The sequence below is a fragment of the Meriones unguiculatus genome, chromosome 20 (assembly GCF_030254825.1).
Source record: "Meriones unguiculatus strain TT.TT164.6M chromosome 20, Bangor_MerUng_6.1, whole genome shotgun sequence".
Classification (NCBI taxonomy): Eukaryota; Metazoa; Chordata; class Mammalia; order Rodentia; family Muridae; genus Meriones; species Meriones unguiculatus.
The window spans coordinates 20,765,524-20,826,471 of record NC_083367.1 but is presented as its reverse complement, the minus strand read 5'-3'; the positions used below and the strand labels follow the sequence as shown (position 1 = coordinate 20,826,471).

General features: G+C 41.7%; 1 protein-coding gene across 1 annotated transcript; it reads right to left on the bottom strand.

Annotated features, from left to right (window-relative positions):
* Window positions 1-857: 857 nt before the first annotated feature.
* Ifngr1 (interferon gamma receptor 1) lies at window positions 858-22,469 on the bottom strand. The gene is made up of 7 exons (XM_021652144.2): window positions 22,246-22,469; window positions 13,579-13,693; window positions 9,778-9,941; window positions 6,778-6,953; window positions 4,490-4,676; window positions 3,353-3,477; window positions 858-1,869 (listed from the first exon to the last, which is right to left on the bottom strand). The coding sequence occupies exons 1-7, from the start codon at window positions 22,355-22,357 to the stop codon at window positions 1,321-1,323; spliced, it is 1,428 nt and encodes a 475-aa protein (XP_021507819.1). The 5' UTR covers window positions 22,358-22,469; the 3' UTR covers window positions 858-1,320.
* Between the last annotated feature and the right edge of the window lie 38,479 nt (window positions 22,470-60,948).

The window sequence follows — 60,948 nt, the reverse complement described above, 5'->3', positions numbered from 1 at the left end:
TCTCCTTCTTACCTTTTTGGTTTCAGTCTTCCCTGGGCTTGATGCTCAGTTTTCAGCTAGGCCGGCTAACTGGTGAGAGCTAGGAATCCTTGTGTCTCTAGCTTCCTGTTTGTGGTTGCAGGCAGGTGCAGCCACACCTGGAATTTTTTTTTCACACCCAGATCTTTATGTGTGTGTTGAGGACCTAAACTAGGTCCTCACTCATGTGCTGCACTGCACCTGCGCAGCAATTTCTCTGGCTTGGAGCTTACATCTCCACTATCTTAGTGAGTCAAGGGTTCCGGCAAAACAGAAGCTGTCGGCACGCGCTTGTTGAGCACTCTTTCCATATAACACTTGTCTCAAGGCTTTCCCCTCACTCCACGGGGAAAGCGTCTTTGCTCCCCTGCTGTCCAGTGAAATCTGCTTCTCTTTCTCATCTACTTGGAACAGGCTTTTATCCATCAGCTACTTACTATGTATGGGAAAATAGATATAAAGGCCCTATTCTATAAGGATTTATCGATTTTACATGCATGAATGTTTTGCCTGTATATCATGTGCATGGGTGCCAATGGGGGGGGGTGTCTGACAAGGGCGCTGGGTCCCCTGGAACTGGAGTTGTGGATGACAGCACCGAGTGGCTGCTAGGAAATGAACCCTGCTCCTTGGAAGATCAATAAGTGCTTTTAATTGCTGAGCCATCTCTCCATTTCCTGACCCATTTTAAAAGAGATTATTTTTAAAATTAAAGATTATACATATACCCTAAAAAATAATTCTACAGCATTAATGGATATTTACAGGTTATAGATAAAATATAGCAAATAACTATGGCAGGTTGCCCAAGTGCTTCAATAAATGACTGGGCAAACGAGTTTTGGTTTCAAAACATTTTACTTAAAAATCACAAGTAATGCTCCATAAAAAAAAAATATGTACATGCTTGTATGATGTGTTCCATCAAATTCTATCTGCCTGAATTTACGTAGGCCTCAGCTTTCCCTTCAAGGTAAAAAATGTAAACATACTATATACATGAACTTAGAAATATGAAGGTGTTTGAGAAAAAAAAAAAAGGCCCACTGTGTTCCTTGAGGTTATAGGATGGAGGGGCAGTGGCTGCAGGAAGCAAGATTAGTAGAGTAAAATTCACTATTGCCAACACATCCAGAAAGGATGTTGCTCATAAGCAACAATGCATGCCTTTGACAGAGTAAACTGGCACAGGTTCCTTCCACACGGATAGGACTCAGCCATTCTATATGGTTGATAACAGCAAAGGTACATCATTCCCGAAATCAAAGCAGGCCCTTCACCACCGGCAGGGCCTGGGTGGTCTTAGCACAGTTCAGGGGCATCTCCTGTGAGTCTGTACCCAATCAAGGACTCTTTCCCGCCGCCATCCACGGGCACATCCACCAACACGTGCGGTTTATCATAACCAAAAGAGGTGGGGGCCTTTCTCACGGGTGTGGGATCTTGCCCTACAGCCTTTGTTTCTGGGGTATGTGGGAGAACTTCAGAGTCAGATCCAGAGCTGCCTGATCCCACCAGGCCACTGTCGGAGCCGTGTCTGGAGTGACAGGTGGCGGTGCTGCAGGGGCCTGACTGGTCACTACTTAAATGGAAAGAACTGCCTCTTCGTATTGGAGTTGGAGGACTGTCAGGGGTCACAGGAGACGTGCTTCCTTCAGTGATCATGGCCTCTGCTTCTTTTGAAAGTTCGTGTTCTGCGGCTCCTGGCTTGTCTAGAGCCGTGGTTGTGGACAAGCGTTCTTCAAGGATCACTCTCTCGTTCTCAAGGAGAGCTGGCTGGCACGTTGTCACAAGTGACACATATTTTGATTCAGGTTTTGTCTCTGAAGTGACATTTCTTACCACAGAGAGCTAAATAGAAAGAATAAAGACAGAAAATTACTGAACTCAAATGCTTGTTTAAAAAAAGGACTAAGAAGAAAATGACATATTTCAGAAAACATAATTAAAACTAACTCATTATTTTTTTCTTTCTTGATCTTTTTGTTTTTTTGAGATGGGGGTCTCATGTAGCCTAGGCTGGCCTTAAAGTCACTATGTAGCAGATGATGACCCTGAACTGCTCTGATACTCCCCAGTGCGAGAGCCTCGGGTATGTGCCACCATGTGGACTGGCTTTTCCTCTTATTTAGAGACAAGGCCTGGAACTTGATAGGTAAAGCAGGTTGGCCCCAGACTCACAGAGATCTGCCTGCTTCTGTCTTCTGAGTGCTAAGATTAAAGGATTAAACGCCCAGCTTGTCTTTTCTTTTTAATAGAACTTATTTAAGACTACAGATATGAAGTCATTAAACATCTCATAAACGCACACTGCTTTTGCACACCATCTTCTTGGTGTCTGTGGGGAAGCCACAGCAAGAGTTTCACCAGTGAAATTTCATGTCAGTGACTCGGCATTTCTTTAGAGTGATATATTTTCTTTAACAGACATAGAACATGTTGAGTCTTTCACACATTTTTTTATAAAATTATTTCCTCAAACTAAACGATTAGAAGGATTATGTAAAATGCTGTGCTGAGCCTGCAGTTTCCTGGCAAGGTTCATACAGTTATATCTTTGCTGCCAAATGCTCAGAGTCATGTTCATTTTTCTGCTCAAATGAGGATGAGATAGCTTATTATAAGGTGACTTCCTACTAGTAAGGAGAACATATAGATCATATATGTACTGTCTACTTTCTATTGATAGTTCATACAGCAAATTCCATTGCACACTTTGAGTGTTTTAGTTACTATTCTAGCTGTGTATGAATCAGTGTGTCATCTTTTCATTGTCTTTAAGCATTCTTTAAACCATTTCAAGAGACTGATGTGTGACAACACTTAAATGTCAATTGTGACAGTTTCATTTTGGGCCATCTTTTCTTCTAATCTCCAACAGCAATGAAATTTGCATGTTTGTAGCTCTTCAAAAGCCAAGCTTTGGGGGCTGTGGGCTGGTTCTCCTGTATGCTGCTGAGGATGAAAGCACGGCTGCCTTCTGGAGAGAGGCAAGGTCTTTGCTGGTGCATGCACAAGCCTCTGTCTTTGAACCTATCACACTGTATACTTACACTGGCTGTGCTACTGTCATTTGTTCCCTCTAGACCACTGGCTCCTTACCAAACCTGTCAGTTTTCATCCTGAAAATTGTAAGAGGTACCTGGTTCACAGTAAAATATATGTGGCTTTGGGATGGCAATTTATAGTGAAAAGTACTATAATAAGATTAAATAAAATGCTATTCATCAGGGAACATCATTTTCCTGAATGACACTGAGTATCAAAGGGACTGTCAAAAAAGATTCAAATTAAGGTTAGGATCCATAATTAAATAAATAAATGAGTACATTACCAAGGACTTAGGTAACATTATGCTTTTTCTCTTAGATGGATTCTTCTTAATATGCCAATATACAAATACCAGGATAACTATTATAAGGATGATAAAAGGAGCAACAACCAGAATCCAAATTGAATCTGGAAACCAAAGGAACAGCTACACATTAGAAGACAAGAACATTGCTATTGCGCCTCAAAAGTCTTATCACCATTCTTGAGCAGATGCCACCATCAGTGCTTGAAGGGACACCGCAACAGAACGGGCCACCTAAGTGAAAACCCAGTGCACATCCTAGCTACTGATCAGGCTCTTCCAGGCACTGCGGTGCTGAAGAAAGACAATTAATCAGTAGCCCTACCCACCTGCGACATTTCTGAAGCTCAACAATAATCACCATGGCAAACTATCCCTCAAGCTAAAACAGTGGTCTTGATATCTTGGGGGAAACCAATAGCCGCTGAATTGGAACTAAAGACTGTTCTCTATGGGAACAGTTACCCTTTTAAAAAATAAAGAGCATAAGCAGTAGACAAAATTACATACACTACACAATACATATCACCATAACTCTGCTGACAGACCCAAGAGAAAATCAGAATGCAAAGAAAACACCAAACTATGAATAACTGGTAGGACTCCAGGTAATTGTTTCTTCTCAACTGAAAGACAAACTACATTTAAATTTATTTGTGTGTGGATATGTACACGTACACGTTTTTTTTTTTTTTTTTTCCTTCTACTATGTATGTCCTGGACCTAACTGAAGCCACCTGTGTTAGTGGCAAGTGCCTTTACCTTCTGTGACATCTTCATACTTCTCTTCTGACTTTCTCAAGGTAACACATTTTCAAATTACCATTTGAAATAGATACTTACGTGTATTCTTTTATACACTGTTATGTATCTTTTCTTTCTTGGGTCAAGGGGGCAGCACTCATCTAGTGGCTCTCTAGGTTGCTGTAGTATATTTCAATGCCTGAGAAGCTGTCTCGGTTTTAATTTTGACTTCTCTGGGAAAAGGAACTATCACTATCGGGTATTTTGAAAAGAAAAGGCATGTGCTTAAATTATAAACGAACCTGCTTCTTTTCACGATACCCTGCTTCGGTTAGCATTCTGTCTTCAGCTGGGGGAAAGTCAAGAACTTACCTTTTTTGTTGTTATGGAAAAGGGAAATACAGACGTCTTCCGACTTTTCTGTTCTAACATTCCAGTATTTTGAGTGCCCATCTACGGAAGCACAGTATTCGGTGTCCAGTGTGGACACGAGGATGCTTAACTGGCACAGAGTCTCATTACAATCTTCTATATCAACCTCATGCTTCTTCTCTAGGATCTACACAGAAAAACAATATTAAAGTGTATGGCTTCTTTAATCTGAGGGCGAAAACCATTGCATTTATCTTATTAAACATTGAAGGAAAACATGTATCGAGTGAATATGAAATTAAAATAAGCTTTGCTATCAAATAATAAGTCAATCTGTGACTAACACGGCATGAGGAAGCACAGCTGTTAAAATGACCTCTATGGGAACACGTGTTGTTTAAAACTTGAAGAACATAAATGTTCAGCTGTGGAACTAGCTAATCCTTGTTTACCTCGTTCCTAGAGTACTAGAAGCAGCTGGGGAGAGAGGAAAGCGTTTCACAGGAAGCATCCAAAAGTAGCTACATGAGGGCTACAGGGTCTCCGTGCAGTTGAGGACGTAACAATGACGGAAGAGATCCCTTGTACATTCGCAGTTCATTTCTTCTACTCGCTATAGCACGTGATCATCTGCTAGGGCCTGGACACACAGAGGCAGTGAGTGGTATGGCTTGGCTAGGTGGCAGGGAAGGCCTGTGTGTCAACGGGCAGGTGTCTGAGGTGGCAATACTGGTGTGTGCCTAGGTGATCTTTAAGAAACAGGGCCTCACGGGAAGTTGTTAAGCTTTGAGTGTAAAATGTCCCTCACAGGCTTATGTACTAAGGCCTAGGTCTTCAGCTGACAGTTACATCTTGTGAGGTTTTGGAAACTTTTACAAGTGCAGTCTATCTGGAATAGGTAGGTCACTGGGGCTTAGCCCTTGACAGGGCCTTGTCCTGGCCTCTCCTGCCTCATTCTCTGAAACATGATGTGACATTTCCTTTACCACATGGTCCTCCTGCCATGATGTCCTATCCAAGGGAAGCCAGGTGACCATGGACTAATCCCTCAGAAAGCGAATGCCAAAATGAATCTTTCCTCTTTAAAGTTGTTTCTGTCAGATATGTGGTCACAGTGACGGGAAAATAATGAATACAGAAGCTAAGTCAACTTTCCCACTTTGTCAGTCTGACCAATACGTATATATTACAGTGTTGATTTAATATGCCTGATAATTCAATGCAGGTAAGTGGTAAGAAATGTGACAGGGAGTAAAGAGTATTCCAAGAGAAATTCTACAATAAGGAACAAGGAAAAAGCAACTGGGCTACAGGAAATGAAATAATCTACCAGGTATGAAAAGAATTCAAAGAGGACAGCCCTCCATCCAAAAAGTACGCAGGATGGGCCAGACAGAGTGGTAAAGGGCATCCTGGAACAGAGGACGTTACTTCTAAGGAGCCATTAGCAAGCAGCATCTAACTCAAGAGAAAAGAAAAAAGTGAGCCCCTCCAGTGCCTGCTCTGTCCCCACCTGCCCCTCCCTCCAAGACACTGGCTCCACTGTGGTGCCCCGTGTGCCAACTGTGCGGCTGCCTTTCCTAGGTCCTGTGCTTCAAATCGTGTCCCCATGTACAGGGATCAGCTTCTAAGCCCAGCATGGACTCCAGCTGTGACCTCTCCTACAGGGTTCCACCGAAAGCATTAGTCCAGCCCTGCAGGCTGCCCAAACCCTTCTCTGCTGCACTGGACTATCCCGGGTTTTGTTGTACTGTTCACTTCTGTAGTTCTGTGTCCTTAGAAGGCACATAGTATGGCCTTGATATTAAATAAATGCAGCACTGTGCAGAACGGAGGGAGCACAGTCTGAGCCAAGGCATGGACTCCATACCACAGCCAGAGTAGTATAATCAAGTCACTGCAGTTGTACTGTTAACTTACTTTTCAAAAACAAATCACGGCTGTATATTATTTTATATACTGCTTATTATCAGTGAGGGAAGTAAAATACTAAGGTGATATTCATCTTACCAGGAGAGAAACAGGTATGTAGAGAGGGTAATACTCTAGAGAGTGCTCTACAACTAAACCGGCAAAGAGAAAACTTAAATGCATTCATCTGGCCAGGGTTGGCAACTAACTCAATTCTGGGTCCCTTCATAGTATTTACATAGTTTTCCTTTTTCTTACCAGAATCTATGGCCCATGAGTCTTATCTGCATGTGCATGACCAGTCTGCCTTTATCACAGTTAATAACAACTGCACAAGCTATAGAACAAAAAAAAAAAGATGAAAGAGAAATACACACCTTTCCACCTGTAATATTTTTCACATACAGTGTGTAGTCGAATGTGTGACAGGTGCTAATATCATCAAACATCACTCCAAGCCTTTCTCCATTTATAATAACCTCGGGGTGAAACACATGGACAACGAGCCAGTCTTCCTTCCTTCTGATGTCCAGGCCAGGTGGTCCAACTTTTCCTGGGGAGAAAGGAAAAGTATAATTCCTCTCAGCATGGCTACTAAATCTACCCAAATCAATGGATATATTTGAACAACTCTGCAAAGATCTAGAAGACACTCTAAGAATACAATGTCTAATAAATTTCAGACAAGAAGTTCTCTTACCTAAATTGTTTCAGTGATTTAATTTCACTTCTGACTTTGAGTTTAGGAAAATGCAACTAGTCATAAAAGTTGTTTTTCAGAAGACGAAAATGCTGGGCTGGTATAGGCCTATAATCCTTGCTATTTAGAAGGGTTGGGCGGGGGGCAGCTGAAGACCTGCTTGGGCTAAAGACTGAGTTTGAAACCAACCCAGGGAAATTACTGTCACCATAAAAAATAAAAACAGGAGGCTGGAGATGTAGCTCAATGGTAGAGCACTTGCCTAGCAACGTTAAGGCCCAAGGTTCATTCCCCAGCACTCTGCCCCCACATAAACATATAAAACAGACACTCAAGTAAATACCTTCTTTATTTGTAGCTTAAGGAACTACAAAACTATTCCCTAAAAACTATTTCTGAAAAGCCCCTTCTCTCTCCATCATCTTCTATCATTCATATATCCTCTATCCATCATCTATATATCATCTGTCTATATCTGTCCATCAATCTATCATCTAGCCATCATCTATCAATCTACCTAATCATCTATCTATATAATCTATCATTTGTCTATTTATCATCTATCATCTGTCTATATACCTAATCTATCTATCTATCTATCTATCTACCTACCTATCATCTATCTATCCATCCATCCATATATCATCTCTGTCTGTCTGCTATCTATCTATCTACCTATCATCTATCCATCCATCCACATATAATCTTTGTCTGTCTGCTATCTATCTACCTATCATCTATCTACCCATCCATCCATATATCATCTCTGTCTGTCTGTCTGTCTGCTATCTATCAACCTATCATCTATCTACCCATCCATCCATCCATGTATCATATCTATCTATCTATCTATCTATCTATCTATCTATCTATCTATCTATCTATCATGTCTTTGTCTGGTACCAGTGGAGGTCAGAAGACAATTTGGGGCTCCCTGGACCTGAAATTACAGACGGAGTTGCCATGAAGGTGCTGAAATTTGAACCAGGTCTCTGGAAGAACAGCCAGTGGTCTTAACCACTGAGCCATTTGCACAGGTTCTAGAAAGTTCTTTAGTTATCTTCCTCACTGAAATCTAGTGTCTTTGAGTATCTATGGGTGTCTGGAGGATGCTTCTATAAAAGTTTGCTAATTTTTTTAATTTAATTGTTTATATTAATTACAATTCATTCACTTTGTATCCCACCTGTAGCTCCCTCCCTCAGGCCCTCCCAATCCCACCTTCCCTCCCTCACCTCCTCTCACGACCCTCTCTGAGTCCACTGATAGGGGAGGTCCTCCTCCCCTTCCATCTGACCCTAGCCTATCAGGTCTCATCCTCTGTGGCCTGGTATGGCTGCTCCCCCACCAGGGGGAGGTTATCAAAGAGAATGGTTCACTTTTTACTGTGAAAATCAGAACTACATACTCAAGTAGTCTGTGCATATCCCTGTGTCTCTGGTGTATGGGGTTTGTTTGGTGAACATTTGTGTATGCTTCTCATGTGCACTGCAGTGTTCCGCTTAGGTCTGGTGTTGACTCCCCACTGTGTATCTCAGGCATACTTTCTGGGACACGTTAAGTCCTTGATAAATCTGTGGTGGACAAATTTGCCATGAAGATGGCATGTATCAGATGAACCCAGAGAATAAAAATACCTAAAGCAAGTAAAGGAAGGGCCTGTAGAAAAGCCAGGCAGTGGACCCTACAGGCATGACAGCGCAGAAGTGATCAGTCCCACAGGGTGAGCTGGGGAGGAAGGGAAGTTGGAAGCGATGCCATCGAGGTTAGCAGACGAGGGCACAGTCTAAGGTGGGATGCCCCCACCAGAGATTAGAACTGATCCTGAATATTCTGGAGTTGGAAGTGAGAGCTGAGGCCAGTAAACTATAGGGTAGGATGCTGGGAGGGCAAAGAGCTGAGAATCTTGGGCTCAGAGACATGAAATAACTCTAAACTTCTGTTTCTTTGGGGTAGGTAGGCTGACTTCAATTGCTTCACTAAATCCTGTCTGAGCCTGCCGCCTGCTGGATTACAGGTGTGGGTCACCATAGCCAGCCTGAAACTGTATTACATTGGTGCTTATGCTTCCCAGGCCTTCAAAAACTTAAAGGAAGTAGGAGAAATGAGCCCAGTAGACAAATCCTCTGTGATGTAACTTTGAAATGAATTTCACGGTGGACAGAGAGGGAAAAGCTTATGTCCAGCTATGCTGAGCAATACTGGTCAGGGTTTGGATGGACTGGATGCTAAATGTTTCTAAAGTAGCAAACTGAAGGCCAGTTCAGTGCTATTTTATGGGGCCTGGAACAAAAAGACATTGGCTCCTTAAATTCTGTCAAATGTTTATTAGACACTTAGAGTAACTATCCATAAAATCAAAACAAACATACACAGAAGTGTAAATACTTCAAAATTAAAATGTATCCATGTATGGACTAGAGAAATGGCTTAGTGTTAAGAGCACTGTCTGCTCTTCCAGAGGACCCAAACTTGGTTCCCAGCCCCCATACAGTTGGTAACCACCTACAGTAACAGTCACAGGGGCTCTGATGCCCTCTTCCAGCCTCTCAGGGTACTGCATGAGTGTGCTGCACAGACATACATGCAGGCAAAGCACCCATACACATACAAATTAATTAGGCCAATTAATCAACTTAATTAATTGACAAGTCATCCATGTATACGATCTACTTACCTTGTCGGCATATAATAAACTCTTTTGACTCTGCATAGACAGATTCTTTCTGTCCAACCTTAGCTTTAACTCTGGCCCAGACAGATTCATCAGGATTAGCAATTTCTTCATAGATATTACAACAATGATCAGAAATGTTGGTGCAAGAATCAATCCATTTACTTCTATAATAAAAAGGAACAGAGACAGAGGTAAATCTTATTATCACACAAACTTTAGCTATCCACCTGTGTTTTGCTTTTCATCCAGTCAGCTGCTTGGAAAGGCTCAATTAAATATGACAGAGATGCCAGATGAAAGAAGAAGTCCTTACTCTTGAATTAATCTAAAAGAATTGTTAATCTAAAAAAATCTGAAATTCAAATGGCTTTAAAATCCAAACCTTTTGTTCCAGAGAAAAGATAATGCGACACCATGAAAAGTTGCTTGTTTAATGAATGAAATTCATTATTTAAAATATCATATAGATTAGGGAAGTAGCTGGTTGATAGTTTGTGAGGCATGCGCAAAGCACTGGGTTCAATTCTTATAAAAAATAAATTGCAAAATGCATAAAAGACCATAAAAATTACAAGTTACTTTTAGGCTATACGTGACTTATATATAAACTTTTTAAGATCTGAAAAACGTCAGAAATATGAAATAATTCTGTCCCAAGCTTTTGAGATAAAGTGTTCTTAACTCTTCCTGTAAATTCCTTAGAAGAGATAGGATTCATACAATATATTTCATATTTAAGTTTTAAATTCTGCTTTAAAAATCATTATGGAACCCGTTAATACAGACATGGCTCCATTCAAACACGTTACAAAAGCTGTTCACTCACTCGTATGGATTCCCGAGTAAGAGGAGCAGGGGCTGCCTCTGTCATGAACTCGATTGCCTGCTCTTTGATCACTTGCCTGTGGCCATGCAGCCTTGCCAGGCTACAGAGGAAGAGGATCCAGGCAGTCCTGATGAGACTTAACAAGCTAGGGGCAGATGGCAAAGGAGAACTCTTCCTTTCAGTGGACTGGGGGAAGGGGAAGGAGAAAGAGGAGGGAAGGGTGGGACTGGAGAGAATTGAGGGAGGGGGCTTCAATCGGGACATATAATGAATAAATTGTGAAAAAAATGAAAAAAAAAAGCTGTTCACTGTGGTCAGGTTGTTTGGTTAGTTTTAATTATTTATTTTAGTAAAATTTACAGTTATTACAGAAAGACAACACCTCAGGCATCAGCTTTACTTGTTGAAACTTAACATTTTAGGAGTTTCTTGTCCACACAAGAGTTTTTCAACTTCATTATTAATTAATGACAATATAGATATGGGGTTTCTTCCTTATTTATCATGTTCCTAGTGATATTGCTGTTTAAGCTGCCTCATCCTTGGCCAGTAAGATACCTACTGGGTAATTTGACATCCCCATAATCATCAGCCACATGGGAGATTCTCTACTTTCCTTTCTGTCTCTTCAGGCTGGGGCTATTGCTTGGACATAGAGTGCTTCACCTCAGCCCTCCAAAGATGGAACAAAAACCTGTCAAACCAACCCAACAGGCCAAACTGCCTGAAATCTCCATATAAATCTTCATTTTGTTCCTTGGAGTCAGCATTTTGCCAAGGAAAACATAAGGTTCTCCCTACTGGTTTCCACAACATTGTTATGTTCCTGAGAAGCCGGTCTCACTGGCTTCCACTGCACGTGCCTAGTATCTTACAGAACTTAATTTTATTTCCATTGAACAACAAAGTCTGGAAATCACTACATTTAGGGCCATAAAAATCTCCTTTGTATTTTACAAAACTAATGCAGTAATCCATTTCTGTAGCCATCATGTGTTCAATTTCCTATTCAGCTTTAAGTTCTATTTTTATAACAATGTATCTTACAGGTAATGAATTAACAGGTCTAAAAATAAACACTGGAGAGATAGTTCAATCAAGTGCTTGCTATGTAAAGCATGAGGGCCAGAGTTCAATGCCCAGAACCCACATAAAACAAAACAAAATAAATAATAAGTTTGGTGGTGTGTGCTTGTGGTCCCAGGGCTAGGAAGACAGAGATAGACAGGTCCCTGGGGCTTGTCAGCCAGTCCACCTAGCCTGCTTGGCAATCTCCAGGCAAATGATGCCTGAGGAATGAATCTGAGGTTGTCCCCACCCTCCACATACTTATGGGAGGTGGGGGGTGTAGCGCAGTGATAGACAGCTTGCCTAGCGTGTGTAAAGGCCTGGGTTTGATCTCTAGCACCACAAAAATATGCCCAGGTAAGCAGATTAAGTTTTGCCAGACACATGTTCTTCCCCTTGGCCAGATCTATTTTGCATTCACATTAATTATGCATGAGGGTCACTGTCTCCAAGTTTTCAAACAGAAGATGTTTTCAGAGTTTTAATGTTTTATTAATTAGTGACTGATGGGGGAGCGTGCAGCCCATTGTCGGTGGTGCCATCTCTGGGCTGGTGGTCATGGGGGTTTCTATAAGAAAGCCCACTGAGCAAGCCACGAGGAGCAAGGCAGTAAGCAGCACCTTCCATGGCCTCCTCATCAGCTCCTGCAACCAGCTTCCCATCCTGTTTCAGTTTCTGTCCTGACCCCTTCCTTCAATGATGAACCACTAGTGACATGGAAGTGCAAGTCAAATAAACCAAAGCAAGTTGCTTTGGTCATGGTGCTTCATTGCTGCAACAGTAACTCTAGCTGACAGAGTTATAGTAACTAACAGTCCTTGAAATATCTGTGGAGGTGCGTAGAATACACTGTTAATGTCCTTATAGAGTTATGCCCTATAGGTTATTTACTTAAAAGAATACACAATGGGTAGATCTGTGCGCTAAGACCTTTGTCAAATGATCAGCCTACATTTACCAAGCCTGGGATAATCACTGACCAGGATCTGTGTGGTAGATATGAAGACTGCCTTTGTAGCGTGCCTATCAAAAGTTGTTAACCTCAATTAAACCATGAGAAAACAAATCCTCAGTGAAGTCTTGCTTTCCATTTGAGTCTTCTTTAGCTGTTAAGTATTTATTCTGAATATTATGGGGTCTACTTAGATCCAACACAATTCAAATGCCAGGTCAATGCAGAAAAGACAAATTTATTGTAATCAAGCTGCTACTGACTGATCAGCGATGCACAACAGACATGGGAGCTGAACTGTGACCCTGAGCCAGAATGTAACAGAGCTTTTAAGTGTGAAAACCACAAATATCTGTGCCAAGTTACAGTTACATTTTTTTTTTCACTAATCAGGGATAAGGGACTTTCCTAGGAACATTTCTTGGTGGTAAATTTATCCTGTTGACCCTGGTTGATTTATTCAACTGTGGTGGGTGACTTGCCTGGTACTCACATCTCAACTTGCCAGCCAGGATGTCAGTTACCCATGTACATGTCTCTCTACAAGGCTGGGCAGCCTTGGGAACTGAAACTTTATTTGACTCCTATTAAAAATGGAAGTTTTATTCAAAATGGCTTCGGTTTGGTTCCTTCTTACATGAGGTACTGCTAAACTACTGTCAAAATGGTGTTTTCCCTCACTGCCATTAACTGCAAAACATCTGTTTACTCCTTGCTAACAATTAATAAATCTTAGTTTACTAAGACTAGAGAGAAATCTTGGAAGTTATAGTAGTATTTCTCTACTTCACTACTGATAAACACTAATCTGCATCCTTAGAATTTTTGTGACATCTACAGATAGTTGATAAAGTTTGGTGAGTGGGAAGGAAGGATAATAGAAGAACACAGAGTTCTGGAATGTGCAAAGATTCAGATTAAAACAGAATAGAAATAATAAATGCACAATACTCACCCATAATTCTTTACCTGTACAGTAAAAAAGGGAGTCTGTGACATGTTCTGGTATTTCCAGCATAGGATAGGGTTCATGTTATAGGAGGTAATTAGAACATTCGTTGGTACAGGAACTGTAAAAGATCCAAAACCAAAATGGACCATGGTAAGAAACTAGCATCAACAACAGAAAAGCTTATGTGATGGAATGTTAGACAAACACGCACATGAAAGTGAAAATCAGTTTAGTAGATACTGAATTATTTCAACCAGAGAAAACTTAGAGGAAGCATGCTACTGAAAATGTACAGGAGAATTCTGATTCATCTTAAATTATGTAAACACTGTCACGGTACTTATACTGTGATGGCTAATCTCCACTCTCCTATTTCAAGACAAGGCTCTATATTTAGAACCACCCAGGAAAAGCACCTCTCCATGTGTCTGTGAGGGTGGCTTCTGGAGAGTTTTAGCTGACGAGGAGCAAATTACCCTGCATGCGGGAGGTATCATTCCAAGCCAGTGGTTCTCTACCTGTGCCTCATGACCCCTGTGGCAACTCTCTATCTCCAAAAATATTTACATTGTAATTCATAGTTATGAGGTAGCAAAGAAAACAATTTTATGGTTGGGGTCACCACAACATTAGGAACTGTATTAGAGGGTGGCTAGGAAGGCTGAGTACCGCTGTTCAAAGGGGTCCCAGAACGAATAAAAGGAGGACGAGGTTGGGGGAAGGGGAGGGTCACTGTCAGCTCTCTCTCTTCCTGGCTGTGGATTCAATGTGATGAGCTGACTCCTACTGACTGCTAGGCACACCTTCTTCACTATGATAAAGTGCACCCTCAGACTGTGAGCTGAACATGACCTTCCTTCTTTATGTTGTTTTGTTGGGTATTTTGAAACAGCAATGGGAAAAGGCATGCACTAGTATTTTTGGGAAACACAAGTGCAGAATAAAAAAATAAATGCCCACAACATTTTAGTGGTTCTGATAAATAAACTCTCTGCATACTGCAAAAACAATAATTTATCACTCAATTGTAATCACTGGAATTTTCAATATTTGCCAGCGCAGACTGTGCTCAGTGTCTATAGAAGAACCGGCCACCCTATGAATTCTCATTCTCATTCTAAAATAGCCCCTGTGGTGGCACCTTTATAGTTTGTTTTTGTTTTGTTTTCTAAATAGCACATGGAAATGTGCCTAAGTACATTGAAGCATCCACTGGTCATCTTAGTTTTATCAACCCGGTGCTTTCTGGAATGTGCCTTTTTTCCTTGATACCAGTCCTAAAAGAGCTGTTACATCACAAGAGTCACATGAGAGAACAGGCAGATGAACATAAATATAACAAGGGGGATGTGACTCCCAAGTTAAGATCATTCCACATCACTGACTTTAAGCATCACTGACTTTAAAAGCTAAAGCACATCAATGACTGGCAATGTGAGCAGGTAAAGTGGCTCCCATGCATACCTATCCATCTTCTGTGAACATGCTAAGAGCATTCAAGCACAAGCTTACATTTTTCAATATACTCCGATATAATTGATATAATTATGCTTACTTAGATTGCTCTTATTAAAAATTACACCCTGGGCCAATCAGTAAGAATCCCAGGTCCTTTCCTGGTAACCTGTTAAATAGTTACTTCGGGCATTGTCTTCTATTGAGTGGGACTTTGTGGTAGTTTTAATTATCCAACGTGACATCATCTAAAATAAGAGTCTCAACAAAGGATTACCTAGATCAGATTGTTCTCCGAACAGTCTTGTGAGGGATTGTTTTAGTTATGTTAATTGATGTGTAAAGAAACCTAAATGTGGGTTGTACAATTCCTGGATTTGGAAGCTGAGCAATTAGCACACATGCATTAATTAATTTCTCTCTGCTTTGAGAGAGAATATAATGTGGCCAGCTGCTTCAGGTTCCTTTCACTTGGACCTCTCCACAATGACAGACAGCAATCTGGAACTGCGAACTAAAACAATCCTCTTCCTCTCAGCAGCATCTGCTGTTCAGAACCTGAAAATGTCAAACTGCCAGCTCTCTCACTCGCCCTTTACTCTTTCTTTCTTTGAGAATTCCATACTTGCTATAATGTTCTGACTGAATGTATTCTCAGCTCCCGCTGTCCATATCCCATTTCCCTCCCAACTTTGGTTTCTTTTAAAAACATCGAGTCCCTTAATGCTGCCTGTATGTGCATGGTGCATGGTGTGGGGTCATGTGCTGGGAGCAGCCTATCAGGGGCTGCATCTCTGCATAAACTGACAGTCTCCCTCCTCAAGCAGCCATCACTGCCAAGAGCTCCTGGCTGAGGGTGAGGAGTGGGTCTTCCTGAGGTCCTCTCCCACCCATGCTGGGATTTTGAGTGGCTTGACCTTTACCCTAAAAACGAACAAACAGAAGAATATAAAATCACAGAATGAACCCAACCAAGGAAGTAAAAGACCTGTACAGTAAAACTTAAAACAATGAAGAAATAAAGAAGACACCAGAAGATGGAAGATGGAAGATCTCCAGATAGAGACAATCAAATGAATAGAGTTGTGGACCCAAATATAAGCCCATGCTTCTGTAGTCACCTGGTTTTTGACAGAGGCCAAAACACATTTTCAGCACATGGTGCTGAATGAAGCTAGACCCTCATCTTTTACCTTGCAAAAAACTCCAAACGGATCAGGGGCCTCAATAAAAGCCTTGGTACCCTGCTTTCTTTTTAACAGTATTTTCCATGGTTAATTTGTCAGTATTTATGCTTTTGACCAGAAGCGAGCAAAAACCAGGCAATGCCTTCAGCACGTGGCTTGGGGCCTGCCTATGATGGATCAGAAAGCTCACACGAGGCACATTTTCTACAGGCAAGAGCTGCTGAGCCTCCTGCCCCCATAGCACAAGGATGCCCTTTCATCCAACTTCCAACATCTCATTTCCTTTTAGGATATTTTAAGATTTCTTTTTATTAGTGTGTACATGCCTCACCTGACTGCTTGGTGCCTGTGGAGGCCTGAAAAGAGCATTGGGTCCATTGGAAGAGGAATTACAGATCATTGTTAGCCACCATATGGGTGCTGGGAACCAAACCTGGGTCCTCTGCAACAGTAGAAATTATCCTTAACCCCTGAGCTACCTCTCTAGCTCCTAAGATCCCCCTTTTAGGGATTCCCAGTAAAAATAAAATTCTAACTGTATATATTCAATGTGATGTTCCTGCCTCAAGGAAAGGCCACACAGAAGTCATGCTAAATACTTTCAACATATTATCAAAGTTCATTTATATTTAGGAAGAAGCCATTGTGTCATGAAACGTTAAACTACAAAACGAGAGTAGACTTGTGCAGCAATGGGTGCTTTGTTGTTGTTTGTTTGACTGATTTTTTTTGGGGGGGGTGGCTCTCACTGTAGCCAAGGCTGGCCTTCAACTCATTATGTAGCCCAGATCAAGCAAACAGATGACAGGAAGAAGTTTCAATGGATTATACAGGAATTACTACCAAAAAGAAACTTTGGGTTTTATACCCAAAGATATCCATCACCTGTGGTTTAAATGGCCAGAAAAGAAAACACGTGGTTTGGTTATTAGACACTTACCACTCTTGTCTTTGCCAAACTTAACATGACAATTGTCATATTTGTCACTAAGTTTCGAATTTTACCGCCTCACCTTTAAACTGCAGTGTAGAGTAGTTATAGGCTAAATAATTAAGGCTCACAGCAAACTCCTATCCATAATATTTACACTGTATAAATAAAAATAAATGTGGAGAAAGCAAAGGGGTATTATTGTTATGAAGTTTAAGATTATGCTAGAATGGTCTCACAAACTAAAACAATCTTACGAATTTTGTGATCTCTTGAAAACAGTTTTCTGTAACTTGTTTTAGAGAAGGTGCGGTGGTTAAAATAGCAATGGCCCTCATCAACTCATGTGTTTAAATGCTTAGCCCATAGATAGTGGCACTATTAGGAGGGTGGCCTTGTTGGAGGAAGTGTGTCACTGTGGGGGTGGGCTTTCAGGCCTCAGACGCCCAAGCTCAGCCAAGTGTGCCCTTCACCTCTGCTGCCTGTGGATCAGGATGGGGACCTTTTAGCTTCTTCTGCAGCACCATGTCTGCCTGCACGCTGCCATGCTTCCGGCCATGCCAATAACAGACTAAAGCTCTGAAGCTGTAATTGAGCCCCAATTACATGTTTTCCTTTATAGGAGCTGCCGTGGTCGTGGTGTCTTTCTCAGCAAGAGAATCCCTAGCTAGGACAGAAAGGCTCAATCTTATTTGAAGATCTAATTTCCAAACTCCTTCAACTCAAAACCAAAGGTCAATGAAATAAGCACCCAGGCCCTTTTCCAAATGACTGCCTTTCAGAGCAAAGATAGACTGACTTACAGGTGGGAAAAACTATACAGGGAGACTGCTGTTTTCACAAAGGTGATTTCTTATTGTAAACTGAGAAGTGGAATGACAAATTCAGATAAGTAGAAAGTATCATGGATTTGTTATTGTTGTTAAAATAAGTTTATGATGACATTCTTCCTCTGAAATGGGCTATTCCCAGTCTGAGGAAAGAGATGTTTTTCTTCGTGCATTTCAACTTCTATTTTAGGAGGCGGCAGCATGCCCTGGGTTTCAGCTGAACAGGAATAATGTCAGACTCCCTTTACCTCTTCTGTGTTTGGCAGTGACTGAAGTCAGCACCTCCTAGATGCTAGACATGTGTTCTGTCACTGGAATAATTCATTCTAAGTTGAGAAATAGTTTGTTGAGAAATAGTTTGGGAACTGAAAAAAACAAAACAACAAAACAAAACAAAAAAACTAGTCTTTTCTGCATATAAAAAACCAAACCAAAACAAAAAACAATACAAACTTAAGTAAATGGTGGAAAAATGAGTGTTTGCTCCTGTGCAAATTTTAAATTTCTTATATTGATCTAAATGATTTTTTTTACAAAGCCAATATACATATTCATACATAACTAAAATAATTTAATATTTAAAACTATTTTTAAAGTAATGACACATGTGTAAAGTGATAATTCATGCATATCAAACTATAGGGCACACCTCAGATAATCCCCACAAGCATCCTATGAATGACATAGAATTATGATACATATTTTGTCAAGGAGAAAACAAAGCTTTAGGTAATATAAGTACAGATGACAATGAACAATGTTTTGTTTGTTTGTGATTGTTTAATAAAACAAGGGCTATAATCTCCACATATAAATAGGAGTGGGAATGATTTTTTTTTCTGACAGTTTCACAAGTGTCTAGCTCATGTAATGATGCTGGTTTTATGGCTCCATCAGATTGTATAAAGCCACTGCAAAACCTGAATAATACATTACAGTAAGTCACAGGACAAAATGGATATTGTGTATTTTGATGATGAATCCTTTGGGACATCAAAATAAAGATCTACTTTAATAAGAAAATTTCACATGAAATTTCCTCTCAGAAAGTCACTTCATTCTGATCAAAATCTCATTCTGATTATCCAAACAACTACAACAAAACCATTTATTGCTCATCTAATTTGTAAAAACCTACAATACTGCTGTGTGTTGCTAAATTTTGTATGCCAGCTTTTAAAAGCTATTATTTGTTTTCAGTCTCTTAGGAGTTTTGTTGTTGATGATGATGATTATTTGTTTTAGAATCAAAATGTCACCTTTCAAAATCTGCAGAGATTGTGAATCAGAAGTTTACACTTTAAAGTAATCTTATCTGTAAGCAAAAAGGAGCCTGGGCTGTAATCCCAGCATTCAGAAGGCTAAGCCAGGGAGTTCAGTTTGAGGCTACCTTACGTTACATAATGAGATACTACTTCAAGAAAAAATACACAAATAAACAAAAACACCAGAGGGGACACAACAAAATCTAAAGAAATGTACAAAAAAAAAATATACAGAATGTATTGAAAAGAGAGAAAGAGAAAAAAAATAGATGGGAGGGCTAACCCGCCCTGTATTATAAGTTTAGGGTACAATACAGATGGGCACAGGTTTCACCATAGGGGCAACATTTGAAGACCTGCAAATCATGAAGTCACACAGAGTGGGAACCACAGAAGAAGGAAGTGCCTGGCACTCCATTTAAGCTTCTGCCAGGCAGCTGTGTTAGTCTTCTCTCCACAACTGACACTGACTTCTCAATATTCCTTCAGAAGGGCTCCTCTCCTCCACTCCACAGCCATTTCTCACAGAATCCTCCAGCCTCCTAATGGGCTTTCATCCTCAAACCACTTTATACGATGCCTGGCTTTTCTAAATAGCACTATCTAAACCTGCACAAGAGCATCCTCTCACACCAGACAGGAAGACACATTATTTTCTTGGCTCAGTTCCTGCCCTTCTTTCAGGAACATCATGCTTCTATTTCTGAGAATCCCTCCACACCACACCTTTCAACAATGTTCTTCCTCCACAGGCTGGCACCCAACCAAGCTAGGAAAACCAGAGCTTCCCTCTGGGATTTTGTTGGAATAGAAGAAGTTGTAAGGTTTTAAACCCCAAAGGCTACCAATATTCATGGTTCATGCCAAGCAGGGAATATGTCAATAACCAGGCCACTGGAAATAAGAAATGGTAAGTAGTAGCAGTCATCATCACCTTGCTTCTTCTTCTGGTTGGTTGAGACAGGGTTTCTCTGTGTAGCTCTGGCTGTTCAGCAATGCACTATGGAGACAAGGCTGGCCTCTGCCTCCCAAGTGCTGGGATCAAAGGTGAGCACTACCATGCCCGTCAGTCTTAGCCTTCTTGTGTTCCATCTTCCTGTAGACAAGCTAATATCTCTCATTTTCTGCTTGACTCTGCCTTGGTTTCTCTGAGCCCAAAAGCTTTTGTTTTAGGTTAAGTCAGCTAAAGCTACACTTCTATCCTTTGCTGTTACACACAATAGTTTCCTACTTCTCTCCTGACATACAGTCTGTGATAAAACAATATCCCCACTAGCTTAACATGCCACTCCCATCTCTGCAAACACATGCTCTCTAGACCTCTGGTTCTAAGCCTGGGTTAACTTTCTCTGCACAATCTTCCCAGAGTCCCCTGGATGGGACTTGGCATCCCACCTTGATTTCCAACAGCTTGTAAGTAAATTCAAGCCCTTATCACAGTATAATGCAACTGCCCACAGCGACAGGCAACCTGCCCTAGATAATGGCTGATGGCAGGGTGGCTAAGAATTTGAACTCTACCGCCTAGTAAGTGACCTCTACCACTTGGGCAGCCCTGTGTGGCTCATCCTGGATGCAGACACCAGCAGGTGTGAAAACAGCTCTGTGATGCTCTCTGCTAAGAAGGTACCCAGCACTCAATAAGTAATGTAAATGTCTGTATTACTAGCCTTGGGCACCATGTCTATCCTAAGGGATGACTAAGGATTTGTTTGCTTGATTTTTTTTTTAATGAATGCATCCTATATTTAATTAAAAAATTTAAATTACCAAAGTACCAGATTTTAATAAGGCATTTCGTACATATTACATACATGTCATAGTAACTTCTAATTCGACCCTCTCAATTGCTGCTGCCTCTTTGCTTCTGGTCACCCCCACCACTACTACCAAGAGCTCTCCCTTCTGCATCAATGAGTTTTATCACTTGGTACTTATTTACATATTTGTTTATCCATCATCTATCTATCTACCTCTATATCCATCCATCTACCTATCCATCTATTTATAACCCCTCCTTCCTGAAGATCTCTTCCTCCCCTCTCATGGTCTACACACACACACACACACACACACACACACACACGCACCCACTCACGCATACATAAATCTAGGGTCTATGTATGTTATTTGTCTTTCTGAATCTAGTTTTCACCTAACAAAATTAACGCTATTTCCAATTCCATTTTTCTGCAATCACGATTTTATTTTTCTTTCCACCTGAGCAGAATTTCATTTTGTATATGCACTTCATTTACTTTATCCGTTCTGTTGACTTACATCTAGGTGGCTATTTCCTAGTTATGGTGAAGAGTTGTGTGCTTGATCTAAGAGAGTCACATCAAGGCAAGGCTGAATGGGGATGCTGCACACCTAACCAGAACACTTGGAAACCATAACAGGGGCTTCAGGGCTGGCACTCACCTGGGAGGTAAAGAGTCCCCCCCCCTTGCTTTCCAGCAGCTGCCAACTAGGTAATTTTTAGACACTTAAGACCAGGGGCTGGGAGGGACTGGATAAAAAGTTTTATTGCTATCTCTAGTTCTCTAATCACGAAGAACTATCCCCCATCATATATTTCCTGAGAAAGGTCAATAAGCAGGTGAAACCAAAGGCTCCGAAAAGTTAAGCTATGAGAAGAACCCTTGCACCTCAACACTGAATACTTAAATGCCAGATTGAAAAATCAAAATATCTTAATATACGTTGGCACGCCTCCTCTCCTCCACAGAGGATTTGGGTAACACCCCGAAAAGGAACTCCGTAAACAGTGAGCGGTAAACAGTGAGCGGGACACACAATGCCAAACGCTCGCTGCCCTGGAGAGTAACTGTAAAGCAGACTACGTGCTGGCGAACGGGTGAAAGCGGCGTGGAAACCTCGGTGAGCCCGGCGCCCGGCGGGTCCCGGGGCTGTCTCGCCGAGGGCGGCGCAGCCGGACCGGGAGGGATTTCCCGGCCGGACGCCTCCCGCCCCAACCCGCAGCGCCTGGGAGACCTTACCCGAGGACGGCTCCGGATCCTCCGTGCTAGCCACAGCTCCGCTCCCGGGCCCCGCAGACAGCATCAGGACCGCGAGCAGAAGCATGCTGCGCGCTGCGGCCTGCGGGTCCATCCCTGAGCAAGGGACACCCTCGGACAGGGAACCCGTGCCGCCAGTGGCCCGGGCACGGCGTCACGTCCGCCTCAGACTAGACTGCCAAGTCCGCAGGCGCCAGGCCTAGGAGCGGAGCTAGCCGGGGGAGCTGGGCGGGGCCGGGGAGCTGGGCGGGGCCAACGCCAAAGTCTACAACCTATGGGATCCCGCAGGGCCGTAGGAGGCGCGGCTTCACGGGCAGGCGGAGCTTTACGGGGCAAAGGGTAAAGGCTGAAGAAACTCGTCAGGGGTGGGCTCAGGGCGGGGTCTGGGCATAGGGGCGGGACCAATGCTAGACTCGTTAACGTTGAATGGAGATGGGGGAGAAGTGCCTTCACGAGGAGGCGGGGCCTGGGTGGGCCCGAAGTGGACTTCGGACCCCAGAACTAGGCGAGGTCTGCGTAGCTGAGTGGTGCGTGGGCGGATTGACCAGCGTGGACTAGCCTGACGCAAGAAATTGTAGGCGCCGTGTCTGTATTCAGGACCCGGGCTGTGGGATACTGAGAAACTGACCCAAACGTTACTTTCTTTCAGCTTGGCAGTACCTTCCTCTGTTCTTTCAGTTTATGTAGTAACCTGGGGTTGGAGATTTTTTTTGCCTCAGTCCACAACTCAGACATAATGCTTATCTCATCCATCAGAATGTAGGCGTCTTGGACCCTGAGATTTTAGAAGAGTTCCAAAAGGCCTTCTCCAGTTCCCACCAGTTTTGTCTGCAGAACTCAAACCTCTGGTTTCCAAGACGGCTTGTGTGCAGACTCACCCAACACAAATCCAAAGTGCTTGCCTAAGCACTTTATTCTTTGAAAAAACAACTATCACAAAAAATGTGCATGACCATTTTTAACAGTGAAATGTCGAATGGAAGGTTACTAAGTAGTCTCCAATCAAGAGATCAGCCCTCCTAAGAGTCTTTCTGACCGCCCGTTAGTTTGCATCTTTCTAATTCCTCTATATTCAGTTTAGAGTCCTTGCCCCTAATAAAGACAACAATGAAGGGGTGTGCTCCAACAAGCACCGGCTGCCTCAGCTGCTTCAGTTCTCTGCTTATCATCATCTTTGCAAAAAATTTAAACTGTAACCCACTCTTCTATTCTCTTTACCTCACTTTATTTTATTTGTTTGTTTAGGTTTTTTTTCGAGACAGGGTTTCTCTGTTTAGCCTTGGCTGTCCTGGACTCACTTTGTAAACCAGGGTGGTCTCGAACTCACAGATATCCCCCTGCCTCTGTCTTCCCCAGTGCTGGGATTACAGTCACGCACCACCGGCCCAGCACCCCACTCAATTTTTAATGACACTTTTACACCCACCTGCTACAGTATGCACATTGATTTGATTTTCTCTGCTTCTTAGAACCCAAGCTCTGTAAAGCCGAAATCTCGGCATGACATTCAAGCAGTCTGCGCTGAATGAAAATCCTATCTTTAAGCAAGATGTTATGAAGGCATTGTGCAGACTAGAAATTATCAGCGAAAGCTCCGTTTGTGTTAATTAATCCGTTAATTAATTAACTATGTTAATAGGCTAGTATTTCTCAGACTTTAATGTCAGCATACATCTTTATGATCTTGCCTAAGTTCAGATTCAGTAGATATGATTCCAGTTAGACTTCAGCTTTCTCCATCTCTGAAAAAGTTACACACCAAGGTATTCCTTGGTGCTAGGAATAAGAAAGCTTTACACTATGCAAAAGACTATTTCCTTTGGGGTGCTTATGGTATGCACCACATGAAAGACATATCTAGTCATTGTATGGGCACAAGGATGAATTACTGAGCTTTGCTGTTTTGGGCAGACTGTAATTTGCCTTTCACAGATTTTGTTGTAGTCGATATCACAGGCTGGTTTACCCAAGAAGCAGACTATGAATTGGAAAGTAAGGTGCAAAACATTTCTTGGAAGGTGCTTCTGAGATAAACCCTTATGAAAGGGAGGCAGAGAAAGAACAAGAACTGATATGTCAGGATATCTCAACCTTACAAGCTGCACGGAAGTTGGGAAAGCCTTGTAGGGTTGCCCTCTATGGGTGTGAGAAGCAAGGCTATGACTTTCCTGTCACTGAAAACAAGTTAGAACAGGGCATGATTTTGGGCTCCCATGACTTTAGCACCTCCCCCAAGAATGCTGGCAACTGAGGTTGACTAGTTGCAGCACTCCTGCTGACAGGAAGAGGGTGGGAATAAATCTTCCATTTCTGAGGAACTATTTGCCAAAGCTTCACAGTATCATCCACAGCAGAACATCCTTCCACAGCATTGCCTTAGTCCCTCGGGAGGAGGAGTCCTATGACATCATTAAATGTTTCAGAGCATTTCTGCAGATACCCAAGATAGCTATGCACTGAAATACTGACCTGAGCAAGGTAGACATGGCACCTGCCCCCATGGAGCTTGGATCCACCAAGGAATCAGCACTGAAAGAGAAGTATCAATACTGAGTGCCACTTCTCAAGAACAATGAGATTAAAGTATCGTAAGTGTGTGTGTGTGGGGGGGGAGTAGCTTTGGATTTTAATGAAAAAAAAAAAGTTTTATTATGTTGTTTGTTTGTTTGTTTGAGTTAGAGTCTCATGTTTCCCAGTCCGGCTTCATACTCACTAGGTGGCCAGAAGTGACTTGAGCTTCTGAGCTTGTGTCTGTCTCCCACACACCGCAGGTATGCGTCACCACACCAGGTTTCTGCAGGGTTGGGATGCAACCCAGGGCTTTGTGTATGCCGCCCAAGTACTTTCCCAACCCGCTGTATGTGCAGTCCAGTGCAACTTTTCTGAACATAGTTACAATATTGTAGCCTGATAAATTAGGAGATAAGGAGGCAAGGAGTAGGCTTGGTGAGCTAATAAGATTAGGAGGACAGTAAATAAAATCTATATATCTTAAAAAATACAATTTACAAATTTTGTAAAGTCGACACATAAAGGAATAAATGATCGGTGTCTTGGCTTCTCTGGTAAATCTCTAGCACCTAAGGATCAAAAATGATCAAAGTATATGCTATCCCCCACTGTAGCCTCAGGCAGGTTTTTAAACAAACAAACAAAAAAATTTGGGATGAGGGTGATTCATCCAAAGCTTGATGAACAAGGAACCATTGCTCAGGATTAGAGCTATAGTTTGAAGGCCACAATCAACATAGCTTAGAGGAAATGAATGCGCTAAATAAAATAAATTACAAGTTTAGAAATAGAGCATGACAAATCAAAGCGACCCTCAGATTTCACCTTACACCAATCAGAATGGCTAAGATCAAAAACTCAAGTGACAACACATGCTGGAGAGGATGTGGAGAAAGGGGAACCCTCCTCCATAGCTGGTGGGAATGCAAACTTGTACAACCACTCTGGAAATCAATCTGGCTCTTTCTCAGACAATTAGAAATAGTGCTACCTCAAGATCCAGCCATATCACCCCTAGGCATATATCCAAAAGATGCTCAAGTACACAATAAGGACATTTGCTCAACGATGTTTGTAGCAGTTTTATTTGTAATAGCCAGAACCTGGAAACAACCCAGATGTCCCTCAAGGGAGGAATGGATGCAGAAATTGTGTTAAATTTACACAATGGAATACTACTCAGCAATTAAAAATAAGGAAATCATGAAATTTGCAGGCAAATGGTGGGAACTAGAAAAGATCATCCTGAGTGAGGTATCCTAGAAGCAGAAAGACACACATGGTATATGCTCACTTATAAGTGGATATTAGAAATATAATATAGGATAAACATTCTAAAATCTGTACACCTAAAGAAGATCAGCAAGAAAGAGGACCCTGGGTAAGATACTCAATCCTCATTCAAAAAGGCAAACTGGCTGGACATTGGAAGAGGGAGAAAACAGGGAACAGGACAGGAGCCTACCACACAGGGCCTCTAAAAGTTTCTACCCAGCAGGGGATTAAAGCAGATGCTGAGGCTCATAGCCAATCTTTCGGCAGAGTGCAGGGAAGCTTATGAAAGAAGGGGGAGATGAAAGACCTGGAGGGGACAGGAGCTCTACAAGGAGAGCAACAGAACCAGAAATTTGAACACAGGGCTCTTCACAGAGACTCATACTCCAACCAAGGACCATGCATGGAGATAACCTAGAACCTCTGCACAGATGTAGCCTATGGCAGCTCAGTATCCAAGTGGGTTTCCTGGTAAGGGGAACAGGGACTGTCTCTGACATGAACTCAGTGGCTGGCTCTTTGATAGCCTCCCCCTGAGGGGGGCCTTACCAGGCTACAGACACTTATCCAGGGGTAGGAGATGCAGCAGTGAGAGAAAGGAGAAGTTTATCTTCCAGTAGTAAAAGAGACAAGGGAACCTCAAGGGAAAGAGATGTGTGTGTTACATATTCACTCACACAGGAATTTCTTAAATCTCATATTGTGTCCTTTCTGTGTTCCTATAATCTTGCTACATTCTTTGGTAATTATAAACACAATTTCAGTAATTATTTGTGGAGATCAGGTCACATTTATTTGTACATTTTGTGAAAAAGATACGGTATATCCAATACATATGCTTTATGGGCTTTGAGTGTACATAACTTATAGTGAGCTCTCCAGATGGTGATAAGCACTATATGTGAAAAAAAAGTTAGATAAGAATCAATGTGGAGACAGAGACCTGGGGAAGCCAGGCTTAAGGGTATTGGCTATAATTTATAGACTGATAAAGAAAATGAAGAACTCCATGCTGTAGGTACAGACTCTCAAGCTCTCTGCTTTAAAGGGAAGTAGGCAACACTTCTGCCTTGATAAAGAGGAAGGAAATGCCAGAGCCTAGGCATAGTGTGTGTTACTCATTGCTGTCACTGGATCATGCTCTATTTCTTTTCTTTTTATTATTAATTACAATTTATTCACTCTGTATCCCAGCTGTAGCCCCCTCCCTCATTCCCTCCCAATCTCACCCTTCTTCCTTTTAGTCCTCCTATGCCCCTCTCCCAGTCCACTGATAGAGGAGGTCCTCCTGCCCTTCCATCTGACCCTATCCTATCAGGTCTTCATCTCACTGCTGCATCTCCTACCCCTGGATAAGTGTCTAACAGCCCATTAGTTTTCAGCAAATAAACAAAAGAAGAAGAAGAAGAAGAAGAAGAAGAAGAAGAAGAAGAAGAAGAAGAAGAAACAAACAAGTATATAAAGAGATATAAGGTGAAAACATATAATTAATTTATGGTTGTCTCTAATATAACTGAGTCTCTACGAGAATTCCAAGTGTTTACATATCATGCTGATTCTAAGAAAAGCATTGTTTGTTTTTGCTCTGTGTAGTCCTTGTATCTGTCATGCCGGTATCTGATTGTATCATGTTAGCCCCTGCCTCAAAGTCAGTTATCAGTGGGACAGGACAGTCACCTACTGAATGAACATGAGGAAATGACAGATCCTAGGTATGGTGGATGAGAAGGGTTTTATTATAGATATGAAGGACAGCACAGCTAGAGGCAGCTGGAAGGGTTCAGTTTGGACTGAACCAGGTCATGAGAGGAAGAAGAGGTGGGGAGAGGAAGAGGGGAAGAAGAGGGAGAGAGGGGAGGGCAAGCAGAGAAAGAGAGGTCAAGAAACCAAAAGGTAAGAGGGAGCCAGCTGGGAGCCAAGAGGCCAAGAGGGAGGGTCAAGAGAGTACATGGCCAAATGGATGTTTTATCTAGGAAAGAGAAGCTGGGAGAAGGGAAGGGAAGTCCAGCCCTGGGCTGGAGAGGTTTAGGATCAGAGTGGGATGAGAAGGGCTGGGAGGAGCCACAGGTAATGACTATGACTTGTCCCGGATTTGGGACTCGACACCTACCATTTGGTTTCTCTTAGAGAACTACAAGGGAAGTGGCTGTGTGCCTCCTGGCACAGGTCAGGCAAGCAGGCCTCATTAACTCACTTGGAAGAGTCTTTTTTCAGTCTCCTATCTCAAGGTTTCTTGCCATTGCAGCTCTACCAACCCTAGGTGTAGCTAAGTAGGACTCCATTTTGATCAATGATCTGTAAGCAAAAGTCTGTATGTGCATGACTTGGCAGCATTATAAGGGAACAAGTACAACAAAAGAGCATACTGTCTAGACCCTTTTCTAATTTCCTGCTTTGGATGCACACACAGTGAAGTTTACTAGGCAGTGGACATCTGCAACCCTAATGCAATGGCTTTGAGAAGAAAAAGAAATCAGCAGCTAAAAATGGAAGATTGTGTAACTGGGGAGATGATTTAGTTGGTAGAGCGCCTGCCACACAAGCATGAGGCCCCGATTCATATCTGCAGAAGCCACATAAAAAGCCAGGTGCATCAAGGTGTGCAAAACCAGCGCTGGGGGCATGAGGCAGAAGGAGAAAGGCAGATCTTTAGAGCTCACTGGCTAGTCAGTTTAGCCAAGCTGATGGGCTCCAGGTTCAATGGAGAAACTCTCTCTCAAAAAAGTATAATTTAAAATGATTGAGGAAGTTACTTAAAGTCTACTGCCTTCCCTAAGCCAGTGAAGAGACATACATGCTTACTTTCACACCCAAACGAGCACCTACATACATGCATATGTGTACACAAACCACACCCCCCACAAGTAGAAGATTGTGAATACTGCAAGTCTGAGCCATCAGTGGAAGCACTGAGCTGTTGAGCCAGTTTCTGTGACCACTCACCTCTGTGTTTGCTATGGAGAGAAAAACGATTGTTTATTGGTTGAAACTATTGTCAAGTTGATCTTCTGTTCATTGTGCTGATTTTTTTTTCCTCACTCAATATCAGGCCACCCCTAAGTGAGTTCTCTTTCAGAGGAAGAGTTGGTGTGTAAACCACAGTGTTGAAGAAAATACAAAAGCGGAGACTACTGCTCAAGCACAGAGGGTAGAAAATTAGCCCAAGAAGCAAAGAAGATCCCTTGTTTGGGGCGGGGGACAAGAACAAGGCCTTGTGGATCTTGTAGCTGCAGGAGCAGAGCTGCAAGGCTTGGTGGAACAGCTGTATAGGCAAACTCCCGGGGACCAGCCCACGGGCTACTTTTCTCTTCTTACTTTCCCGTAGATATTTACAATGCTGGAATGTCTGATCTTTGCAGCTGCAGGAGCACACTGAGTGTAATTTCTAGCCATGTGTGGTCAGTCTCCCAAAGGATGGCTACCACGCACACTGAGAGGACGACAGTTCCCGGCATCCCTCCAAACACCGGATTGAAAAAAAATGTTGCTAGCAAGAACTGGGTGACCTAAAGAAGCACACAGTCTGTCCCCAGTCCCCATTACTTCCTGTTTCAGTGCATACCACCCCCACACCCCACACCCCCCTAACACCCAGCTCCAGTCTACACACCAGAAAGGGAACTCAGCACAGGCGCCTCTCACTGCTGTTAGACAACCAGGCTCCTCCTACCTAGAGCTGCTCTGGTTTGTGAAACTTTAAACTTTCTCTCCACACTTACCTTTCACCAATGCTTATGCAAATTGTCCTATGTTCTCTAGGCAGATGTTTTTACATGCCTTTTGGTCATGATTGAATAAATAATTTACTGACATCAGAATTTAACAACTTTGGGACTGGCTCTCCAAATATATGCTTTGACACTAAAATAGTTTTTAAACAGCCGAAGAATGGATTTTCAGGAATGATGTTGGGAAGTGGGAGTCTAAAAAGGAAAGTAGAGATCAATTTATTTCTCCCTGAGCAAAAGAGTCTTTGAGCTGCTACGAAATCATGGCGTGACAGTTTTCCAAAAGTGGGGTGTACCTTTTCTTAGTTACATTAACGGTTTGCTGATTGGAATTAAACAAGAGACATATTTTCTTTTGTCAACAGACAGTAGGAGGACATGCATTCCTGCTTTATTTTTAATGTCAATATTACTACTATTCTATTGAATGTCAGTGATGGTTTCTGAAGGAACTCTTTCTTATTCGTAGCAAATCAAGGGGTTTCTTTTGTCCTTTGTTTGTTGAGACAAAAAGTCTGCCATAAAATTGGACTATCCTCAAACTCTCCATTTTCCTGCCTCAGTCTACTAGTGTTAGTATAAAAATGAGTGCTACTATTCTTGGCTCCTCTTATCTAAATTATTACCCCAGGTGTCACCTAGTAATATGGTGCCTGTGGTGGCTACAGCAGTGTATCTTCCAAAGTTAGCCTGGGTATTTATTCCCAAGAGGTACTCACTTTACTTGAGACATGAAGAGAAATCTTTTCTTCCTTAGTATAAACAAATTCTCTTTGAAAATACAAAGAAAGAAAGACCTAGCTGCTTAGAGTCAGGAGTCTAAATACATTTTTTCACAAAGAAGATAAGAGCAGAGCCTCAAGCTTCACACCTTCTAGGAGTTTCTGTGGTCCTGAGGGTTCTCTCCCCACTTGACAAAAAATGCACATACCTCTGGAGAGGAGGTGAATGGCTCCGAAAGACTCCTTAACTAGGCACTCTTAACTTTGAGCCTCATGTTACACATCTCAGTAAACTTTTCTCAAAAATCTTAATTGTGCAGAAATATAAGAATGTTTCTCTGTGGCCTGCATTTCTGCAAATGAGATGCTAGCTCACCATCTCAGCCATTTCACACACCTTTTGATTTATGTTACTTCCTTGATTTTTGTTTTAAGCATTTGCCACTGGTTGAGCTTAGGACATGTAGAATGTAATTTTTTGGCATTTGAGGAGAGAGGAAGCAGGAAGTACTCTGTGACTTCCTGCCTTTCTATTTTGACCTACACCATGAAAAATTTCTCTGACCTGCTGAAGCCATAAGACTCTTATTACAGGAGTGGATGGTTTGCTCTGTTAGAAAAGATTACTGTCTAACATGCAGCCACAAGGACATCAGACAGACATTGCTGAGTCTCTCCCAGGTTATTACTGCTGGAACACACCCTTGTTAACTAAACCAGGTTCTCGGCAATGTCACCAAACAGCATCAAAACACCCAGGCTTCAGTTTCCATGGATTTCCCTTTCCTAATGAGGGGTCTTATGTGATGAATGGTGGATGGAAAAGGTGTCACCCTCCCCTCACAGCCTCTAAGTTGCTAGAGGACCTAAGAATGTGTATGGATCAACACACAGACTGCTAAGAGAGAATTGCTACACTGTTTGTGTGAATGTACAATTTCTAAGGTAACTTTTGACTTAGCGTCCGAGGGCAACGAGAAGGCAATTCTTTCTAGTCTAAATTATGCTGGAAGCAGTTTTGTCTATGTGAACACTTATCATCTGGGAAAAACACATTAACATTGTCCTGGCAATTCTGGAGAGAGAGAGAGAGACAGAGACAGACAGACAGACAGAGACAGAGAGGGAAGAAGGGAGAGAGAGATTTATAAAGAGGAAGCATTGCTGCAGCTTTATAAATTGCAGTAGAAGCTGGCTGCACCTCTGGTGAGATCTCTACAGGAAAATGTCACTTCTAACTCAGCAGGCTGGGAGTGCCCAGGAAATCCTTGTAATAGGAAGGAACCTTTGAACTTAATCTTGACACCAGTTTCTCCTCTCACCGTGGGCTCCTAGCAACTACCAAATAATGGTAGAGGAGTCTGACTCTTTTAACTCTGGGTTTCCTTTGGAATCAGAGGAAATGGGTGTTTGAAAAGCACACTTACTGCGTAACATTTCAGTTCCTACACATACCAAGGCTCTGTGAGGCTACATTTTCTGCTTGTGTCTTTTTCAACTTTTGCCCACTGATGGAGGGCTGCCCCTCCACCTAATTTCTCAACCATTCTTTTTAGATTGAAATACATTCTCAGTTTGGTAGAAGATTATAAATAGTATTTTTAAAACCAAAATATAATGAGCTGGATAATTTAGTTGTTTAGAAAGCTGAGATGGAAGGAGGTTTGTTAGAGTCTAGGAATTCATGCTCAGCCCGAAAAATAAAACAAAATCTTCACTCAGAACAAAATAAAATGTGTGTGTGTGTGTGTGTGTGTGTGTGTGTGTGTGCTTTTTTTAGGCAAAAAAGGAGGAACAATAGCATTAAAAAACAACTTTTCTACAGAGCAAGTTCCAGGACAACCAAGGCTACAGAGAAGAATATTGTCTAGAAAAAAAAAAGCATCAAAAACAAACAAAACAAAAACAAAAACCAGACCTACGTGAAAAGAAAAGGAGTAATTAGAATTTTTTTTTTTAAGTACAAAAATGTTGTTTGGGAGGAGGCAAAATTGCCCAGAGTGTCTCTAAAAAGTCCAAGATAAGGGGTGTCATTTTCCTAATGAAATACTTATGCAGTGTCTTTGCCATAGAACAGAAAGGTTAACTAATTGTGAAGGAAAACATTGGGTTATAATCACAGCCCTGTCATTTGATAGCTGTGTGGCCTTGGGCCCATTCTTTCACCTCTGTGGGCCTCATACTCAGCTTCCTAGATAGATATGAGAGTCTTCTTAATGTATACAAAAACTGTACAGGGCCTGGGAGAGAGAAAGTTCTGGATAAATCATGGCTACTGCATTGACTGGTCCTAGCTTCAGCTACTTTCTCTCAGTCCTGTGTCCTAGCACACTTAGTATATGACCCACTCCTTTTCTTAATGCCTAGCTTGAACTCTCATTATTTAAGGTAAGAGGCCGACTGGTGTTATTGGACAAAGCCACCTGCTACAGATAGGAATGAACTCCAAGGTCACCAAGATCAAGTAAATGTTTACTGGGCACCTCTTCAAATGATCAGTCTGAACTTGGGACTCAGGAACATATTATAGAAACTATTATGATTTACAGCAGGGAGGAGAAACAGCCTCTGAGATCCACCTCTTAATAATGGGAGCAAAGTCTGAAGGTGGCTTACACTGGGATGAAAAACTGATCTATGTATTGTGGAGAGTAGGTGCTTCTGTTACTATAGGAAAATGAAACCACTGATGACCTCCTGGTAGTCCACTAACTTAGAAAGGAAGAAAGGAAAGAAGGAAGGAGGGAAGAAAGGAAGGAGGGAGGGAGGGAGAGATGGAAAGAAGGAAGGAAGGTGGCATGGGTTGGTTGCCATTTTGTTGTTACAAGACGGTGGTCCAGATCATGAAATCTCCATCATTTCTTCCTCTTTCAATAGGCTAGTGCGACCCTCTCTCTAAATGTCCTCTTAGCTTTAATCCTTCACACTTACTTAGCAAATTACCACCTAAAATGTTGAGCTCACAATGTAGTGAATCTTCAGCTGGAAAAGTCAAAATGTTAAGGGTAAAGCTAAGAAGAAATGCTCTGCGAAATTGGCTTTAGACAGAGATAAGAAAACTTAGAGTGGTGGGAAAAATCACCAGTTGCCAAGCGGTGTCTCCATCCTGGGAGTATTCACTTCACATACTATCTGGTGGATGATAGCACAAGGTCAGAGCTTGGGAGGTGTGAGTAAGATCTGGAGAGGACAGGAGCTCCACAAGGAGAGCAACAGAACCCAAAAATCTGAGCACAGGGGTCTTTCCTGAGACTCATACTCCAACCAAGTACCATGCGTGGAAATAACCTAGAACCCCTGCACAGATGTATCCTGTGGCAGATCAGTGTCCAAGTGGATTCCATAGTAATGGGAACAGGGACTGCTTCTGACATGAACTGATTGGCCTGCTCTTTGATCACCTCACCCTGAGCGGGGAGCAGCCTTACCAGGCCACAGAGGAAAACAATGCAGCCACTCCTGATGAGATCTAATAGATTAGGATCAGAAGAAGGGGAGGAGGACCTCCTCTATCAGTGGACTGGAGGAGAGGCATGCGTGGAGAAGGGGGAGAGAAGGTAGGATTGGGAAGGGAGTCAGGAGGGATTTATGATACAAACTGAATAAAATGTAATTAATAAAAATGAAAATAAAAAAAACATTAAAAAAAGAAAAAGAAAACAGTGGTGGGAAAAATTACCAGTGGCCAAGCGGTGTCTCCATCCTTCGAGTATTCATGTCACATACTATCTTTATGACAGCACATGGTCAGGGCTTGGGAGGTGTGAGTGGAGGCATTCTGTTGTCCTTTTTTGACAGGGCTGACACCCTGCTAAGCGGCCATTATATTTGGGCCATTCCAGTTCTGGTGAGTGAGCTTGAACAGACTGAGAGTTCAGGGATTGGGACCATTCACTGTAGAGAAAGAACTCTGTAAAGGCTGCTGCTCAGTAAAACTTCAGGGCTATAGTACAAGGGAAAGGCCATACTGAGAATGAGTCTGTGTTCAGACACATCACTCCTTGGAATGAGCTTATGACATTAGATTTGATGCGAGGATTTGTTATGAGGACTAAGGACTTTCTGGCTCACAGAAATCTACATGCTTTTGCCATGCTTCTCTGTCCTTCCTCTTCTTAAGGCGGACTTCCTCCATGATCACAAGGTGGATTGCAGAAGCAACAGAGAGCCACAAGACTCCTCCTTCCTGCTAACATCAAAATACCTTAATTATCCACAAGTTTCAAACATATTTTTCTGGAGATACAAACTGAGGGAATGTATCAAGTTAAAAGTGAATTATCATCATTGTTACACTAATATGAAAGTTGTAACCTCATGAGGACTTCGCGGTAGAGAAGGCCAACCAACCTGCTCAGAAGGATTTTTTGAAGTTTAGTGGGATATAAATAGTAGCTAAGTCCATTAGATTGCTAAATAAATTTGCAATATATTAAGCATGATTGTATAAGTCAGGAATCTTCAGAGAAGCAGAACCAATGGGATTATATGTGTGGATATGGATGTATGTAGAGTAAGGAGTAGGTTGCTTAGTGTTTAGAAATATGGAAAGGGAGAGGGAAAAAGAGAGGCAAGGAGAGGAGCAAAGGGGAAGAGGAAAGAAAGGGAAGGGAGGGGAGGGGAGAGAGGGAACTTAGAATTTGCTGCCATGGCTCTGGCAGGGCCACAATCTCCAGGAATTAACAGCAGGCTGGAGAACCTGGAGAAGAATGGGCACTTCAATTCAAGAGTAAATGTGTGTAGTCTGGAGACTAAGGATGAGCTGAGGATGCAGCTCCAGCCTGGAAGCTGCCTGCTTTGGAATTCTTCCGCTGCATGTTTGTGTTGAGTTTTTAAGGATCTGGGTGAGTTAAGGAAGGAACCAGGTACTGGCACACAGCCAGCTTTCCAGAGCAGGCTGAGCACATTCCAGACTACACAGCTACATGGTAGAACTTGTGTTGACGATCTTTGGGAGGGTACCTGTCCTGAAATTAGCAGTAAATCTTCGTGCAGTGTGTGGTTTTGGCACATGTTCTAGGCACGTTGACTCACAAAGACTGGAAGTCTGAGAGGCAAGCAATGAACTGTTGAAGCTGAGAAAAGGAGGGCAGTTGTGTTCTGATCCCGCTCTGTAGGACATGGGCACTGTGTGCGAGGACAGATGCAAATCTCAGCTCAGCAGACGGCGCTGTCTGTGCTCGGTCTCTTCTCATTGCCGTAAAAGCGACTTGTTACTTAGCAGTTTTCTTATAAAATGATTGTGCTGATGATGATTTAGGTTGTGAAAATAATATTTGGGCAATAGAATTGGGTTGTTTTCTCTCTGTCAGATCTTATGGAGGATTTGAATGTAAGTCTAGAAGTTTAAAAAGCAACATCAAAGGGTTTCCTTTTCAGAAGGTGTTAAGTTTTAATCATTACTTATTATTACTTAAAAAGATTTGGTTTTTGTCTCCGTGGTTTGAAACATGTGCGTCAATTTTTCGGGAGGGGGTTGGTGAGCTGTGATTGTGGTTTCCTTAGCCCAAACACTCAGTGTAAATATTGCCTTAGATCAAGTTTACTGGAACAGACTCTAAGTGGAAGATTTTAGAACAAAAGTAGGCTAGACGTTGTGATTGTTAATTTTAACTGTAAGCCTGACTCAATCTAGGATTACTTGGGAAGAAAGTATCAATGAAGGATTACCTAGATCAGGTTTGACCGTAGGTGTGTTTACAGATGCAAGGATTAAATGAGTGAGTGATTAACTCTCGAATGCATAGTTCAACATTACAGCTATTCATCAGTGAAGGTTGGTTAAACAGGAAATCCAAGGCAAGAAAGGTCGGTGGTTACATTGTTATCTTGAAACAGTGGCTCCCAACTTCCCAGCACTGCGACCCTTCATATAGTTCCTCACTCTGTGGCGACCCCAACCAGAACATTTTTGTTGTTACTTCATAACTGTAATTCTGCTGCTGTTATTGATCATAATGTAAATAGCTGATATGTAGGATATCTGATATATGAGCCTTGCGAAAAGATTATTTTGCCCCCCACCCCCAAGGAGTTGCAACCCACAGGCTGAATACTGCTGTCTTAAAAGAAGGTAAACAGGCTGAGGATAGAGTAGGATAGCAGTCTTAAATCTTGAGTGACCTCAAGGTGTATTATTAACTCTAGCTATGATGTCCAGCAAAAGTTACAGTCTCTTAGAGTGTAGGAACCATTTTATAATACTTTATCACCATGGTTTATTGGAAATTAGACTGATTACATTAACTGATAAGAGAAAATACACTCAGTATGGGTAGCACTGTTTCCTCATCAGGTGTTCCTGGACTGTGCGAGTGAAAAGAATTAACTGAGCAGATGTGTTTTTTCATTGATTCATTCCCCTCTGCTCTTGACTGTGGATTTAATATGGCTAGTTCTCTCAAGCTGTGGTTTCCCTACTATGGGGAACCATAACCTGAAATTATGAGCTAATTGAAACCCTTTTTTCTCAAGTTGCTTTTATTAAGGTGTTTTTTTTAAAATATATTTTGATCATAGTCATCTCCTGAGTCCTTCAAGATACTCTCCCCCTCCCCATGCACACAACTTTAAGTTCTTTCTCAATAAAACCCCACAAAAACTCAACACAGTAACAACCCTCCCAAACCAAGAAAACAAAGCAATAACCCCAAATACACAAAACCCACCAAACTGTAACCAAATAAATAGCACACACAAAAAACTGTGGGGTCTGTCATATGCTGGTCAACTACTGAATATGAGGCCTGTTCTGAGGCGGGTGACATGCTCAGCGTCACTCCACTGGGAAAACCGATCTTCCAGCAGGTATAAATGACAGTTCAGCTGTTAACCTTTACCCTAGTGGCTGGGTATTCATTCATTCATATGAATGTTTGTTTACAAAATAAATTAAAATAAAATGTAATGAGACAAAACAAACTGGAGGCATATATATATGCATATACATACATACACACATACATACATATATATATATATATATATATATATATATATATATATATACACATATGCAGAGGACCTGCTGCACATCCATGTAGTCCCTATTCGTGCTCCTTTGGTCTCTGTGATTCATATGAGCTTTGATTATGTTGGTTAAGATGACCTTGTTTTCTTGGTGTCCTCCATCTCCTCTGGCTCTTATACTCTTTCTGCTTCCTTTTCTGAGGAATTCCATGAACTCCAAGAGGAGGGATTTAATGGAGACAACCCACTTAGGCCTGAGTGTTCCAAGGTCTCTTAGTCTCTGCATGATGTTTGGCTGTGGGTCTCTGTATTTGTTCTCAGATTGCTAATACATAAAGGGAATCTATTTTTAAAGGCCAAGGATTTGGATTTAAAAATTAGTAAATTTCACCAGGCCTTCAGATCAGAATACAAAAATATATAAAGATGTAATACTCTAAAAAGATGGTAACCCCTTACCACCTATGACTACTGACCAACATGGGCAAATAGTTACCTGCTATGGGTATAAATGGTGTATCTGGGTCTAGATAATTTTGTGCCAAAGAAGGAAGCAAAACCTTTCCTTAATATTTATTTCCCTAGTATTCCCTTGGTATTTTTTCTTAGTAAAATTATATTTTCTTTCTGCTTACTTAAATAAAATAAGTAACCAAAATTAACTTTTTTGTTTCTTTATACCTTTTATATTCATTACATGTCACCAATAGAAAATTAAAAAAGATGGTTCAGCCAGGAAAGGTGCCTGTTGCCAAGCGTGTTAATCTGAGTTTGATCCCCTGGACCTATGTGACAGAAGTGGAGAAAATTAACTTCCACAGGTTATCCTCTGACCTTCACAGTGGATTGTGGCACAGGTGAATTCATATGTCTACACGTATATGTACAGTCAGACACACACACACTAAGCAAGTAAATATGCAATAAAAATTTTTAAAGAAAATTTAAAATCAATACATAAGTCTTGAATTATGCCATTTGGGCTGCCAATGTTACAAAGGATGCCCTTCCTTTCTGCCCTTTTCTCTATGCCTGTGGTTGTTATGCTAGTCTTGGGCCCTCTTGTTGAGCACTGAAGCAGCTTGCCATGTGACACTGTGGTTTTTGGTTTTTTCTACCTTTGGTACTTCCTCTGCTCTTTCCAGTAATGACTTCCTTAATCAACGCATCACTGCTGTGGAAGGGGTTAAAATATGGTATTTAATACCTTAACTCTCATGGTTGAAGACACTTGCAAATCAACAGAAAAGATTCCTTTGTTCCCCCGCTCCCAATCTCTTCCTTTCCACCTTTGTAGGATCTCATTCCAGCACTGGTTGACTTTGAACTCATGGGATTCTTGTACCTCACTTTTCTGAGTTCTGAAATTACAGGTGCAAGCCATCTCACTCTGCTCGTGGTTTCCTTAAAGGCTGAAATGAGTTTCTCATCTGAAAGATACCCTCCCTACACTAGAATGTTGGATATTCCATCTTTAAGGACAAGAAGTCATCATGGGGAGAGTTCTGAGCAGCCTTTTGTTAAAATAACTTACCTTTTAACTCTCTCCACATGGATTTTTACTTGTTCACAGTGTTCTTTGTTCAGTTTAGTAGATATGTAAGACACAAGTGGCTCTAATTACCTAGCATCTTTAAGTTCATGATGGCTCCCATGTTGTATATATCTGGCAAATAAATGTGTCTTATTTTCTTCTGCTAGTGTCAGTTTATTCTTTTTTTTTTGAATTTTGTTTTAATATTGGCACAATCAAATAATTTCTCAGTATGTGTTCAATAATTTAAAAATTTCAACAGAAACATTTAACTTATATGAACATCATATGAGAATAAACATAGTATGGATTATCCAACATTTGAGTGTGTTAATTTTAAATGCCCACTTTGATGTTTGCTCATTGTATTTTTCAATGTTTCTTTGCTATTGATAATTTTATATTAGTTTGCTCAGTAAATCTGGGAAGAACTCTGCTAATATTGTTATGATAGCAGAACATTCAATTCTACCTTACAATTATGTCCACTTTTTCTCTATATTTAGAAGCTATATTATTTTAAATCAGGTAATCTAGAATGAAATGGAATCTTTAAAATTGAATGCTTTATCATTATATAAAGTCTGTCGGATGAGGTTTTTTTTTTTTCAGAAGTCAGTTTTGCTTAGGGTTATTATCATATCTTCCTTGTTTTAGCAATTGTCTAATATTTTTAAATTAAATTTTTATTTTTTTTAAATATTAATTACAATTTATTCACTTTGTATCACAGCTGTATCCCCCTCTTTCATTCCCTCCCAATCCCACCCTCCTTTCCCATCCCACCCTCCCTCCTTCATCTCCTTCCATTCCCCTCTCCAAGTCCACTGATAGGGGAGGTCCTCCTCCCCTTCCATCTGACCCTCGCTTATCAGAGCTCATCAGGACTGGCTGCAATGTCCTCCTCTGTGGCCTGGTAAGGCTGCTTCCCCCTCAGGGGAAGGTCATCACAGAGCCAGCCATTGAGTTCATGTCAGAGGCAGTCCCTGTTCCCATTACTAGGGAACCCACTTGGACACTGAGCTGCCCAGGGCTACATCTGAGCAGGGGTTCTGGGTTATCTCCATGCATGGTCCTCGGTTGGAGTATCAGTCTCAGAATAAACTGTTCACCATGCAGTTTATTCTTGGAGGTGGAATTTTTCTGCCTCTGTGTTATGCTTAGTGTTGGCGGTCACTCTTCTTGCTAAGCATTAAATCCAAAACCTCTGCCTAGCTTTTGTTTATGGAGACTTGAAATTACATATTGATTTAGTTTGGAATAGGGAAGTTGTTGAGAGGCCATGGGGCCGTTACAGGGGCTCCAAGGACTGGGCCTTTATTTAAGAAGCAGAGATGAAAAACAACTGTGGGCTACTAAGGAAAGAAAGTTATCCCATTGTTTATCTGCATTCACACCATTAAAGGGTATGTATTTGGTTTTATTTTTGATCATGTGTCCTTTTCCTGAGAAGACCTCATCTAAACCTGGGAGTTTGCTCAGCATGGGGCTTTGGTCCAAACCAGTATCTAATACTAATGTTGAGCTTGGCCTCTGAGCCTCACAGGCCAGGCTCAGCTACTCCTTCATAATAAGCCAATTAGAGAAACAAAGTGAAAAGCAAAGAAAACTGATTGATTCAATGTGGTGATATTGAAATGAATAAAAAGTGGTCCAGTGATTCCCTAAGTTCATCTTCAGGGTTCTGACATGAGGTTTGGTTCTGGCAGGACAAGAGATGCAGACAGGTAAGCAGTCCTGGTCTGGAACTGCTTCTACCCATCATGGGCCCCAATGTTGTCTCTACTCCAGTCTCCCTTACAAGGTCTCCTGAAAAGAGGTCAGAACTGTTTACCATCTCTTTCAGGGAGGCATTCCTCTTCTGGCTGTCAAAAGGCTTCTGAGATTTCTGGGGATATTTCAGTTTCCTGGGATGCAGTTTCAACAGCTTAACAAGCCAAGGGAGGGTCACACTTTAGAACATGATGGTTGCATCTCTTAAAATGTTTTGCACTGCAATCGGCCTGAGGATTGGGCCATCTCTCAGTGTTTGTTTCTGAGGAAGCAATAGTTAAGAGCATGTATCACAATTTGCTGAGCAGTGTGGGAAGCTCCCACAAACAGTTTGTAGTTGGATTCCCATAGTGTTAAACTATAGGTTGCACCAATATGGATTGTCTCTTGGGAGTGCTGGTTCAGACCCAGACTGGCATGCCAACTCACAGAGGGTCCCTCCCACACTCCTAAACCAGGTGTACTGTCCTAGCTGGTTCCTGTGTGGCCACAAGTGACTCAGGCATTTCCTGCTCTCACACATTTCCGGTTCATAGTCCCCAGAAAAATTCCCTGGGCTTAGACTCCTGAGCCAAAGCTTGTCTTTTAAAGCTTGTGTTCCACTGTAGAGCCATTTGTACTGTGAGAAGAAGAAAGTGGCCAGCTGTGCTGAATAGATGAGTCACTGCTTCAAGATTGAGGAAACAAAGATATTTATCAGGGGACTTTGGGGAGGAGGTGGTTTCTGGACTGCAAAAACAAAGTGAAGGAGAAGGAAGCAGACTTAAGCGTCTCTCTCCTCCCTTTGCTACTGTTTTTCCATTTCTCACATTTCTCCCAATTTAACAACTTCTGTTAAAGATGGGTATGACAATTACCTACAGTCAATCACTACTCAATACACACGTGAATCAGGCGTGCACAAGCATGAGGACCTGGGTCTGGGTTCCCAGGGAGAAAGCCTGCAAGACCCTTGAGGCTCATGGGTGAGCTAGTCTAGGTAATTCGTGAGCTGCAGGTTCAGTGAGAGACTTTGTGGAAAAAAAAATGAGGTGGGGAAGTGATTGAGAAAGACAGCTGACATTGACCTCTGACCTACACACTCACACACACATACTGCTGGTCTCTGGGCTTTAGAACTTGTGTCCTCAGGAATCCTCTGTCCTGTGGACATCCAGGAGAAGATTGAGTTAGACAGACCCCACTGGTGCCCATCATTCTCCCCTCCTTTTCTGCTTGCTCATTCTTATTTTCCCTTCTCCACCCATTTTCAAGAAATAGTTGCGAGAGGTGTCCTCACCTTCTCAGGAGGAAAGAGCTACTCCTTTTCTCGGCAGTGGAGACACCTAGATGACTCATGGCAGTACCTTTATTCTTCTGGGGAAACAGTTAGGCTCACTAAGCATTTTGTAGCCAGCCTTTTGATGATGCTCACACAGTATCATGTATGATATTCTGGGAATCTGGCTTGTATCATATGCTGAACTTTTTTTCTTTCCGTGCTGTATTTTAATTAAGCTCCTAGCTATTGTAGGATGAATTGAGGGCTCTACTAAGAAAATATGTTAATTAAATGATGCTATGTTTTCTTTAAAATATCCAGTTTGGTCTTTATTTTCTGGGAAGTAGACTGGAATGCTTGTCTTAATTTTAGGTAGTTCTGAAGCACAGAGACATGCCTTAGTTGCAAGGGAACGTAATTATTCCTTTTTGAAAAGTGAATAATGGTGAGTAACCAGCAGCCTCCAGTCTTCCTCCCATTCCCTGCACTGCAAGGTGGGGGGTGGGGCGGGGGAGCTCTCTTCTCATTTCTACCAGAGTTAGGTTTTGCACCTTATATAAGTGGACTCTATATGCTTCTCTGTTATTTATATTCTGGCCATTGAATTCAAGGCTGTATGCCTACTAGGATTGTATCATGCAACTGAGTTATATCCTAGCATGTGCTGTGCATTTTTTTTTTTGTAGATTCTTTTGCTAATCAGGTAGTCTTTAAATGTGCATATGGCATTGTTTTCAGTGCATTCCCATGTAACAAACAGAGGTATTAATTAGAGAAAAACAAACCTCCAGGGAGCCAATAAGCAGGATCTTGTCACTCACAGAGTGTTTACCTGCACACAAGTTTGTGTGCTGTGTGCATGTCTGGTGCCTGTGGAGGTCAGGAGAGGGAGTCAGATCCCCTAGAAATGGAATTAGAGAAGGTCATAAGCAACCATATGGGCACTAGGAATTAAACCTCAGTCCTCTGGGGGAGCAGCTGGTGCTCTTAACCACTGACCCATCTCTGCAGGCACTCCAATCTTTTATGTGAATTGTTTCAGAATATTTTGTAGGTAGGATATTCCAAGTGCTTAATTTTGAGTCCTGACTTAGTGTTGTATTTTAGGAAATTTCTTCTTCATCAATGGTTTTTAAAAAAATATCATTTGAAAATGTCCTACACTGCGATTTTACAAACGACTCATGTCCTGGCCACTTCCCCTGACCCAGAAGAACATTTAAACTGTTTCTAAGCAAGAAGGAGAACCCTGGGTAAGATGCTCAATCCTCATTGGAAAGGCAAACAGGATAGACATCTGAAGAGGGAGAAAACTGGGAACAGGACAGGAGCCCACCACAGAGGGCCTCTGAAAGACTTGACCCAGCAGGCTATCAAAGCAGAGCTGAGGCTCACAGCCAAACTTTGAGCAAAGTGCAGGGAAGCTTATAAAAGAAAGGTGAGATGAAAGACATGGAAGGGACAGGAGCAACACAAGGAGAGAAACAGAACCAAAAAATCTGGGCCCAGGGGTCTTTTCTGAGACTCCAACCAAAGACCACGCATGGAGATAACCTAGAACCCCTGCACCGATGTAGCCAATGGCAGCTCAGTGTCCAAGTGGGTTCCCTAGTAAGGGGAACAGGGGCTGTCTCTGACATGAACTCAGTGGCTGGCTCTTTGATCACCTCCCCCCCCCCAGAGAGAAGCAGCCTCATCAGGCTACAGAGGAAGAAAATGCAGCCACTCCTGATGAGACCTGATAGGCTAGGGTCATATGGAAGGAGAGGAAGGCCTCCCCAATCAATGGATTTGGGGAAAGGCATGGGAAAAGATGGGGGAGGGGTGGATGGGAGAGGATAAGGGAGAGGGCTACAGCTGGGATATAAAGTGAATAAACTGTAATTAATAAAAAGATTTTAAAATGCACACATTAAAAAAACTGTTTTTCATTCTTTGCCAAACAAAAAATGCAGTTCCTGACATTTTGCTACCTATTTTGCTATAGTCCTGGTTATTTACTGGGTGAGCATCTGAGTATACAATGACTTGTCAAAAATATGAACATTATAGACAAAGCAGATAAATGATTCCAAGAACGTTTTCAGGAATATTGTAATGGTTTACACTCCCAACGGTGACCTGAGAAATTGCCCTTTGATTATCCTTAGCAGCACTAGGGATTCCCATATTACCAGCAAAGGTTGGTGGAGCATGGGGACCCCTCAAGTTTCAAGTGAGGTTAACTGTTTTCGTGCCTGCTTACATTTTGTGTTCTGCTTTTGTTCTTCTCTTAAAAATTAATTTGTTTTCCTGGTCACATTCTATGATTATTAACCATGGAACAGATATTTGCACTATTTATTACTGTCTCTTCTCAGAAAGGTAATCTGTGTTTCCACACAGAGACTGAAAGGGAGGTCTGGCCTCTGGCACAAGTAAGTGACTGACCGGGAATGGAGGTGACTAGATTAAGTACTAACAGATGATAGCTGGAATTGCAAGACCAGCTCATAATGATAAGTGATTCTAAAATCAGGCATTCAGAAATTTCAACCATCCCAGCATTTCATAGAATTTTATTGATGTTTTTCATTCTCCCCAAGACTTTCTTATTAAATGAAAGGTTTCCTCTGTAAGCACACACCCTTCTTTGCCTTGAGAGCTTCCAATACTATGTTTGTCTGTAATGTAGAGTACTCAACTGCTAGCATCTTTTGGCATCTTTTTTTTTTTTTTTTCTCATCGAGTCAATTTTTCTTGCTCGCAATTAAACATTTGCTCCTACGGAAGTACACTATGCCCTGGGACTGGACAGAGCCTATATTCTCACAGCTATATTTTCCTTTCTTCTTTTTTTTATTTTTCTCTCTATATCCCCCCTCTGTTTTCTTCCTTTTTCTTTTCCTTTGCTCTTTTCTATCTTTATTCTTAATAACAATTTTTATAATTTTATTTATAGCTAGAGATACAAAAGATAGGTCACTCAGTAAAGTATTGCCCTCATGGAACTTTATTTCTAAAGGTAGATTCATATTTATATTTATACCCAGCAAGATGAATGACTTGTGCGTGCTTATGGCTTCGGACAGTTGATTCCGTCGCAGGGTCACCATGTGGGTCAATTGCAGTGAGTGTTCTATCACTTTGGAGAGCTCCTTCACTCTCCTTTGTAGTCACAAGCTTTACCCTCCACCAGCCCCTGGCAAACTCTTGTGTGTGTTCTGTCTAGATAGGTCAATCTTTTCCTAAATGCTAGGTAAAGGGAACCCTTGGGATTTTGTGGCCTTTTAGTCCCAGCTGCTTTCATTTAGAATGTTGTTTTGAGATTCTACATGTTGCCTATATACTTGGACTTAGTTCTTTTTATTTAAGAGGAGAATTCTAGTTCTCTCTCCAGCATTTCATGGTCATTTGGATTGCTTCCAGTTTTGGAGATTATGAATAATGCTATTATAGACATTTATTTGTAGTTGCTTTGGGTATAGGGATGGGTAGGAGAGTGCATTTGAATCCTGTTAGAGTAAGCGCTCGAGAGTGAGATCACTGGGTGTTGTATGAATAGATTTTTTAATAAAAGAAACTGCTCCACAACCTTCCAAACCTACAGCAAATGGGGTTCCAATTGCTGTGAGTCCTTGCTAGTATTTGATACTGTCAGTTTTAAACTCTCTTAACTTTAACCATTTGGGCAGCTTATGTTCTCTTAGAAGACGTTAGTTCTTTGCTCCACTTAATTAGCACTCTTGTTTCCACTGTCTTATGTTTCCTTTTAGATTAGCAGAGACTGAGCCCATCAAGTTGCCAGGGGCAGTGGAGATCTTGCGAGTCATTCTCACCTGTGGTCATACTGGAGGCCTCTTCTCTATGGAGTTAGAGAGGATGGTTGATGTTGACAAACATATAGGGACATATAGGGACATGTGGCATGTCAGAAGGACATGGCTGTGCTAGGGAGTTCTATTTATTTGTGCCATTTCTTGTGGCTATGATAGTGTACCTGATAGAAACAACTTGATGGAAGAACAATCTATTTGGCTTCATGGGTCAGGAGCTATCATCCATAGCGGCAGGGAATGTGTGAAAGAGTGAGCAGCCCACAGCTGCACTACGGGAGCACAGGCCCTGACTGCAATGCTGCTGCAGTCAGGAGGCAGGGAGATGCACACATGGGGCCCTGCCCTGTGACCCAGTCCGCTGGCTAGGGTCTAGGTCCAAAATGTTCTACAGCCTCTCCAAACAGCTTTGCCAGCTGGAGAGCAATTGTTTAAACACATGATCTTGTGTAGGGGACATTTAACAGTGAGGAAATGGGTGAGAGAAAATTCTCAGTATGCTGGGAGAAAAGCCAGAGAATCTGGGGCCTCATCAAGAAAATCTTTGTTCCAGATGGAACAGGATGGCTTATTGGTAGGAACAAAGAAGGGAAACTTACGGCGTGCTCAATAATTCAGTCATGAGGCAACAGGGTCTGAACTTAGTTATAGTATTATTAAGGCTGGATATGGTAAAAATTTAAAAAGGTAAAGGATCATTTAAGTTAGTATCTAAATATTGATGAGAAGGTTCACAGTGTTGATGCCCCTAAATTTCACATTTTGATAAGACGGATTCCAGTATCACAGTGAAACATTCTTATTTTAGTATTTATAGTTAATTATTTATCTCATTGTTTTACGCATATGGTGTTTTGTGGGCATGCATGTCTGTGCACTGTATGCATGCACTGCCCATGAGGCAAGAAGAGGGTGTTGGATTCCCCAGCAAGGAGAGATAGAGATGGCTGTGAGGAACCATCAGGGTGCGAGGAATTGAGCCCTAGTCTCCTGGATGAGTAGCCAGTGCTCTTGACCACTGAGCCACCTATCCAGTGCCACAGTTAGGCATTTTTAAATCCCTATCTTGCTTAATTCAGCGGCCAGGCAACTCTCCAGCTGTATTTGACTCCTCAGAAATATTGACATTTGACACACACGGCCTTTTGCCACAAACAGAGCTCCTCTTTTCTTAACCGCAGACCATCACTTGCTTTGATTTTTCTTCTGCTTCTTATCCTTTCCCAATTCTGTTGCATTTCCCCATCTCTAAGCATATGCCTCTAGCCCGAACCTTGTTCCTTGTTCTCAGACTGGCACAGCTACTTACCGACTTTAACAGCTCCACTGGTTCCTGGTCTCTAGAACCCCAGTCTCCCATTTCCTGTGGCTTTTCACTCTTCCAAGTGCTTAGGTCCCAAGTGTAAAGTCTTCCTATACTTTTCTGTTTGTCTCACCTGCCAGTTCCCATCTATCACCACAAAATTTGGTTTGTTTTGAGACAGGATCTTCCTCTGTAGATCAGGCTGGCCTCAAACTCAAAAAGATCCGCCTGTCCCTGACTCACAGGTGCTGAGAGTGAAGGCATGTGCCTTACTGCTACCCACAATATGTCTTTCACTTTATTTTCAAAAACTTCGACTTTGGCCACTTTTTCTATCTTTGATTGACTCATCAGCACTTCACTCAGCAAAAGCTGGGGTGGCTTAAATAAAGTAAACTATTGGATGTTTTCATTGCGCTTTAGAAAACCCCTCAGTGACTTCGCATCTATTCCACAGCTGAAGTTCTTAGAATAGGCCAATGGCTAAATCTCTAAAACAATCGACTTTTGCTATTGTTCTGACCCAGAAACTGTTACATCCCATTAGGAAAGCACAGGAGATTCCATCATGGTAAACACACATTGTATCTTTCTGAAGATTTCCAGTTAACACTTCGGGGCAGTGCTTGTGCATGGACAAGTGAATCTGAGGAAAGGAAAGCCGCAGACAGGAAGGAGCTGCTGCGATTCACATTGAAAAATGAAAATATAAAATCCTTGCTACAATTAATATTAAGGACTTAAAAGTGTCGAGGGTCAAGCGGAGCACAGGGACCCTGTGACCTCGAGTCTATGTGGCTGGCTGGCTCAGTTGGAACATGCTTTTGGCGTGCCCTTTCTCTGTCTTACTTTGCTTAAGTTACAAGACCTTATTTGGGTTTCTTACATATGCCAGGCCTGTGCCAATCTCACGTTTTGCTTGATTCACTCTTCCTTACATATCAGCACTACCCATTGCCATGTTTCTGTCAGCTCACATGTTTATGGGCTGGCATAGGGACAACAGGAAGGAGCTCTGAGAGACAATGCCGTGAGGTTCAGCCCCATGTTTACAACAAGTCTGGATTTTAGGGATCTAATAAAATTCGTATGTTTACAATCGCTAAGATAACAGAGGTTAAGTTCTTTCCCAAACTTGTACAGCTTTTGGTTAGCGCTTGCATATGTGACATTCAAAACAGAAAGTACTATTACTAGGTGAGGGTGTGTACAGCAGTAGGGTGAGATAGATCAGAACTCACCAGTTTGTAATTCTGACAGAACAGGGTGACCTGATTCTGAGAAACCCACTGGAGAAATGCCTTTAAACACAATAATTCACTGAAGAAATAGGTAAGGAAAAGAGCAAAAGCCTAAGGCTTTACCCCATAAAAATGCTCATGTTTATGGGGACAGAGGGTTTACAAAGAAATAACTAATGTAAAATAAAACAAGAATGTATTATCAGTTCTGGTCAGAGGGATGCAGTTTCGAATCTTGCCTTGCTGGCCCATTAGCTTTGCAACTTATTCACTAGGACTTGCTTGCCTCTCCTGTGAGTGGGCATAATAGTAACAACTTTCTTTTGGGGGGGGGTGTGTGACCAATAGTTAAAATAACCTAGATAAAGCAACAGGGCTCATTGAACATGGTTTTGCTAAATGGATGTTATTTAATGTTTTTAAGATTTATTTATTGTTATGCTATGCATTTGCTATGCTTTTATGTATTCATGTGTATCATGTGGTGCCTGATGTCCAGGGAGGCTAGAAAAGGGCAGTGGATCCCCTGGAGCTGGAGGAACAGATGGTTGTGAGATACCACGTGGGTGCTGGGCACTGACCCTAGATCTTCTGCAAGATCAATAAGTGCCCTTAACCTCTGGGCCATCTCTTTAGCACCAAGATTTTGTTCAGCATTTTATACATAGAGATATCCCTTATCAGAAGATACATAAAGGCTACGTTAAAAAAATACTGCTTTCTTGGGTGGAAAGAGCCTAAGAGCCAGGAGGATTGGAGAACACCAAGCAAAAAGGCCATCCAAATAAACAGGATCAGCGCTGTGGTCAGATATGAACTCACGGAGCCCGAGGTAGCACGCACAGGGCCTGCTTGAGTCTGCACTAGTTGGGGTCCTGGAGCTGAAAAGAGGAGTGGACACGTGTTCTTATCACTTAACCCAGAAGCCCCCTCCCACTGATAGCCACTCGAAAACGAAAATTTAGTTTCCTCCAAGGGCAACACTGGGAAACAATCTATTCCGAAGGGTAGGCTGCAGGAGATGCCGACAGAAAATGAGCTCATCAGCATCTTTGGAGGTTGCTTGTCTTATAGTGTGATGTCAGGGCTTTTCTCTTCTTTTAATTAGATTAATACTTCTTGTTTTACTTTATTTACATACTTACTCTTCTCCCTTTTTATTTTACAAGTCATGTGAATGTAAATTACAGCTTCCAGTTTAGTGATTTCTGAGTGTTTGAACAAACGAGTCTCTCTTTCTTGTGCCTTCTCTTTGGGCTCTTTTCCTTCCATTTGCTTGTTTTGTCCTATTCTGATGCTAGTTTTAGTTTTATCTTATTATATTTATTTTGCTATTATCCCGTAGAAGCATATTTGTTTTCTTATTTAATTAGCTTTTCGAGACAGGGTTTCTCTGTGTAGCCTTGGATGTCCTGGACTCACTTTGTAGACCAGATTGGCCTCAGACTCACAGAGATCCTCCTGCCAGAGTGCTGGGATCACAGGCATGCACCACCACACCCTGCTTCATGTTTGTTTTCTAAGGAGGACAGAAAGAGGTGGATCAGGATGGGAGGTGAGGTTGAAGTGGGAAGGTCTAGAAGGAGGAAGTGGGAGGGGTAGAAAAGGAGAAATCACCGTCAGGATATATTATGTGAGAAAAAATCTGTTTTCAATAGAATAGAAAAAATTCAATGTTCTCTTTATTCATAGTACTGAGTTTGGATACAACATCTCCAATCGCTTATTGGCTTGTTGGAAGGATGTGACTGTTTATGCTATAATTGTTTTTGGTTTTGCTGAGGGGAAGTTACTCAATGCAGTTGTTTTGTGCCAGTTTTTTAAGAAATTTCTCTGTTGTTACATTTTTGAATGACTTAAAACACTGTTTAAGAACTGGACTTTCTGGCTATTGAGAGACCACAAATTTCTGAACCATTTTCTGTTCTTTGTGTGTATAAAGGACTAGAAGTACTTTGGATTGGCAGCTGTCCAGACCTTAGAATCAGACAGAGAAGGAAGCGTCTTCTCCACTTGACTTTAATTCATACAGTGGCCATGCCTTTGTCTAGAACAGGAAAATGACTATCCTCTATTATTTGCAATGGAGATATATTTAGGAAAGAATCTATTTTATTTTTTAGCTTCTTTTTTAATTTTTATTTTTATTAATTACACTTTATTCACTTTGTATCCCCCCATAAACCCCTCCCTCCTCCCCTCCCAATCCCACCCTTCCGTCCCCTTCTTCACCCACGCCCCTCCCCAAATCCACTGATAGGGGAGGTCCTCTTCTTCTTCCTTCTGATCTTAGTCTATGAGATCACATCAGGAGTGGCTGCATCGTCGTCTTCTGTGGCCTGGTAAGGCTGCTCTCCCCTCAGGTGGAGGTGATCAAAGAGCAGGCCAATCAGGTCATGTCAGAGACAGTCCCTCTTCCCATTACAATGTGACTCACTTGGACACTGAACTGCCATGGGCTACATCTGTGCAGGGGTTCTAGGTTTTCTCCATGCATGGTACTTGGTTGGAGCATGAGTCTCTGGGAAGACCCCTGTGTTCAAATTGCTGGTTCTGTTGCTCTCGTTGTGGAGTTCATGTCCACTCCAGATCTTACTATTTCCCACTTCTTACATAAGATTCTATGCACATTGCCCAACAGTTGGCCATAAGTCTCAGCATCTGCTTTGATAGTCTGCAGGGCAGAGCCTTTCAGAGGCTCTCTGTGGCAGGCTCCTAACTTGTTCCCTGTTTTATCCTTCTTCTGTTTAGCTCTGTTCCCCATTTTTTAATTGGATTACTTGGTTTGCTGCTTTTCAGCTTCTTTAATTCTTTATATATACTGGATATTAGCCCTCTGTCAGAAAAAGGGTTGGTGAAGATTCTTTCCCAATCTGTAGGCAGTCATTTTGTTTGTGATGATGATGATGGTGTCCTTTGCTTTACAGAAGCTTTTCAGTTTCATGAGGTCCCATTTATTGATTGTTGCTCTTAGAGCCTGTGCTGTTGGTGTTCTGTTCAGGAAGTTGTCTCCTGTACCAATGAGTTCTAAGGTCTTCCCCAATTTTTCTTCTAACCAAATTAATGTGTCTGGTTTTATGTTGAGGTCTTTGATCCATTTGGACTTTAGTTTTGTGCAGGGTGATAAGTATAGATCTATTTTCATTTTTCTACATGTAGGCATCCAGTTAGACCAGCACCATTTGTTGAAGATGCTAACTTTTTTCCATTGTATGATTTTGGCATCTTTGTCAAAGATCAGGTGTCCATAAGTTTGTGGGTTTGTTTCTGGGTCTTCTGTTCAGTTCTGTTGATTCACCATTCTGTTTCTATGCCAGTACCATGAAGTTTTTATTATTGTTGCTCTATAGTACGGCTTAAGATCAGGGATGGAGATACCTCCTGAAGATCTTTTATTGTAGAGGATTGTTTTAGCAATTCTGGGTTTCTTGTTATTCCATAGGAAGATGAAAATTTTTCTTTCTAGGTCTGTAAAGAATTGTGTTGGTAATTGTAGATATAGATTGCATTGAATCTGTAGATTGCTTTTGGTAATATGGCCATGTTTACTATGTTAATCCTGCCAAGCCATGAGCATGGGAGATCTTTCCATCTTCTGATATCTTCTTCTAATTCTTTCTTCAGAGACTTGAAATTTTTTCATACAAGTCTTTGACTTGCTTGGTTAGGGTTACACCAAGGTACTTTATGTCATTTGTGGCTATTGTGAAGGGTGTTGTTTCCCTAATTTCTTTCTCAGCGCTTTTGTCTTTTGTATACAGGAGGGCTACTGATGTTTTTGAGTTATTTTTGTATCCAGCCATTTTGCTGAAGGTGTTTATCAGCTGTAGGAGTTCCCTGATAGAATTTTGGGGTCACTCAGGTATACTATCATATCATCTGCAAATAGTGATAATTTGACTTCTTCCTTTCCAATTTGTATCCCCTTGATCTCCTTCAACTGTCTTATTGCTCTAGCAAGGACTTCCAGCACTATGTTGAAGAGATATGTCCCTTGTCTTGTCCCTGATTTCAGTGGGATTGCTTTACATTTCTCTCCGTCCAGTTTGATGTTGGCTATAGGTTTGCTATATATCGCCTTTACTATGTTTAGATATGTGCCTTGTATCCCTGATCTCTCCAATACTTTAAACATGAATGGGTTTTGGATTTTGTCAAATGCTTTTTTATCATCTAGGGAGATTATCATGTGTTTTTTTTTTTCTTTCAGTTTGTTAATATGGTGTATCATATTGATGGATTTCCGTATATTGAACCACCCCTGCATGCCTGGAATGAAGCCTACTTGGTTATGATTGATGAGATCTTTGATGTGATCTTGTATTCGGTTTGCAAGTATTTTGTTGAGTATTTTTGCATCAATGTTCATAAGGGAGATTGGCCTGAAATTCTCTTTCTTTGTTGGGTCTTTGTGAGGTTTAGGTACCAAGGTGACTGTGGCTTCATAGAATGAGTTTGGTAATGTTCCTTCTGTTTCTATTTTGTGGAATAGTTTGAAGAGAACTGGAGTTAGCTCTTCTTTGAAGGTCTGGTAGAATTCTGCACTGAAACCATCTGGTCCTGGGCTTTTTTTTTTTGGATGGGAGACTTTCTATGACTGCTTGTATTTCCTTGGTAGATATATGACTATTTAATTTATTTACCTAGTCCTGACTCAGCTTTGGTAAGTCGAATCAATTAAGAAAATTGTCCATTTCATTTAGATTTTCAAATTTTGTGGCATATAGACTTTTGAAGTAAGTCCTAATGATTGTTTGGATTTCCTCAGTGTCTGTAGTTATGTCCCCTTTTCATTTCTGATTTTGTTGATTTGGATGGTGTCTCTCTGCCTTTTAGTTAGCTTGGCTAAGGGTTTGTCTATCTTGTTGATTTTCTCAAAGAACCAGCTCTTGGTTTCATTGATTCTTTGACTTGTTTTATTTGTTTCTAATTGATTGATTTCAGCCCTGAGTTTGATTATTTCCAGCCGTCTACTCCTTTTTGGTGTGTCTGCTTCTTCCTTTTTCTAGGGTTTTCAGGTGAGCCATTAAGTTGCTTGAATGAGCTGTCTCGAATTTCTTCTTGAAGGCACTTAGTGCTATGAACTTTCCTCTTAGCACTGCTTTCATTGTGTCCCACAAGTTTGGGTATGTTGTGCCTTCATTTTTATTTAATTCTAGGAAGACTTTCTTTCTTTTTTTCTTCCCTGACCCAGCTGTCATTTAGTATCAAGTTGTTCAATTTCCATATGTGTGTAGGCTTTTTGCTATTTCTGTTGTTGTTGAGGTCCATCTTTATTCCATGGTGATCCGATAGGATACAAGGACTTATTTCAGTCTTCTTGTATCCATTGAGGCTTGCTTTGTGACCAACTATATGGTCTATTTTGGAGAAGGTTCCATGAGGTGCTGAGAAGAAGGTAAATTCTTTTGTGTTTGGGTGTAAGGTTCTGTAAATGATCCATGACTTCTGTCAGAGACATTGTTTCTTTGTTTAATTTCTGTATTGTTGACCTGTTCTTTGTTGAGAGTGGGGTGTTGAAGTCTCCCACTATTAATGTGTGGGGATCTACATGTGGTTTAAGTTTTATCAATGTTTCTTTTACAAATGTGGGTGCCCTTGTATTTGGGGCATAGATTTTCAGGATTGTGATATCTTCCTGTTGGAATTTTCCCTTGATGTGTATGAAGTGTCCTTCCCCATCTATTTTGATTAATTTTGGTTGAAAGTCTATTTTATCAGATATTAGAATGGTTACACCTGCTTGCTTCTTGGGTCCATTTGCTTGGAAAGCTGTCTTCCAACCCTTTATCGTCAGGTAATGTCTATCTTTGTGACTTAGGTATGTTTCTTGTATACAACAGATTGCTGGGTCTTGTTTATGTATCCATTCTGTTAGTCTGTTTCTTTTGATTGGAGAATTGAGTCCATTGATGTTGAGAGAGATTAATGACCAGTGGCTGTTAGATCCTTTGATTTTGATGTTGGCTGTGGTCATAAGTTTGTGTCCTTGGTTGCTTATTGTTTTACTGTAGTGAGGTTAATTATTTCCTGTGTTTCCTTGAAAGTAGCTAGTTTTCTTGGGTTGTATTTTCCCTACTAGTGTCTTCTGTAACACTGGATTTGTGTGTAGGTATTGTTGAAATTTGTTTTTGTCATTGAATATCTTGTTTTTTCCCTCTATGAGGATTGAAAGTTTTGCCTGGTATAGTAGCCTGGGCTGACATCTGTGTTCTCTTAGGTTCTGCATGATATCTGTCCAGGCCCTTCTTGCTTTCATAGTCTCTGTTGAAAAGTCAGGTGTGATTCTAATGGGTTTGCCATTATATGTTACTTGATCTTTTTCCCTTGCAGCTTCTAGTATTTTTTTCTTTGTTCTGTATACTTACGGTTTTGATTATTACGTGGCGGGAGGATTTTCTTTCTGGTCTAATTTATTTGTGTTCTGTAGGCCTCTTGTATTCTTATTGGCCTCTCTTTTAAGTTGGGGAAATTTTCTTCAATGATTTTGTTGAAAATATTTTCTGGGCCTTGGAGGAGGGAATCTTCTTTTTCCTCTATTCCTATTATTCTTAGGTTTTGTCTTTTTACGTTGTCTTGGATTTCTTGGACGGTCTGTGTAAGGAATTTTTAGATTGAACATTTTCTTTGACAGATACATCTATTTCTTCCATTGTATCTTCCACACCTGAGATTCTTTCTTCCATCTCTTGTAGTCTATTGGTTATGATTACCTCTGTATTTCCTGTTTTCTTCCCTAAGTTCTTTCTCTCCACAATTTCCTCCATTTGTGTTTTCTTTAATTTTTCCAATTCTATCTTCAGGTCTTGAGCCATTTTGTTGATTTCTTCACCTGTCTGACAGTATTTTCCTGTTTTTCCTTCAATTCCTTCAGCTGTTTGTTTGAACAATCCTCTGTTTCTTTTATTTCTTTCAGTGATTTAAGTATTTCCTCTCTAAAGGCCACAAACTGTTTGGCTGTCACTTCCTGTATTTCTTCATGGATGGCCATACTCTGTTTTTCTTTATCTTCTTTTTCTTTATGGATGGTCATAATCTGCTTGTTTTTATCTTCCTCTATTTCTTTACGGATGGCCATAATCCGTTTGAGTTTATCTTCCTCTAGGTCTTTATACATTTTATTTGTTTCCTCTGTTATCCTTTTCAAGAGCATAGATGTTAGGTCATCTTCTTGAATTTCATTTATGCTGGGGTGACCAGGGCTGCTTGCCCCTGCATAACTGGATTCTGGAGATGCCATATTGCTCTGTCTTTTGTTGGTTGAGCTTTTACGCTGGCTTTTACCCATTGGGCTATTGTAGGTGTTTGGGGTTAGTTTCTGGCGGTTCCTGGAATCCTGTGATGGAGAGAATCCCCTTGGCGGGAAGATGGTTTTTCCTGAAGGAAGCCTCCTCAGCTTTTTGGGTATAGTCACTGTATGGCTGGTGTTTTTCAGGAGTTGCCGCTGCTCACCTCAGGCATAGAGACCTGAGTGGTAACTGTGGTCCTTGTTAGATGAGAGGTCTCTCCTCTCACCTGGAGAAGTCCTGGAGACAGCTGCCCTGCTTCTGGGTTTCTTGCTGTAAATTTAGTGATCTGCTGCTGTAATCTGTATGTCCCTTGGTTTGGTCAGTTTTGTTTGGGATAACTGGTTGCCCCTTGGAGCAGTATCTGGGGGTTGATCTTCGGGATCCCGGGCTTTTGTAGGTCTGAGGTTGGGGCTCTGTGCCCCAGTACCCAAGCAGTAATCTGTGGCAGGTGAGTACTGCTGTCCTGGTAACAGCAGGCTATCTGGTGCACAGCAGGTCCCTGGGTTGGGCCAGTCTGTGGGACCTTTTCTGGGGATATACTGGGTGGCCTAAGTCCGTCCCTTTGGCTTTGTTCCCTGTGAGGCTTTCTCCCGACAGTGACTCCAAGTCTCTGGTATCCTGGGGCGCACAGTTCTGTCTGTGAGGAATAGTTGGTACAAAGCAGGTCTCTGGGCTGGCTGCTAGTCTGTGGTACCTTTCACAGGGATATACTAGATGACCTAATTCGGGTCCCCGTTTCCTTCCTTCCCTGTGGGGTTATTCCCGACAGGGACTCTCAGTCCCTGTTGTACTGGGGCATGCAGCTCTGTCTGTGCCAGAGAGCTGGGCGCCCAGCCACTCTCCGGGCTGGGGGCTTGAGCCCAGTTCAGTGATGGCAGCTCTTACCCGCCGGTCTGTGAGAGACCTTCCCAGGCAAAGCCTGGGTGACCCAAGTCAGCACTGTTTCCTTCCTTCCCTGTGGGGCCCTCTCCCGACAGGGACTCCCAGTCTCTTTTGCATTAGGGCACGCAGCTCCATCTGTGCTAGAGAGCTGGGCACACAACCACTCTCTGTGCTGGTGGCTTGAGCCAGTTCAGTGATGGTGGCAGGTACAGGCCAGTCTGCGAGACTTTTTCCAGGGAAAGACTAGGTGACCCGTGGCCAGTCCTACTACTTTCCTTCCCCGTGGGTTTCTCTAGCGACTGGGACTCCCAGTCTCTGGTGTTTTGGTGTCTAACGATCAGCCTGGGAAGGTGATGGGACACACAGGCGTGTGGCTCTGGTCCGGCGACCTAGTGGTCCGGCGACCTAGTACCTGTGCTACCCGGGATCTCTTCTGGGTTCTGGCTGGGGGACCTGAGCGTGGACCTGACTGATTCCCACACCGTGGGGGTTTCTTCTTACCTGGGAAACACATTGCTGTTGTTTTAGGGCCCAGAGTTCAGTCTCTTGGTCGCTGTATGGAAAATGTTGTCCTGCTCCTCAGATGCAGTGTTCTCCTGGCGCCGCCATCTTGGCCCCCCTTAAGAATCTATTTTAAAATAGTCAATACATATGACTTAAGAGGGAAAGGCTACAAATGCCGTATTCAGACTCCCTCTGCTTTATCCTGCCAGAAGACACGAGGTTTAGATTTTGAGTTGTCCCACATAGAAATGCATTTTTCCACGAAGAAGTCCTTACATGCTGTCCTGAAGATGCTTGTTTCTAGTCATGACTTTTTAAAACAGAGGATGTTTTTTAATCCAGCTTTCCTCTTGGAACTCTTTGTGTCTTGTTAGAAGTGGCTGAAAAATATGTGGGTCACAAATGGTGGCCACTGACCAAGCTTTGTATCTAACTGTAGATAGCTGCATGGGCTGTCTATTCATCTAGCACCTACTGCATGCTAGTCAAACATTTGAAGGCCCAAAAGACAGAATTATTATGGCGTCCTGGAAGTTGTTGATTTGTTTATGAGCTCAGACTGGCTTTGAGAAGTAGTACCACCCTGTGTTTGCAAGACTTTCAAGACATACAAAAATATTTTCGCATTGGAACGAGAACATGCCAGAATAAATTATGCCTTAGCTCATCATCCAAACTGGGCGTCACACTGGCGGTTAATAGAACTGAGCTCCAGATGATAGCTCTGCCATTTTTCCACAGTGTTTTTCTAAGAGAATCATAATGCTTTAAGCATGAGCATTGTTGTTCATCACTAGGATTGAAAAATATGATTCTGACAATAAGAAATTAACATTGTTGATTATTTTTGTAGTTATTAGGTTAGATAACAGCTTAGTTGTTAATAGCTTAATTATTTTTTAATCAATTAATTGTCATTGACTACTTATTTCATAAATATTGGTTCTTCAATCTTCATTCCTTCATTATAAAAATAGATCTTTACTTTATAAATCTCACTATTTCAGGCCCCAGTTCTGTCCACAGGTCTGTCACACTGAGAGCTGATCCAATTCATGGACAAAATCTGTAATTTTCTAACTGCTAGTTATTAAAATAGATGCACTTTTTTTCAGGCACCCCTCAAAGCTTGACTCTAAGGTGGTTTTTGGAGGTCCTTGTTCACTTTCATTGACTCTTTTCCTTTTATTCTTGTGGAAGTAAAGGTGACGTATTTGTTTATAAAAGTCTTTATAGTTGCCCTGTTAACAGAATAGATATTGTTCAACTTACTGGGAATCACTTCCTTTTTCACCTAAGCTCTAGCTACATTCTTATCCTTATGTATTAGCATATTGAATGGTCCATTCACAGTCACCATTTTCAGAAAAGAGAACTAGGAAACACAGCTGTGACATCCCTTTTGTTTGTTTGTTTATTTATTTATTTATTTATTTATTTATTTATTTATTATAATTATCAGTGTGTGTGTGAAGGTGGGCACACATTTACCTAACATGAGACCCATATAACCACAACTCTCTCCAAAACATGTGATGACTACAGATCATCTTCACATGTATGTATATATATGTATGTATATGTGTGTATGATAGATATATGATATAGACATTCTCTCTCTCTCTCTCTCTCTCTCTCTCTCTCTCTCTCTATATATATATATATATAATCAGAAGACAGAAATAGATATGGAGCAAATGGAGTGACATGAGGCACATTGCCTAGAAACTAAGAACGACATTGTAGCCAAGCACAGAAATGCATACGTAGAGAGAATAAGTAGAAAAGAATAATAGTTTTATGGTCCTGACCTAAGAAAGAAGAGGTCATGACTTCCCATGATGAAGATGACAAAAATTCAGTTGTAACTGGAAATACCAAAAGATGTCATCTAGATTTCATTTTTCCTTTGGCTCCTAGATTTCTGGTTTAACAATCTGCAGGTGAGGCTCATGGAAGACCCAGACGGGACAAGGAACTTATCCATCATGCATTTGTGCTGCAGCTTTGGTAACATAGGAACCGAGAGTGAAAAATTATCCCATGGTGTGAACTCCACAGTCCTAGTTGAGAGTAACATAAGCAGAGACAGAAGGAACTGTGAACCTCTGTGGCAGGCCACTCATGACCCTTAGAAATGAAGTTGTCAGAACAGATAACTCTGATTTAAACCCTCACCAGCCATATGAGCTCCACCCCGTGGATTTTCTGTAGACCCTGTGATCATACATCCAATTGCATGGTAACACACTTGGCACAAGGCAGTTACAATGCCCTCTGTTTCGGTCAGTGTTCTGTATGCCCAAACCTGCTAAACTGCTTTGTTTATTCTCCTCCCTTCCCTTAATTTGATCTGAAGTCTGTCTACCTCTGAAAGAATAGTATTGGTGAAGAAAATAAATGTGAATCTCAGAGGCCAGAGAGAAAAGGAAGAGATTAAATGTATTGCCACTTAGAGGTAGTCATTTAAAGGCAGTCATGGACCACACACACATGGAAAAACAACCCAACAAAGAAAGGCATTGTGTGTAGTCCTAACCAAGGGAGAGAGCTTTGGAGAAGAAGGGGAAAATGACATTTCTTTTTTTCCGAGAAGGCAGAGTACCAAAGCAAACAATATTGAACAGATCTGAAGCAAGATAGAAGGACGAAGTCTACAGACTGAATCCTCCAAAAGTCACCTTAGCCCAAAGGTAACTGCCAGGAGGTTGAACCACCAAAAAGTACTGACTTGAGTCAAGAGACAGAATGTGGCCACCTGTTCTGTTATTGGGGAAACCTCTTTAATGGAAACCCATGCTGGGTGCCAAATTTGTCACTTATAAATCAGGATTCCATTTTATTGATCCTTAGTATTATTAATAAAATAATTAAAAATAAACTCAGAAGGGAGCTTGAGTACTGTTTGAGAGAAAAAACTGTTGTCTCATTATCAGCTAAGAAGAGAGATTGCCATACCATTTGAGGTAGGGCCCAAGAAAGCTGGCATGTTCAGGAATGGAGCTGATTGGGCAGCTACATGGCAGAAGGCAGCAGGACACTTTAGAGAAGGAGAATGTTCAGAGTGTCAGAGAAAGCAAGCAAGGGACAGACCGAAGAAAAGGAAAAGTTACATTTTTAGTTAGACTTCAGAAAAGTGGACAGGTTAGCGGGCTCTGTAAGACTGCAGTAAATACACTGTGGAAGGAGCATTAATGATCTCCGTAAGGGGAAATTTTTGAGGGATGGCCTCATGGCCAGTTGACAGGCCCGTTTGGATTGACTCTTAAGGTAGAGGACAGTAGTATGATTTTGTAGTGTTGTGTTTGGACAGATTATAAATGTCATGTTTCCACCCAGGACCAGAGTAGAACTCAGATTCCAGTCTTTCGAGCAGGAAGAAGTAACTTTTCTTTCCTTAATGGGCTTCAACAAAGCCGTGATACCACCACCTTCTCCTAAGGGAATTTAAATATTAAGAAGGGGCCTCTGTGTTGGTTCATTTGCTAGTGTTGCCATGGAAACAAGAGGTGGAGCCCAAGGGTGACTATGAAGAAGCAGTGCATCCTCAGTGGGCTCTAAGTCTGTTTTTGTCCATCTACACTTTCCTGTGTGTGTGGTCCATCAATTCCATGCATAAGGAACTCTGTGCTGCCTCCAGCCCAGCACACTGGAATTAATGACAAAAGGCAAATCTTTACGCAGCCCCTGAGGCACTGGTTCAGACATCAGTCAGAAGTCTTTCTGGATATCATGTATCATGTAGATCTATTGAAATCATTCTTTTCGTTTTGATATTTTGTGGAGGTCTTGTTTGCTGTAATACTTTCTCAATTCATCCTTATTGTTCCTTTATTCCCCTTTTGCTTTTATTTACCTACTAGTTTTTGAAGAATCCC

Coding starts and splice junctions, on each gene's coding strand:
- Ifngr1 (XM_021652144.2), bottom strand. CDS start 22,357: ATGGACCCGCAGGCCGCAGCGCGCAGCATGCTTCTGCTCGCGGTCCTG. Junction 13,694..22,245: donor GGATCCGGAGCCGTCCTCGG/GTAAGGTCTCCC, acceptor GATCTTTTACAG/TTCCTGTACCAACGAATGTT. Junction 6,954..9,777: donor GTTTATTATATGCCGACAAG/GTAAGTAGATCG, acceptor CTTTCTCCCCAG/GAAAAGTTGGACCACCTGGC.